Source organism: Gossypium raimondii, chromosome 1, assembly GCF_025698545.1.
Source record: "Gossypium raimondii isolate GPD5lz chromosome 1, ASM2569854v1, whole genome shotgun sequence".
NCBI classification, from domain to species: domain Eukaryota; kingdom Viridiplantae; phylum Streptophyta; class Magnoliopsida; order Malvales; family Malvaceae; genus Gossypium; species Gossypium raimondii.
In genome coordinates this window covers 10,144,505-10,214,109 of record NC_068565.1, presented here as the reverse complement: position 1 = coordinate 10,214,109, position 69,605 = coordinate 10,144,505, and the positions used below count along the sequence as shown (strand labels likewise).

General features: G+C 30.6%; 5 protein-coding genes and 1 non-coding gene across 6 annotated transcripts; 4 read left to right on the top strand and 2 right to left on the bottom strand.

Annotated features, from left to right (window-relative positions):
* Positions 1-12,442: 12,442 nt before the first annotated feature.
* Positions 12,443-16,074, top strand: LOC105781466 (zinc finger CCCH domain-containing protein 18). Its single transcript, XM_012606012.2, has 8 exons — positions 12,443-12,703; positions 13,301-14,219; positions 14,300-14,467; positions 14,559-14,738; positions 14,822-14,898; positions 15,078-15,248; positions 15,328-15,442; positions 15,530-16,074. The coding sequence occupies exons 2-8, from the start codon at positions 13,312-13,314 to the stop codon at positions 15,597-15,599; spliced, it is 1,689 nt and encodes a 562-aa protein (XP_012461466.1). The 5' UTR covers positions 12,443-12,703; positions 13,301-13,311; the 3' UTR covers positions 15,600-16,074.
* Positions 16,075-31,646: 15,572 nt separating this feature from the next.
* Positions 31,647-31,752, bottom strand: LOC128033394 (small nucleolar RNA snoR103). Its single transcript, XR_008189538.1, has one exon. It is a non-coding gene; the product is annotated as a small nucleolar RNA snoR103 (small nucleolar RNA).
* A 6,675-nt stretch (positions 31,753-38,427) lies between these two features.
* LOC105781463 (uncharacterized) lies at positions 38,428-39,398 on the top strand. Its single transcript, XM_012606006.2, has 4 exons — positions 38,428-38,704; positions 38,802-38,851; positions 38,981-39,062; positions 39,150-39,398. Exons 1-4 carry the CDS (start codon positions 38,461-38,463, stop codon positions 39,194-39,196), a joined length of 423 nt encoding a protein of 140 aa, XP_012461460.1. The 5' UTR covers positions 38,428-38,460; the 3' UTR covers positions 39,197-39,398.
* Positions 39,399-39,553: 155 nt separating this feature from the next.
* On the top strand, positions 39,554-43,413 carry LOC105781458 (F-box protein SKIP23). The gene is made up of 2 exons (XM_012606004.2): positions 39,554-41,494; positions 43,157-43,413. Exon 1 carries the CDS (start codon positions 40,218-40,220, stop codon positions 41,487-41,489), a length of 1,272 nt encoding a protein of 423 aa, XP_012461458.1. The 5' UTR covers positions 39,554-40,217; the 3' UTR covers positions 41,490-41,494; positions 43,157-43,413.
* Positions 43,414-49,420: 6,007 nt separating this feature from the next.
* Positions 49,421-52,596, top strand: LOC105781454 (scarecrow-like transcription factor PAT1). Its single transcript, XM_012605999.2, has 2 exons — positions 49,421-49,571; positions 50,630-52,596. Exon 2 carries the CDS (start codon positions 50,819-50,821, stop codon positions 52,433-52,435), a length of 1,617 nt encoding a protein of 538 aa, XP_012461453.1. The 5' UTR covers positions 49,421-49,571; positions 50,630-50,818; the 3' UTR covers positions 52,436-52,596.
* A 1,712-nt stretch (positions 52,597-54,308) lies between these two features.
* On the bottom strand, positions 54,309-58,925 carry LOC105781448 (probable WRKY transcription factor 20). Its single transcript, XM_012605993.2, has 7 exons — positions 58,852-58,925; positions 58,383-58,716; positions 56,935-57,093; positions 56,015-56,552; positions 55,788-55,920; positions 55,542-55,697; positions 54,309-55,168 (listed from the first exon to the last, which is right to left on the bottom strand). The coding sequence occupies exons 2-7, from the start codon at positions 58,614-58,616 to the stop codon at positions 54,682-54,684; spliced, it is 1,707 nt and encodes a 568-aa protein (XP_012461447.1). The 5' UTR covers positions 58,617-58,716; positions 58,852-58,925; the 3' UTR covers positions 54,309-54,681.
* Positions 58,926-69,605: the final 10,680 nt, after the last annotated feature.

Below are 69,605 nucleotides of genomic sequence, written 5' to 3'. Positions count from 1 at the left end.
AAATAAAATAAATTATTTGAATAGAATTCTAATCATCTTAATTAATTATTTGTAATATAATATTATAATATTAATTTTTAATTTTAAATTTTTCTATAAATTTGTATCGTGAAGCTAACACAACACTCTTAAAATCGATTCTTTTTTTATTCATCTATTATTTGTTTTGGTGCATGTGAAAATGTCTCGTGAGTTTGTTTTGAAAATAAATTGAAATTTCAACAATTAGTTTTTAATCATTTTTATTAAATATGTTTTTTATTTAGTTTAACTATTTTTCTTATTTATCATCGATTATAAAAATTTTAGACTCCAAAAATAATGCAGTAAATATAGAATAAAAGAGAATACACTACCAATGTATCAAATATTAAATGGCAACTTATAGTGAAAATTCTTAAAATAGGAACCATAACAACTAAATTATTTTTAACTCTTAGATCAAAATGGATAAATCTAAGCCTTAGATTTTAGATTTAATCTATTTAAACGAAGAGCACAACACCTAATCTTTTCCTTTCTTTTTTAATGCGTAATACAAGTTTTAGACAAAAAATTTGGATAAGCTTTTAGTTCCACGTTTAATTTTTTTGAAGCAAAAATATTGAAAGCGGATTTATAATTGAAAATAAGATATTAAGGTTATTAAGATTAAGCAATTTGGGTATTCGATATTTTGTTTTCTTTCTTGAAAAATTTTCAGATCATTTTACTCTAAAAATTTAGGTTCAAATATCGAGTACCCTAATCTCTTACTTTCCGTCTCTTTGTACATTTGTTTTCCATTAAAAAAACATAAATCTAAAAGTAAGAAATAAAATATTTTCTTTATTTTAATGAGGTATATTAAATTTAAAAAACATTTTGGGTCTTATAATTCTCATTTTAAAAGTTTTCACTATAGTTACCACTCAAATACAAATTCTAATTATAATAATAGTTCATGATAAAAAGAAAGATAATTTGTTTTACTTTTTATTCAAATTAACATTATAGTTTATTTTCTTATCTAACTCTAAATTTGTATATTATTTAAAATTAAGAGAAATTATGTAAAAATATTTTTTAACATAACAACATTTAAAAGTAATTTAAAATTAATTAAAATTAAACGCACATATAATATTAGAAACTAATTTATATAAATGAATTGAATTGATTTGGGCTGGTTGAAGGGTATTTCAGACTTAACCAGAAGAAATAAATTTGGGTCAGATGGTTGGTATTAGAGTCTAACTGGGATTGGGTCAAAATCCTTCTATGATTAGCCCAAATATTAAGGTGCCTTAAAGTTTATGGGATTGATTGGTCCATAAGATTCTCAAAATTGGACATTAACTAAAATTTCGTATGTTGGCATGATAATTAAGGTGTTTATCGCTTCAGGTGTGGCTTGAGTTTCAGTCACATTGCTATTAAGATTGTCTTATTCTTATAATTCACCAAAAAAAAAAAAAGGAAAAGTTTCCACGTACAATATTCAAACCTTGGTACCAACATATTTATGGCCGCCGCTCTTAACAATATTATTTCTAAAATCAAATTCTATGTTATTTCTTTAGAAATATGATACCAACATTTAATGGTAAGCAGATTCATGTTCATTAAATTATTATTTTGCTTGTTAAACATAATATATCTGTCATTATTTTCATGCCTTATTAAACATGATATATTTCTAGTACAAGGCGAAGGGGTCAACTATATTTGCTTCTTAAATGCCTGCAAATTGAAAAGAAAGGGGAAAAAAAAAAGAAACCTAATTAAAGAAAGAAATTGTTTCAATCAATCATAAGTTGGAGTGAAGGAGAACAACCACTAAAAGTAGAGGACCAAAAGTTGTCAACATCAAAATGAACATGATGTATATGGATGTGTATGTGTATGTGTATGTGTATTATATATATCACCATCAGACAGACAATAGCGATAGATGAAAGATCTGCCGACCATTTATAATGGACCCCCCAATTTGTGTTGAACAATAAGAATAGATCATCAGATAATATGGGGGAAAACAAGCCTTTGATAAAGACCTCACATATTCATCTATGTTTGAATATTATTGGCTATATTTCATGTGACTACAACCCCCACTAATAGCTTGTGAGATATTATCCTCTCAACTCAATCCATGAACATAAACTTGTAATAATCGGATAAGATTAGCTCCGGTTAAGACAGTTTTTTGGATAATTTACAATATTAGTCCCTTCCTCTTGTGAATATTCACATTTCACTTTTCAGTTCGAAGTGAAATTTATTAGATGAGAGATATGGATTGTATAAGTTACCCAAGTTTAGTATACGGCTTCTTTTTTAAGTGATCAAGATGTTGATGTAACTTGATGATAAGGACTTGCTTGTCCATCATAATTACAACATGTCGTATTAGAGATTCAAAGTCACACCTAAAAATATCTTTTATATTTAGAAATTAGTCGTTTTGTGTTCATGAGACATTGGAATATTTTAAAATAAATTTGGGGGTTGGTCCAATATTGTAGAGACTAGCTAGATTGATTCTTGTATTAGAATTTTGTAGGTTTTGTAGACAAATGGTTATGGTTTGAATAAATTGGACCAATTAGTTCGGACCTTATGTGGATGAATATTTACGGCGTTGAATCAAATGGTGGGTTGTAACATTTATTTTATTTACACTAACAATGTAAATATTTATTAAAAATTTATCATACAACCCCTTATTTCGAATCATTTCTTTTCTTTGTCTCAATTATTGATTTCATTAGAATTCAAGTTCAAATGTTAATCCACTAAAAATGTAAGCTTTCGACTTTAAAGTAGACGAATTTAAACATTCTGCCTTAGATTGTGTTATAAATTTTGTGGGTAAATTGTAATTTAGAGTTTTATGTATTTGATTCCTGCAATTATCTTTAAAATATAATATCAATGTAAGAAAACTATTGTTTCACAGGCAAAGTTGAGAACTTTAAGATCTCGTATCCACGTTTAAATTTATCCTAGTTATAATTTTTTAATTAATTAGTTGTTGAGTTAGTTATTTAACTCAATGCATTATATAAATGTAACTTCAACATTAGTAAATTTATTTACCGAGAGAGACTTACTAACTGAGTAGAGGGGGAAAAGGCATTCTGAACTATTGAATTTACCCACATTTAAGCCAGTAGGAATGGAAATAAATACCATGAAACAAATGAGTTGATAAAAAGTAGAGGTAGAGGCAACCCATTAATTGATTGCATAAGCTTTTACAACTGGGGCCAAACCAAACAAGATGAAGAAAAAGAAAGACGAAGCTTGTATTAAATGTGGCCCCCCTTGTTGTCTACCTACCCTAATGTGGCGTGGGAAGTAATTTAAGTAACATGGGCAATGGAGTCACCTTCTCTTGAGGTCAACAAACCCTGACTTTGGGGGGGGGGTTTCAAATTGCTCTAATTAAGCAAAACAGAAGAAACAGAGACTTGATGCATTTGGTGGGAAAACAGAATGGGTTCCCCTCCTTTCCTTTCCAAATTGGCCTTGTTTTTCAAACATATGAAACTATATATTGCCTGGAAAAGGCTAGCAATGATTAGGTGAAAACATGTGAAGCAACTCAGCAAAAAAGAAATAATAATAAAAAGGAAAGAGACCTTACTTACTCAGTAGCATGCAAAAGGGGGTATTGGCCGGGTTATGGTTTTGACTAGCTACGCTACAATTGGGTTTTAAATGATTCTCTCCCCCACTTTCAAATATATCTCACATCCCGCCTTACAACTTTACAGTTGCTCACTACCTTTCTTCCTTTATATATGAAGATTTTGCTAGATTTTGGCTTACATGACAAAGCTTGAATTCTTAGTAGTTTAAGTTCCTAGCTTTGAATTTTTCTACCAAATTTATTTTGGATTTTATTTAATATTATGTTTGATTTGCACTTTGTAATAATTAATTCTATTTATTTTGGACTTTTAAAATTTTTAAAATTTTAAATTAGTAAAGATAAAAGTGCACTTTAACCCCCATGAAAATAATAATATTTTGATTTGATCCTTTAAAAATTACAATTTAATTGTGGCCCTCCTTAAAATAATATTTTGGCTTCATCCCTATTTAAATATTTATTAATCTTTAAAAAACATTTATATGTACCTTACTCCGTTTTTTTGACACAATGCCTAAAATCGTCCATAATTTATTCCGAACTCGTAAATAAGAGGATAATGTGCTTCAAGCGCACTTGAACCAATGTACTCCTGCATTAATAACAATGTTCATGCCAATTAAGTTAAGACTCAATCAATGTACCTTCCTTAATTTTCATTCTTAATTAAATTTAAAAAATTATCTAATGTTTGAAGTGTAGAATTTATCACACTCAAACACCTAGACGAAACCGATACATTGCACCAATCAGGAGTTCAAAATTAATATTAGAGAACACGTTGTATACGTACTTTAATTTAAATATTATATTAAAATCTTATATCATGTCAAATGGTTTACCAAAATATCCAAATCTTTAAATCACAATATCACCTACACATTGCACCAATCACGGATTTAAAATTAATTAATTTGTAGTATACTTATGAAAATTAAACATTACTTTGCACAAAATGATAAATTTAGAAGAGTGTACGTTTAGTATTTCATGTATTTTTATTTTATATGAAAAGATAAAATATTTTTAAATTAATATTTATTGATTTGTTAAAGTAAATATTTTTTATAATTTAATAATCAAGTTGAGACTCGATTATAAGTGACATCAACTCAGATAAAATCTTTATACTATATATATATAAAGTGGTTGGTGAGTTGGTGTCACGAATCAATCGACACCAACTCAATCATAAAATTATTAAAATATCCTTACTTTAAAGGGTAATTAATATTATTACATATTTTTATACTTTTATATAATCTTCAAATAATGTAGATTGAGCCTTAGCTTAATTGGCATATGCATAATTGCTAATACAAAAGGATGTGGGCTTGAGTGCGTTGTGCAATATCCTTTTATTTATGGGTTGGGAAGGGATTATGGATATTTCTAAGCATTGTGTAAAAAAGAACAAATATGATCAGATCCTATAATGAGATTGTTATTTAAGAATCAAATATAAGACCACCATTAAATTCATATAAAAAAAACCCTTAACACCGCACTAATAATCATTTATTATATATTTTATAAATATAATTTTTAATATAAAATATTTTCGTTCACCTATTAAAATTTAAAACACGCTACATACGTATTTAAAAACACGATAAATAAGTTGCACCATGGTAAAAAATAAAGTTCCAATGACGTTGAAAAGAGAGTAAATATTTTAATTGAATTAATTGAACATCAATTAAGTTTGTAAGATAAAATTAAGATTTGTTGAATCTTTTAGTGTCCGTTGTTTCACTAAAATGGTTTTGAAAAATGATTGATTTTATTAGAAAAGTTAATATTTTTTATGTTTAGACAAATCTGCATAAAATATTTTACATTGTTTAATAGATTTCTTAAAAATATTTCATTAAAGTGTTTTCAATTAAACAAACATACATTTGAGGTTTTCTTATTTTTCATTGTTTAATTGAGTTTATTTTATATCTATAAATTTATATTTTACATTGTTTTTGCGTATATTAAAAATATTTTATTATATTCGGGTTCATTACAATATCATTTTTAGTTACATGACTACAAAGTAAGTTTTTTTATTTAAAAATATGGCATCAACAAAATTGACCAAAAAATTAACAATATCAACAATTGAACTTGATTTTCAAATCTAAAAATAGAGGACTAAATTATTGGAAATAAATGTACAGATACTAAATTGAAAATTTGTGAAGAGTATATAGGCTTATCACATATTTTAAATTTTATACTACAAAACATTTATTATTAATATATTTATAATTATAATAAATATTTATTACTAAAATATTAATATTGAATATTTTCAATAATATATGAAGAATATTATTTAAAATTATTATTTTTAAATTTATTGTTAAAATAAATTTGAAATATTAAATAATTATATTAATTATATTAATAATTTATTATATGACTAAATATAAATAATTAAATATGTATGTTTAATAATATTGAAAATATATAATATTTTATATTAATATTTTAAATATTTTAAAAATAAAAAATATTTTAATATAATAATATTAAGCTTGTTTTAAGTTAATTTTTACATAAAATAAAATTACATATAGAAGAGCTCTTTTCCGGAAAATAACTTACGCTTTTTAAAAAGGTAAGTCATTATTTTACATTGACTTGTAAGTTATTTTCTGTTAATCAAACTATTTTCTATAAAATAAATACAAAAAATATAGAAAATATTTTCCATAAAATTTTTACATATAAACAAATATACCCTTAAGTAACTTAAAATGATAGAGATAATGACGCAACAACTAAATAGACAACCAAACATTTTATATCTACAATTTTTTTTTTTAATCTGCTCCATCACATCAAACTAGAGGTGATCATGGGTTGGGCGGCCCAGCCCGGCTCGATGGCCCGCCCGAAATATGGGAGGGTTTGGGTAAAAATATAGGTCCGAAATATAGGTTTGGGCAAAAAATGAGGCCTGTTTATAAAATGGGTCGGGCCTCAGGCAAAATTTTTTTGGCCCGGCCCGAATATAATAAATATATATATTTTAAAAATAAATTTCTCATTTCCCCTCTCCATTTCCCATTTCCCTAAGCCCGTTTATTTTGAGATTTATTTTTTATTTTTATTTTAAAATTTTTAATTTTTATATTTCAAATTTTAAAATTTAATTTTAATTATTAGTATTGTTAAATTTGTTGATATGATATTTCATGGGAAAGGGTTCTACTCTAAAATAAAAATAATTTTTTTTAACTCTTTATAATTTATAAAATTTTAAAATAGTAATGGTAAAATTACACTTTGCCCCTCAAATGATAAAAAAGTTAATTTAATCTTTTAAAAACGGGCTAGGCCCGGGCCTAGGAAGCGGGCTAAAATTTTTTTCTAGGCCCAGCCCGGCCCATGATCACCTCTACATCAAACCTTCATTGAAGAAATACTTAAACATTTTTAAAGCAATATTAATACGATATTGTTTTATTTGACTTACAAGATTTTATTTTTGTAAATATTTTTCATATCATTTAATTCTATAAAATTCTCTAAGGTAAATTATACAAATAGTCACTTAATTATGTTTGTACTTTTATTTGAATTCGTTCATGTTTAGTTCACTGGTTAAATTGCTAATAAAAAGTTTTTGTCTAACTGATATAATAACATATTTAGTCTTCAATACTTATATATTCTGTGAAAATAGAACATCAATAATGGCTATGAATCGCAAAGGAAGAGAGAAAAATAGAACACACAGAATTTTATGTGAAAACCATTTAGGGAAAAACCACGGGCAGAGGAAAAGAAAATTTGTTATGTTAAATTCGAATGATACAAGAGAAAAACGATTACGTCTATTTATAGGTTTAAAGCCTTATTCTAATCAAAGTCAAATAGAAGTAATGCAGTAAGGTTAAAACACCTTATTCTAATCAACATCAAATAGCGGAAGTAGACTTCTATATGGATTTCACTTGTGCAGCCTGTACCGTACCTCATAGATCCTCTAACTTGTCACTTGTATTTATTTTAACAAGAATTTGGATCCCACAACTTTTAACATATTTTATTAATTTAATACTCAAACTTTCTGATTAAAGCTTTCAACTTTTAAAGCAAAGGTAATACCCATCTATAAATTTATAAACCTCCCCTCAACAAAAAATTCTCTCAACTAACGAGTTGTTTTTCGAGTCAATTATTGATGCTATTGAGTTATCTTGAAATTTTATTTTATTTTTATTCTTTCATTACTTTTCTCCTAAATATAATACTTAGTAACCCATCGATTGATAATTTTTGGCTAAAAAAATAGAAAAACCTTAAAAGAAACACTTTAAATTTACTCTTATTGTTAATAGTATGATATTCCCTTCAAGATATATAGAAATAGTCCTTGATTTTCACAATCACTGGCACCAATGACTTTTACTTCGAATTCATTGATTTTTACATCCTCTGTCGTCATGCCATCAAACTATGAATTTGTTGTGGAGCTATCGACATGGCATTCCACCTGTTGGGTCTCCAAGACCTCATCATCTTCTAATATCCCCATTCATGCTCGCCTTTAAACACAACCTCAAACACAACGAACTCATTCTGGGTAACAACCTAAATATATCAATTCTATCTATTTTCACGTCATGCTATAATTTTTGACCCAACTTAAACATAGTGGTTGTTGATGTTTAAAAAAAGGAATGGCTAAATTTGCTTAAGTCTTCTTCATGCTTTTTTTCCTTAATTTTTTATAAAATTATTATTTTAATAAATAAATATCGTGTTAGAAAATGAGAAAATAGATATTCATTTATATAAAGATATTTTTATAATTTTGTTTGTATTTTATCGAAAAATAAACTTTTAAATAATTTTTAAAAATGTTTTAATTTTAAAATTTGAGAGCTACATTTGTTGAATTAAGACCAAATTAATATAATCTATAAGCATTAAAGGTTAAATTTGTTATTATACTAATAAAAAAAGACCGCGCCAACATCCATTAGTGATTTAATGGAAAAAGTGACCAAAATATTAAACTCAATAGCGGTAATAACTAAAAAAAAAAATTTAAACCTAGGAGATCAAAGCAGAGACACATCAAAAGTTAAGTGACTATTTATATAATTTACACTAAATGAAAAAATATAATAGGTTTTGTCGTGGATTTTTTTTTTATGTGTGTGTGTGTGTGTTCAACATGGTGAATCTCTTGAAGTCATCAGCTTGAAGAAGCTAGGCCCAGCCATGGGGGTCGTTTGGAGGTGCGGCTGCCCAGGGCTTAAGGTTGAAAGGAATCTAAAATATTGTTTTCTAGTTTTTAAGGGTCCCAAATTTTTTTTAACTTTTAAAGGTAAAAAAAATTACCAACTTTTAAGGAGCCCTAAAAATATTTTTTTAAACTTTTAAGGGCTGAAAATTTTTTTTACCAACTTTTAAGGGATTTAAATTTTTTTTCCAACTTTTAAGTAACCTAAAAACTCATTTTATTGTTTTACCTAGAGCCTCAAAAATGTTAAGAACGGAAACGAAATATTTTTTTTTGGGTATTATAACACTAGGGAATCCAATTTAAAGTCTTTGCAATTTTTTGTTATTTGATAAGCAACGTTTAATATATACTACTACATGGCACATGCTTTGTTAAGGATGATGTTTAAGTACTAAATTCCTTTTATTTATAAAAAAAATCATGACAAATATTTTCTATTTAAATAATGAAAATTTAATTTGCTATTAAAGTTTTTAATATTAATAAAAGGGTTAAATGAACCAAACATATCTAAATTATCGAAGTTATATCAATCGGTCATTCCATTATTAAAACCATTGATTTAATCGTTAAATCAAATGTCGATATTATGTGACATGATTTAAAATAAAAATTCAAAGAAAAGTAAAATATTTCTGCTCAAATTTTAAAACTAAAAATAAAGTAAAACTGAAAAAAGAGTGTAAACAATAAAGCTTTTGTAAAAGTTTGAAAATCTCAAAACCAAAATTTTACAACATCCTCTTTTTACAATCTTTATTTTAAAAAATCATTTTAAACTATGCCATATAAGATTTAACATCTCATTTAACAGTTAAATTAAATATTTTAGTAATGGAATAACCTTATTGATATTACATTGATAGTTTGAAAATATAATTAGAATATTTTAAAGTTTGGGATCAGAAGCCAGGGAGGTTGGCAGAGGCCTCGGTCCCTTCTTAAATGAAAAACTTTCCATTTAAGCTCTTTTATAATTTATAAAATTTTAAATTAATAATGATAAAATTACACTTGCCCTCTCCCAAAATGATAAAATTTTGATTTAATTATTTAAAAATTATAAAGATATAGACTATTAAAATGATGAAATTGTATTTTACTATCATAAAAATATACAATTTAATTCCACCAAAAAAAATTCTGATTTCACTCTTATTTGGGATCAATTTAAAATCAAAACTATAATTTAAAGATTATAGTACAATTAACTCTAATAAATAATGAAAATATTTTTATAATAACAATGTATTTTACTAATAATATCTTATATATGTGATTTTAATAAATAAATAAAAGGTAAATGATGTAGTCAAAACCACAATCAAATATAAGCAGAGAATAATGCTAATCACAACAGAAAAGCCCGCTTCTCACTAATCATATTTTAGTTTTTTATTTGGATTAAAAAAAGTTTCTTATTTAAATAATCATAACACTAATTATTAACCAATTATTTAATTATTTATCAAAATACAAAATCCCACTTGCCCACGGTAAAAGAAATATGATTTTTTTCATAAAATTTAAGAAATTAGGTTTTTTTTTTTAAATATCAGTATAGAAAGAGAGAATAAAAACGCATCCTGCAGGGTGTGCTTTTAACCACGTTAGTTGAAAACGCGTTTTATAAGACGTATTTTAATTAAAAATTAAAAATTTAGTTTCTTTAGTTAGATGGTTAAATGTTAGTAATTTTGTCTTTAAGTCTCAAGTTCAATTCTTTTTATACTTACATTTTATTTTTTATTTCATTTTATTTCAAGCTTTTTAATTAATATTTTAAGATAGTAACTCTTTTATAAATAAAAAAGTTATTAATTAAAAAATGAATTAAAAATAAAAATTTGAAAACAATATATTTATTAATTATAAACGTTAATTAAAAAAATTTGAAAAACATGAAACAAAAAATACAAACGTGAGTAAAAGAGGAATCAAACTTGGAACTTAAGGACAAAAGTACTAATATTTAACTATCTAACTAAATAAGCTAAGTTGTCAATTTTCAGCTGACATGGCTGAAAGCGCGCTCTATAAAATATGTTTTCACTTTCTCTTTTCAAAAATATAAATTTAAAAGAAAATGGCATAATTTCTTAAATTTTATATAATAAAAAAAGGCATTTCTTTAATTTACTCACTTTTCCGGTCTTGGTCACCACCTTCATGAATAAGCTGTTTCAATTTTTCCTATAGCCCACCATTTTTTTTAATTACTAATCAATTTTCAGTTCTCACTATTAATAATTTTTAAATTTTATATAGGAAAACAGTAAATCACTATTAACATTTGTTTCTAGGCGCACAAGTTTGGGTATTATATTTTACTTAATAGAATAGATTTACGTGAAAAAGAACTGATACTATTTGATAAAATGATGAAAAGTTAAAAATACTGAATTTATATTATAAAATATATTTAATATATTTTTAAAAATAATTATGGAATATGATTAAATTGTTTGATAAATATAATTTTAAAATTTTAAAGATAAAGTATGTAAAATATAAGGTTAAAAGAAATAAAATAAAGCAAAAACAAAAAACAAAAACGAAATGATAATTAGTTCATCATCTATTTATTATTTTCTACATTTTTATTGAAAAATTTATCATTTGCTTTTTATATAGCTTAGAAAATTAAATCACTAAAATATTTAATTTTTATTTTTAATTTTAAATATATAATTATATATCTAGAAAGATAAATACAACTAATAAAGTGTATGGTAATAAAAAATTATATTAACATGTAAAGTGGGTTTAATAGGTAAATTACACCCAATAGATATATAGATTGTAGAGTTACTTCTAATATCAGTGAAATTTAATTATGGATAATATAAATTTTAAAATTAACGAGAAATTCAAAATTCAAAATAAAAATCTTTTGTTATCAAATTAATTCATATATAAAATAAATAATTAACTTCTTCATTATTTATTTATTTATTTTTAAATAATCTCATTATAAGTACTGATAATATCTACTCTTTTTGACACAATCCTTAAAACTACTTATATCCCCTCCACAACCCATAAATAATAGGATAATGTGTTTTAACACACTCGAAGCTACGTTTTCCTACATTGACAATAATACTCATGCCAATCGAATTAAGATTCCATCGGCTATGCTCTTCATTATCGTCATACCAATGCATTAACTAAAATAAAATGCAATGATATAATAAAAAAAATTAATTTGTATGTATAAAATTTTCAGGTGATTTTAGTGTCTCCCCCCATTGTGACACTAAAATTTACAGGGCCAAATGGCAAATACATTAATTTAGTGCAAGTGGTCCTGAAAAATCTAGACCATTGATTTACTATAATAATTGACGATCCAACGGTAACTAATTAAGGAAATTATGTTGTTAAAAGACAAAAAAAAATCCAAGTTTGAGGCAACATGTGTGTTGGAAAATCTAAATTTAGCACATTGGAATTTTCAGAAAAACAAAAAAAAAGCAGGAGGTTTGATATTTGTTAATGATTATGTAAATTTAAATAGTCAAAACTGTTAGAATGAAAGTCGAAAATCAAGCAAATTATATTGCCTTAATTCTCTGTATATCATTTATGAAATCTATCTGTAAAGATTTAACATTCTTTTTTAAGTTTTACTAAAAATCATTTAAAGGGACTTTTCCTTTATATAAACTTATCAAGTTGTGTTAGTTAGAAATGAAGTTGAAAGACGAGTTTTCACCAGGAAAAGTTTAAGCATGTTTGGTTTTCAGCTACCACTAAGCAGCTTCACAAATTAAACACTCCAACCCTCAATTTTATAGTTTTGGTTGGTAAGTTTAATCATTTCTTCATCCCTTTCAAAAATTCCAGATTATTTAAAACCCCGAGAAAGTTCTGGGTTTTGAGTTCTGAAAACCCTGGACTCTGGAAAATGTGTTTTTGAGGCTTACAATTAACTTCAACTTCTTGGTGTTTATGTAAAATATATTCTCTTTATGGAAGAATATATTTTGTGTTTAATGATTTTATTTCTTTCCCATGTTTGTTTGTTTGCAAATTAAAATATATTTCAGTGTGAATTCTTTTGATTTTTTTTATTTCCATATTTACTGAAGATTTGAATTTCTTGTTCTTATAATGTTACTCAGATTTCATTTCTTTTAATATATTTCCTCTACAATTTACAGAGATTTTTTTAAAGAAAAAGACTGAACTGCAGAGTAATTTTGCAAAGCTTTTTTTTAAAAGACTATTTGTGTGTTTTCTTTTCTGCCATTTAACTGGATCTGCAATTTTTTTTTTTGAAGACATAGATTCTCTGCCTTTAACCTAACAGTTTAGTTAGATACCATAGCTGAAATTTGTATCTACTTTTTTTAATCATTTTTACTTTTTTATAATTTATATGTGTTTTTTAATTTTCGCAGTGATTAAACAGATGGAATTTTCCGACTACACACAGATCTTATTCAATAGAATCAAGAAAATTGATCCTGAAAATGTTTCAAAGATCATAGGGTATCTACTGTTGCAAGACTATGGTGATCAAGAGATTGTTCAATTAGCTACTTGTCCTGATATAGTTATGCAGGAAGTTATTTATAAATCAAAGCTTGAACTGCAACAACTACCATTTAAATCCGCTTCACCCCCCATATCGCCTTCGATGAACTCGGTCCCTACTCTTGAATTGCCTTCACAATTCTCTTCCTTTTCACCACCTGTTTCCCCATCTGTTTCCTCTAAGCTTTTTTTGTCTCCTAGAAGTGTTCAGGTTACATCCCCTTACTGGGACCAACAGCTTGTAGCTAAACATAGCCCGGATTTTACGACATCTGGTTACTTGGATTCCGTGTCTGATTTGCAGGCTCATACTCAGTTATTGAGTTTGGAAGATCCAATAGAGTTTGTTGAAAATGGAGGATTTTCGATGGCTAATCATGACGTTAAAGTAGGACGCCGGTATCAAAATCTGCCTAGCTTTCCTGTTAAGACTTGTCATTATTTCAACAAAGGGTACTGTAAGCATGGAAGTAACTGTAGGTACTTTCATGGTCAAGTTTCGGATAACTTCCCTCAAATGTTTGTCCATAATTCGATGGATGCTGTTAGTGAAGATCATGTTATGTCACTCGAGAAGTTGGAGGTTGAGTTAGTCGAGCTTCTGAAAACAAAGAGAGGGGATCCGGTTTCCATTGCATCGCTGCCTTTGTTGTATTACGAGAAGTATGGCAAAGTTCTGCAGGCAGATGGTTATCTCACTGAGAGCCAGAGACATGGCAAAGCAGGTTACAGTTTGACAAAGCTTCTTGCGAGGTTGAAAAACACGATCCGAGTAATAGACAGGTAATTATGATCTACATTTGCTGTGGAATAAGTTAGTTTTGAGGATTTATTTGAATCGTTCTTTTGTGATTGTGTCGCAGGCCTCACGGACAGCATTCCGTCATTTTGGCTGAAGATGCTCCCAAGTACATGGAAAACCGAAACGATAGAAATGATCCAGGTCCGATTGTAAGTGGATCGAGACAGATATATCTTACATTCCCTGCTGAGAGCACTTTTAGTGAAGATGATGTCTCTAACTATTTCAGGTAACATGATAACCAAGTCCTTTGCAGGCTTATTTTGCTATCATATGTGGTTTTCCAAAGTTTTCTTACTTTTCCTGGTTTCTAATTGCAGCAACTATGGACAAGTTGAAGATGTACGGATTCCCTGCCAACAGAAACGGATGTTCGGGTTTGTAACCTTTGTCAGTGCGGATACTGTGAAGATGATCTTGGCAAAAGGAAATCCACATTATGTCTGTGGGGCACGTGTTCTTGTGAAGCCTTACAGGGAAAAATCAAAGCTGGTTGACAGGTAAATATAATTGTTCCTCTTCTTCATTTCTATATACAAAGTTCACACAATATATCTAATGGTAAGATTCAATTTTCATGCAGGAAGTACCCGGAAAGAATTGAGTCTCCAATGTTTTATTCTCCACATTATATTGACATGGAATCCGAGCTTCAGTCGAGTAAGTTTACAAACTTATCGCACGCATTGTAAATCATTCGTGTCAGTTGAACATGATGATTCATTCTAAGTGATAGGCATATTAATGTCCTTTCATATTTCAACAATGATTTAGTTTCATCGTTGAGTGCCAGCTTCTGCTTAAAATAACTTGTGCTCATCTGATATATGATTTCTCAGTTCCAAGAGGATATGCAACATCTAGGTTGTTCAAGAAGCAGTTTATGGAAGATCCGGAGCAAATCTTTCAACCTCCGAGGAGGCGCCTTTCGGATATGCATTTGGCACAAAAGCCGCTGGCCAATCAGTCCTTCTTTGCCCACTCCATGAATGAGTTGAAAGTCGTAGACGGTATCGAACTTTTCATACTCAACAATTTGACCTCCTCACTAATTCTATCCCATAAAATGCTTTCTTTTCCATTGAGCAGATCAACTCAATTTCCCGTCAGCCGAATTCAATTATCTCTTGGAAGCTCTCAACACCAGCACTGCATCAGATGAAAAAATCAAGCATGTAGAAGCTGACAACAACGACCAGGAGAGGTATTCTCGAACCCCAAAACTACACGAATTCTTCATCTTATCCATCGTTGGTTATAACAATTGTTTCCAACGTTGGTTCATCTGCAGTGACGGACTCAATCTGCCAGATAGTCCCTTCACTTCCGCCATAGCTAGTGGCATTTCCGCTGTCATCTAGGCCCCTTCTCCCCCAAGCAACACACATAATAGAGAGAGATAGTTAGTACCAGTTCCAATGGTGACAATCTGCTAATTTATACATAAACAAGCCCTTTTACATTCCCCCCCTTAACATTTGCTTTGCAAAGTCATCTGCAAGTACATATCATCCGGAACAAAAGCCCAAAGGAAGGATCTCCCCCTCTGTGAAGCAGCCGAAAATAAAGATGAATATGATACATACAAGTATATATAAAGAAGGATCTACAGTTTTTTATGTTAAAAATCACAGGGACAAGGCAAGAGAGGTATGGATCTTTAGAAGAGGATGTAATATAGGTCCTTTTTCTTTTTTTAGGTGAATCAACAAAAAAAGAAATAGAGGAGTGTGCAGAGAGTTTCAATTATGTTTGGAATCACTGTAACACCAGCAATAGATTTCAAATAACTTCAACAGACAAAGGTAGCAACTTGTCAGCACTTTACACTCCCTACTTCCATTCTTTTTTACTGTTTTTGGTATATTAATGCAGAGTCCAAATTTAAGCATCGAAAAAGATGGATTACATTATATCATTCTTAAGGTTTCATCTTTGGAAGTTGACACTACAACCACGCGGTGGGTCCATAATATTTTCGACTCTAAATTGGACCTACCTGTATCTTATATGATAATCTCAGGTGGAGGGAGTAGAATATAACTCCGCCATTCACGCAAAAGTGGAAACCAAAGCTGGAAAGTTATGTTACTTTTGGTGGTTTAATTGTTTGAAAATATTAGGAATATGTGAAGCAATCATTTGAATATAGAGTCACATTATTTATACCGCTCCTAACATGATCTATACCTCAAAAATCTCTCCCAAATTAATCATTTTTACTTTTTCCTTCAATTAACAGTTACTTAATTGATGTCCCCCATTAACCAAACCTCAACTTAGTTAGAAAATTATCAAATATCATTTCTTTTAAGGCTGTTTTTTTTCTTTTATCTATTTTATAAATTAATATAATGGGATTTAAGCCAAGAGCACCAAGTATAGAAATCTTTTAAGCCTTACCATTACAATCAATGCATTATTTGGTTTTTATATTAATTCTTAATAAATATATTTGTCACGGGCAAGACCACGTCCCTCGTTACGAGCTTGTACACATGCTTCTAAAGCTACTCGATTAGCTACGGCACCCGATATATTTCCCCAAGGGTGTCCTCGAATTGTAGTACGGAACTATCCCCAAAGATCTTGGTCAAAGCAAGCATATGCCAAACATGAGTACCCCCGAAACTACGTGCATAACACCTTTCATAGAAACCCAATCTTGAGTGAAATAAATACCACAACTTTGATCCTTTTTTAAAAAAATCATCACATAGAAAATCAACAAAGCCTAAAGTTATGTCCCTTTCTCTTTCGAGTACACACAGTGAAAATGAATTACTATTTATAGTAGATAAAAACGAAATTTAATAAAACATTTGTTGAAACATTTTTAAAATATATAAAGTATTTCTGAAAACGTGCAAGTAATTAAAAGTTATATTTTTGGTTATTAATCAAGAATTATGACTATTAATAATAATGAATTATGTCTATTTAAGAGATGTTACTTGAAAAGACGGAGAATTCTTAGAAATGGGAGTGACATCTCATTTGGATCATATACCAAAAGATTTTGAAAAAATTCTTTCTATTCTTCCTCTATCTTCTACTATTCTTAGATTATTTTATAAAGAAATATATTTTTCTTGTTATACTTCTCGATTGCTTAGTGGACTATTTTCGTCGATGTAAAATACAAATAATCATTGAATTTCATTATATTATTGAGATTCATTTGTTTAAAACTTATTTTTGCACAAAATATAAATGAGACTAATAGAACCTTAAAATAATAACTTAATACATGTCTTAGAGCCTTAATTATCCTATTAATTAACTTTTCTATTCAAATAATTATTCGTATTTTGAAATTTTACTCACCTTCAATTCAAAAATTTCACACCAACAACATTAAAGGTAACTACATTTAAAAGAAGGAAATCAAAACAAAGTTTTCACTAAAATGCTATTTAAAAGTAATTTCAACTTTCCTAGATGTTACGTGTATATATATATTATCAAAATAATCCAAGTTGAATTAATAGGAAATAATTATGCAGCTGATAGTAATATTTCATAATTATAGTTGATATATGATTTATGCAAAAAGGGTTGACAACTCAAGTTTCAACATGTTTCACGTGATCATAATAGACTAGTAAATTGTATGGCTAAGGCTACCAATAATAAGCTTAACAGATTTTTCGATGTTTGAAGTTATACCTACTCATGCTTGATCCGTCTTTGAAAATGATTTACACCAAGTGTCGGATACTATAAGCCTTTTAACAGCCACATTATAACGGGTTCTCTTCAACTTAATTCCTTTATTTACAAAAAAATAAAAATAAAAATCCAACAGTACATATGAGGGGTTGAGGTAGAAATAACACATACAAGTTTGGCGCAATAGGTCATCAAGAGATGTATGAATTTGCCTCCAAAACACATTCAAGGGATCTGTTCTGTTCCACCATGTATATATATATAAGAATGAAGTAAGGAAATAGAATGCCTTAATCACTCAATCTCAATTAATAATTTATTTATTTATTTAATCATTCAACTTTTGTTTACTATATCGTTAGTTATTATGGAAGTCTAACCCTGTAAATTTCTGATTCTTGGTTTTAAAATGCCATTTCTAAGTACCTTCATCCAGATACCCTAGTGTTTTTCATCTTTACATCAGGTTGCACTCCTTTCCATTGGGCCCCTATTACAAGGTGGGAAGATGGAGGACTTGACGGTCACGGATAATACTGGCCTTAACTTCTCAATGCTTGTAGGTTCCATGACATTTTTACTTGGTTAATTAAGAAATATGATGAATAGTTTGGATATTTATATGTTTGTGTTTTCAATCGTGCACTGTTCAAGCGATGACTGATGAATACATTTCTGGCTTCTAATAAAAGACATTAGGTAAATGTCCAAAATTTGTAATTTTTTCTTCACAACATCTTCAAATGGTTGATGCCTTATGCAGTTGCATTAAGGTTTATGAAGCTGAAGTAACCTTTTACCTTTCCTTGTATCATGGCTGTGGCATTTTAGAATTAAAATTAAAATGGGCTAAATTTGTTGATTTTTTTTAAAAATTTAGAATTAATTTAGTAGAATGTGTACATATTAGATGGCGAAATTTATTCTTAAATCAATAAAAAAACCCACGTTAGATTTTTGTTACAAAATTAACAACTAATAGAAACTGATTAAAATATTTAATTTCAAAGAGATAACAACAAGCAAATAAGGTATGTTAAGTTGATTGCCATATATATTCCATGTATCTATCTACTTTTCTAGAAAATAACATATTTAACCATATTTTCCTTTAATATTTTTTCTTCATTTTTACTCTAATTTAATTTAATTTTATACCTTATTATTTGAGTAACTATTTGATATATCGTTAGTGAAATTTTTAATCTTCACAAATGGGTTGAAACTGTAACAAGTGTTACATTTATTTATATAAATAATTTTAATAACACGATGTGATAATCAACATGATAGTCTACAAGTGAGTAAACAAATATATATACACATGTATATATTGTATCACTCTTTTATTTATCCAATTAATTAATCAAATTGTGCATAATAATTTATAAATAATTTTTAGTTCCTTAAATTTAAAACTAAATTGTTAAAGAATTAATTGGATAAAATTAAATTTCTATATATACATATAAGTCCCCAATGTCATTATATTCGATATTTTCTCTTACCTATGTTAATATAATTATTAATTTATAGAAATGATGAAAAGATTTGATAACATTCTCTAGATAAAAAAATACTATATTAAATATTTTATTAATTTTAATTTTATTGAATTATATCTATTTTATTTTTGTTAAATACATTACTTTTTATTTTATTAATAGGATAAATCTCAAAAACTATATATGAATTTTTGTTCAATGTGTAATGTTATATATGAAATTTGATTTTGTACAGTTTTATATATAACGTTTGATTTGATTCAATGTCACAAATAACCAGATACCAGGATCAATATAACACAATTTTACATTTACATATTGCACACACAAAATAGTATACTTATTCAATATAAAAATGTATTTATTTCTTTAAATGCATTCAATTGAATCAAAATCAAAATTTTATGTATACTTTTGAACCACGATCAAAGTTTCATGTGCATAATTACACAAAATAAAAGTTCATGTATCAAATAACACATCGACTAAAAGTTTATGTATAATTTTGATATTTATCTTTTATTAATAATATAATAATGAAATAGTTCGAAACACTTAAATTTAATAGTATTTTTAGGGATAAATACCAAAATTATACATTAATTTTGATATTATTTGCAATGTTATACATCAATTTCAATTTGGTGCATTTGTATACATCAAACTTTAATTTTGGTTCAAATTTCACATTTTACTAACCCTATTATCTTTGTGGTGCAGTTTTTGTTAAGTCTTATGTAAATTGCTTATATGACATTTTATCATATTAAAAATAATAATAAATTTAAATTATTTCTACCTAGATTAAAGAAATAGGGAAATAAGAAACCCATTTCCCAAACGTGTTTATTTTTTTAATCTAGGTGGAAACAATTTTAATTTAATTGTTTGTTTTAATTTAATAAAATGCCATAATTATTAAGTTTAATTTATATATATATATATATATATATTAATTAACAAGTATTTATAAATAATTTACACATGATTTGATGAAAAATTGTGCCACGTATATAATGAGGTTAGGTGAAATGTGAAAATTAAATCGTAATTAAAATTTAATGTATACAAATGCACTAAATTAAAATTATCTGTATGACAAGACACATTATATCAAAATTCATGTATAATTTTAATATTTATCTCTATTTTTAATATTAAAAATTTAAAATTGATCTGAAACAAAGAATAAAGAACCATAAAATAGGGAGCAAAAAAAGTATTTTATTGATTAATGAGAATGTTTATAATGTTTCTTCAAAGTTTATATTTATAGATATAAGAAGTAGAAGTGACATAAAACTCTACTTCTAATGAATATTAGAATCCTAATGTACATCAAACTTATCTTGATCTTGATAGACATCCACTCAATGATAAGATATTCATAACCCCTCTTGGATGACATTTGGTAGACGATGTGCCTCATTAAAATTTTAGTAAACTTATCTATAAAATACATAATATACTGCCTTATTAAAAATCTTATCAGGAAAACTCAATAGGACAAAACATCGATTAAGAGAAAAAAAATACAACACGTATTTACTCCCCCTCAAGACAACATCACATGATATCTCAAGTTCTACGTATTTAATCTTGAATATTAGATTTTCAAATGATTACTTGAACATATTTGTCAAACATTTATATATCATCATTCTTTTGAAAATAATGAATGATGAAAATTTATGGGAAAATATAACTCTTTAGGAGTCTTTGATCATGATCTTTAAGTTGGAAAAATCCAATTTAGAAAATAATTTTCAATCACAATGAAAATTTAAAAGTTTTGAAAATCGAGTCGGTTTGTGATATTTATAATAATATTTTTTTTCCGAAAAAATATGTGTTGTAATAGCCCAATTTTGACCCTAATTGGACATAGTGGTTTTGAGACCACGAATTCGAGTCAGAAAAATATTTTAATATTATTTTTAGTGTCTATTATATGTTAAGTTATAGGTGTGAAAATTTCGTGTGGAAATTTAATCGTTTGAAGGTTTAATTCGATGAAAAGAGTTTAATCGCTTAAAATAAAATTTAGAGGTTAAATCTTAAAAGCACCTATTTGTTGTTGTCTTTTTAAGTGGGAGGCCTAAAGATGTAATTAGACCAAGATTTAGTTAGTGGGTGGTATATGACAACATTGTCCTTAATATATATGTTATAAATATTTATTATAATAAGGTTAATTTAGTAAATTATTAAATTATATCTTATAATTAAAATAAGTAAAGAAAACATAAACCATTTCATCTCTTTGGCCGAATAATGAACTTAGAGAATTCATCCATGGCTTTCTAGGGTTCAGCATTTCTATTGTTTATTAAGGTTAGTTCTTTGTTCGGTTTTTGATAATTTTTACATTTTTGAGATCGTTGCTTCGAATACTATCCGACCCATGTTTGAATTTTTAATTTTGATGAATATTTTGAGTTGTGCCATTGATGAAAATTTGTGTTATGTGATGTTTGATGATGAATAATGAATATATTTTAGATTAATATGTTTTGTATTGGAAATTTTGGTGAAATTGAGTAATTAGAGTTAAATTGTGAAATTAAATTTTTGAGGGACTAAAATGTGAAATAAATGAAATGTGAGGACTTGTATGAACAATAGGTACATTTTACCCTTGTGGGGTGTGAACAAATTTTGTGTATTTTGTGTTTTATCCAATAGGGATTAAATTGTAAAAAGTGTAAATGTTAGGGGCAAAATGGTAATTTACCCATTTATGTGTTTTTGGATTAAATTGAATGTAATTATATTTAAACTAGCTTATTTTGAATATATTTAGATCAAGAATCGAAGAAATCAGAGTTGGATCGGGGAAAACTAAAGTTGTCGATTAATCGTCTGGCTTCAACTTTTCACCGTCCGAGGTAAGTCTATTAGCTATTTAATGTCATAAAATCAGTATATAGGTATGTATATGTGCTGTATTTTGATGAATTATAATTTAAAATATGTTGCTTGAAATAATTAAAAGTATGAGTGAATTATATGCATTATTGTTACATGTTCGAATCATAGGTATATACTTATATAGTCATTTGAATCTAGTTAAAGTATGAAGGTATATAAGGATATACAATTATAAATGTTATCAAATTTAGTTGGAGTATAAAAGTTTTATATTTTTATACGTACAAGTTTTAATTTATACATGTATATACAAGTATAAAGTATTGGTTTAATAAAAGGTATATATATATATGTGTGTACTTAAAATTGAAATAAACATAAGTTTATATTGGTATAAAACTTTGTATTGGATCTATAATATGCAAATATACATGTATATGTCCTTGTATTTAATTTAGGTATGCCATTTATACAAGTTTATATGAGGTTCGATTATGCAAATATGCATATATCTATGTTCTATAATAAGTTTAAGTATGAAATTTATATATGTATAAGGGAGGTTCGATTATGTATGTATATTCATGTAAAAGTTCTTGAATGGAATTGAAGATATGAAATTATTAGTTTGGAATATCATAAGGTGTTGAATGCATAATATTAGGTAGTAGGCTTTAATGTATTAAGTTATATATATATGTTCGGATGTATAATTAAGTTATTGAGCTGAATTTGATGTCTGAACTTTATATACCTATGTGGATTAAAGATATAGTTTATAAATTATTGAGTTGAATTTTTATGTGGATAATATATACAAATATGAGATACAACTTCTATGAATTGAGATTTTAGGCTCAGTGCCTATCATGTTTATTGCCAGTGAAACATTTCAGACTTTAAGTCTAGAAGGCTTGATGCCGGTGAAACATTTCAGACTTTAAGTCTAGCAGGCTTGATGCCGGTGAAACATTTCAGGCTTTAAGTATAGCAGGCTTGACGCCGGTGAAACATTTCAGACATTATGTCTAGCAGGCTAAGAGCTAGTGTATTGAATCAGGCTTTAAGCCTAGCAGGTTTTGTACTGGTGAATCTGTACATATTATGTGTTTACATGTATCGGATATGTATATGATTTAGTCATATGGATTTAAAGAATATGTATATACATTTGGTTATTGAGTTTGATGAGCATATAAACATTCGTTTATATGTATTTGATGAGTATGAATTTATATATATATATATATATATATTCAATTTTATGAAATTGTTAGGTATATTAGCATTCAGATAGATGTATGTGAGAAATCTATATATGCATTTTGGTAAGTATAAATGTATTTGGTTATACTCATTTGATGTATATATATATATATATTCAATTATAAAATGTGTTAAGTATATAAATATGCGTTCAATTACACACATATGAAGTGTATATGCATTCGGTTTTAGGTATTTGATAATGATGTATGCATTTGTTTATATGTAAATGATATATAAAAGTATTCGGTTGTAAATTTTTTATGAGTATTTAAATATACAATATGTGGTATTTGCGATTTCAATAAGTTTAATTATGAATTTATATGATTCTTCTTTTATATATATTTTAGTTATGCTATAGACTTGCTAAGCTATGTAAGCTTACTTTGTTTGTTTACGCCTATCTGTTTTATAGATCAAAAAAAAAAAAAATCAAGCTTCAAGCTTAGGGATCGTCAGCAAGTTCATCACCCTATCTATTATCTTGGTATTTAAAATATTTAAATTCTAACTATGGCATGTACAGACTAGATAAATGTTTTGAAGGTCGTACTTTGTTGTATTGTATATGAATATAATAACCATATTAAAATGGTTTATTTCCTTATGGATTTGCTAGTTTGTAATGTCTTTACTAGTTGGATTATAATGTCTTTGTTTATTAAAATGGTTAGAAGAGAAGTTTAACATTTTGCATATTTAATATTAGACTAAGTTTATTATATTTAAATAATATATATAATGTACATGTATTGATTTTGAGATGGTTTTGTTTTGTTCAGTAATGCCTCGTAACCCTAATTCGGCGATGAATACGGGTTAGGGGTGTTACATGTGTTTTGTGCGAGACGGATTGTATCATTCCCAACTTCCTACTAGCCGACCTTCTCCGCTATTCTCCTATCTCGAATTGCGTCGAGTGTGGGTTCAAACGACAAGAACTAAACACAGAACCAAAAACAATTTATTACTCTCAGTAAGAAAGTAATTCCTTGATAGAAACCGTTAGAAATTATTATTCCTAGAAAATAGAATTCATTCTAAGAAAATAAATTTCTACTACTTTCTGACAGAATAACAATATATGAAACTTTTATATAAAATCTATTTATAAGGAGAGATAACGAGGATCTTATTTGAATAAGTATAACACAAGTAATATTTATTTAATAGAAAACACTTTTCCAGACAAACTGAAAGAGGAGCGAGTGGCACACCTAGTAAATGTTACTAAGGTTGTCACTCCTTCATATTCGCGATAATATTGAGTCAATTATATGTGCTTTTGACCCAACAATTTATGATTTAATCTAACCCAATATTTGTTTTCTATTTCTAAAATACATATTATTTACTTAATTAAATTAATTAATTAAATTAACTAAATTAATTTCTCAATTAAATGATTTTTCAACCCAATTCTAATTCGTTAAAATTATGACGACTTTATCATAAAAGAATCTATGAGGAAATATATTTAATTTTCATAATTCAACGAATTCTTAATAACTAATTAATTTAATTCCATTTTGAACTTCAATTATTTAATTAAATAATAATTTAAAAACCTTAAACTAATTTCCAAGCCATTCTATATTTAGTGAGAAAACGCGTTCATTTGTGAATGCGACCCATTTCTCTAACTTCATCGTTTCCATACATTTCTATTTATTTGGTTCTATATGCAATCATTTCTGGTTTTAGCGAGCTAGTGGAGGGGCCAATTGCACATATGTAATTAGGACTCTAATAATTTATAATTAAGTTCCATCTTTTCGCTTATTAATTATAAACTTATTTAGTCACGAAGTCATTTCACTATATTATCGTGACTGAGCTCTTCCTAATTATGTACTACTACGAAAGCTAGTTAATCAGTGCTCGTCCAATAACCTTATGATGAGTGTGCTACCTTCATAGGATATCCTTAATCTCTTTGGAATAAATTTGTTCTCTTAATATGATCCTATTTTATCTCATGATAACCAATATATTTTCCTATATAAAAAGTCAATTACTATCAAATAGTAATTAAGTCATTTATCATAAAGACAAACGACCCGTGATCACGTTTACTTTCATTTATCATGTAATGCTGATGGGAAGATATCATTTACCCATTAGTTAGGTTATGAATTCTATTATTGTGAATGATGTTATATACTACAAAAGTCGTATACCCAACGCACCAACTTTCGATTCCTTATCTATTTAAACTCGGACTTTTACTTACATCAAAATATACGAGTCAGGCATACATAGTCCATCATCCACTCAAGATTAAGGTATGTCACACTATGAATGTCAGAAGTGAATAAATCCATAAACAGATCTAGGATCTTTTTACTTGGGTCATGTTTGATGTTCAGTTAGTCACATCTATGACTCTATCTTTTAGGAGTTATCCGCTCCAATGCTCAAGACAAAGCATCTCCCCAATTGGACATGATAGACGACATATTAGTCTTTCAATCAATTTTCTCATTTCCGATTAGATTAAGGACATATTTAGGTTCATTTACTAATACAAGCTGTCTTTTTGTATTATGATTCAACCTTGTAATACCGCTTAGTATTAGTTAACATTAGATAACCAACGAACCAATATTTGTTTCCTTGTTGCTTTGCATGCAAAAACATTGAGGACAATATACAAAAGATATTAATGTAATTAATGAATATTAATATTAAATCAATTTGTTTGAAAAATACAAGTATACATAGACAAAAATACTATACAAAGGGCACCGAATCCAACACCTTCTATAAAAATATGTTACAGGCCCGTTTTTAGTGAAATCACCCGACGTAAAAATATTTATTTTATTATTATTTTAATGTCTACAACATGTTAGTATTACTGTATAAAAATTTCGTTAAGAAATTTTACCGGTTGAATGCTTCATTTGATAAAAAGGACTAAATCACATAAAGTGCAAAACTTGAGTTCTATAAGTTAAAGGTATCAAATGACTATGAAATTAATTAGTAAAAGGGTTTATGTGGTAAATAAACCATTTTTATTTTGAGTGGACAAATATGGACATTAGTTATGAAATTTTAAAGGTTATAAGTAAGGCTAAATTAGTAAATAAGTTAATAAGTAAATTAAAAACAAAATAAAATAATGGTGTCATCTTCCTTAATGTGAAACACTACCGAAATTGAAGGATAGGAAGCCATAGCTAGGGCGAAGCATTCAGCCAACCTTGGTGTGTGTATGTAAGTCATTTTTCGTCCCGTTTTTAATGATTTCTATGTTTTCAGTATCGTTGTAGCTTAATCTAGCTAGCCCAAGGACTAATTTATAAAATTGTTAAAAGATTAGAGTTTTGCCATGAATGAACATAGGTTGCTTTTGATTTTTGATGGAAGAAAATGGATAGTTGTTGTTAGATAAATAACTTTTGTTAAGTATTTTTGATAAAATTGTCAAATAGTGATTAAATCGAAAAATAGAAAATATTCATGGTGAAATTGTGAAATAAATGAAATATAGGGGTTGCTAAGCCCTGTATGAAATTCGACTATGGTGGGTTAATGGAAAATTTCATGAATTTTCATTTTATGAGCCAGGGACTAAATTGAAATGAAATCAAAATTATAGGGGAAAAACATAATTTTACTACTGATTGGCAATACTATATGGTGAATAATTAATAAAATAAAATAATTAATACAAGATATGTTATATGGCGAGGTGGTCTGAGTAAAATAATAAAAATATATAATATTAGGGTATAAAAATAAAATTAATTATAAAAGCATCAAGAGACGTCAAGAGTGAAGGATTTGATAAGGTGAGTTTTACATAATTTTAGGTTTAAATTTTTTGCTCCATTGGATTTGGATCTTACTTGAATTCAATTTATAAATACTTTTAGATATATTTAAATTATATAAAATAAATTATAGATTGGACGAAAAAGAATTCGCTAAAATCTATATATATATTTGAAAAGTATAATTAAATGGGAAGTGAAATAATTAAGAGCATGCTACTTGGTAATAATGAGGCAGGTTTAAGGTTGATGAATTTGACAGTACTTCAATTGTATGACAATCTCTTCAACAATACCATGTTGTCGTCTCTCGGTAGACTCTCAAATCTAAAGACTTTGTCTTTAGGAAGCTCCAATTTGGAAGGAACGATAGATATTAAAGGTAAAATTATTAACCTGTTTCTCCTTATTCAACGACGTCTATATATACTAATAATCTTTATTTTAATAGTACTATTTTTCAATTTTTGATTCTCCTTAAAACTAGATGGATTAAGCAATTTGGAGGACCTGTATATGAGTTGCTATAATTCATAATGATTGGCAATACTATGATTAGGAAGTTGAGAAGGGATCAAGAGGTTCGAAATGCTCGAGATCAACAACGTGACATTATTCTAGACACGATCAACAAAAATTTAGAACGTCTAAGTACAAAAATTGAGCGTCAGAATTGTAATTGAGGAGATAAGATTGATCAACTTTGGTTAATAATGTTAACCAAATAATGCTCGACGTGTCTCTCGTGTAAATGATGAAACTTTGGTTAATAATGATAGACAACATTTTTTAGCCAAACCAAAGTTCAACATTCCACCATTTCGAGGGAAGTATGATCCCGAAGCATATTGTGAGTGGGAATAAAAAATTAAACTTATGCTTCATTACTATAAATGCCGGGAAGAGGAAAAAGTCCAATTGGCGACCCTTGAATTTTCAGATTATGCGTTGAGTTGGTATATTCAACTTGAAATTGATCATCAAAGAAACTGCAAAAGGGTAATTGAAACATGGGACGAGTTGAAGCAAGTGATGCGAAAGCGTTATGTTCCTTCTCATCACTATAGAGAAGTCTCAACGAGACTTCAACGCCTTTTTCAAGGTAAGGAGATGGAGATGCTTATGCAAAGAGCAAATATACAAGAGGATGAAGAAAATACCATGGTGCGATTTGTAGATGGCTTGAACGTTTTGATAGCCAATGCTCTTAATCTTCAAACCTATATTGATCTTGAGGAGATGGTACACAAGGCAATTGAGATTGAGAAACAATTTTAGCAACATCAATCTTGTCCTTGGCCATCACACTATTATCGAGGAACAAGTTCTAATTCTATTTTCAAGAATTTAAAACCTTCTTATGCTATTAATAAGTTGCTGCCAAAACATGCTGAGACGAAACCTTTTGAGTTGAAAAGCAGGGCTCCTACTAAACCTTTTGAGTTGAAAAGCGGGGCTCCTACAAAACATTTTTCTACATCTTTCAAGCAGCTTATTTCTACTGATTTATCACTAAAACAACAAAGAGCTCATAACATTGAATGTTTTACGTGTAAAGGGCGTAGACACTATAGTCATGATTGTTCCCACATGAGACTTTTGTTTATTAAAAAAGATGACGAACTTTGTGAACCGAAAAAAATGATAATGAGAATTCTTTCCTTGAATCTATAGAGTTAGATGAAATAGAAATGTCATCATGTTCTCCTACTGAGATATATTGTACTGAATTGAATATTCATAATACTTGTGAGGGGGATATGGGAAGTGAGGAAAAATCATGTGAAAAGACAGAGAGAAAAGAGACCTTTAATGATAAAAGTCTACTTAATGATCCAAATTTGGTGAGTGAAAATCTATATGAGGTAAAATTGGAGAGTTCTCAAGTGGAAAAAGAAAATGAAAAGCAAGAAAATATTCATACAAAAGTGAGGAATGATTATGTTTTAACTAACTCTAACTTAAATTTGTTTAGTGGTGTTTCTTTGTTACAAGATTTCAAGGATCCATTTATGGACTCTCAATCATATTACTCTACCATTGATAGGCAATTTTACTTGTGGGGAAGAGGTAAGTTGAACATTGATAATTCCCCACAGGTACTAGAAGGTAAGAAAAGTAATGATGCATCAGAAATTGAAATATGTTGGCACACCTTGAATGTTTTTGATAAGTATGCTACTGATTTTATTTTTCCCTACGACATACTTTCTCAATTGTCAAGTTTCAATGAACAATAGTCTGACAGTTCAATTGATTTTATGGGTTTATCCAGGTATTTAAAGTTTACTTTTGTTGCATTCGACAAGTTTATTAAAGAACCTCATGCATTTGATCTTGCAACAAAATTTTCTACTTTAAACTCTAAATATGAATTTTTACATGATAATATTAAACTACTTGATTTTTATAATTATGTGAAATTCTTGACTCATTGTTGGAAATTCTTATGGATGAACATGCATATTAAAAGAAAGTAAGTTATTTTTTACTTTAACACTCATGTGCCTAATATTTCTTTCTCTAGTGTTGATGGTTTGTTTTTGAAGGAGAGATACTTGATCCATGCTAATTTGAGATATCAAAATCATATTTTTGGTCCTGGAGATAGTTTTGGCGCCCAAGAAAGCTTAGGTAAGTATTTTATTCATTTTATTTATTCTAATCCCTTTTCTTTCTATGTAACTAAAGATTTAGGGACGAATCTTCTTGAGGAAGGGGGGAATGATGCGAGTCTCAAGGCACAGTTTCAGACCCATGAATGTGATGAACTCACACTACCTCTAGGCCCAACAACAGTATCAAAGGCTAAGAAAATCAAATCAAGATGTGATCAAAGACAAGATTCGATGACAAATCTTTTTGAGGAAAGGGAGAATGATATATACACAGATGGAGTGAAATTTATTAAATTCCAATTACCAAAGCAGTCAATTTTCAAGCTTGTGAAATCACCATTCTTGTGAGGACTTTTTGGATGGGATCCTAGCATTTCTGGGTTGAGATGTCATCATGGCATTTTAAGATCTATGTCTTAGCTTTGAATCACTCAATTTTGAGTTCGGAAGCTCAAGTTATGACCATTTTAGTGAAGACTACGCAAACAGAATTTTTGAACGGGATTATGACGGGAATTACGCATTTTAGGCTTTTAATTTAAGGGTCTGTTTGATAGGCAGTAAAATATTTTCCGTAAAATGATTTCTGGAAAATATTTTACTTTTTTGTAAAATGATTTACTGGAAAACATTTTCTGGTGTTTGATTGAATCTGTAAAATATTTTCATTGTTTGATGATTTCGAAAATATTTTTCGGAAAAGTTGTTTTTTACATATATTGCAATGATTTATTTATAATAATACTCAATAATAAGCTACAATATTGATCGTTATAAATTGAAAAAATATTATCCACAATGAGTACTAGTAAGAATATTGAATAATTATAAATTGCTTGAAACCATAATGAGTACTAGAAATAATATTATACAAATACATAATTAGTAGTACACCACATAGTAACAACATTGTCCAAGTGCATAATATTACACCACATAAAAGTATCAATATCTTCAACCCTAAACCAACTACCAATGAACTAACAAAACGAGACTGAATTAGGAGTTGACAAAAGTCTAAACATGACAGTCTCAGAAATTTTTCCAACTATAATCATTCTTATAGAAGAACTACAATAATCTGTATTAGTATTTGACGATTATTAGAATGACAGCTCCTTCCACTCCAAAGGAAGCAATGTGTAAGAATCAAGAAACCTTCCATAAAAGATATATCAGATAACAAAGCAATGTTCTAAAAACGGGCATATCAAATTAAAAAACAAGATTAACCAAATCTATTGGGAATTTGAAATTACTATTTATAACCTTGACAAGATAATATGTTCATAAACATGATTCATCAGGATCATCATTTAAAAAAGACATGAACAACCTCCATACATTGCAACAGATTGTTCATGTTTATACAAAACATGCTCATGAACTTCAAACAAATGAAATAGAAAACTTATATTAGTAAGAACACATAAAAAAATGAATCAAATTATGGACCCCAAGGCAATATACAACTCTTTGAAAAATAAAATAGTAATGCTAGAAACATAGTCTATTTATTGTAGAAAGCCAAAAAGAACTCAATTTGCTCCAAAGGAAAATATCAGCACTGCATGCAATTCTATATCATAAAAACTTTAAACCAAGATCGAAACAGATGCATTCTTCACTAAATTTACAATCTTTCATTTGTAAATTTGTTTAATGAACTTATTGAAACCTTTAATGTAATGTAATGTAACGCAGGTTCTTTATGGGCATAAATGTACTAATGGCTCACCCACCTAAAGCCTGCATATTGATATTTGTCCATGTTTACAACAGCTACACAGACTTGAGTGCTCTGCCAAGAATTAGGACAACTAGAGAACCCATTAAAATTAGTTCTTCCATTTAACAATCACTTAAACCCTATTACTTGCATTAGAAAAAACATTCTTCACTCAAAGGAAAAGGCAATGAGAGATGGATAACAAATGAGTTTTTTTTTTTATAAACACATCTAAAAATCACCCCTTTTTGGCACAAACTCAAACAAAGGTATAGTTTCAGCATACAAAGGCAAATGCATGTGAAGATAAAAAGTTAGGGTTTTTATTGAAGCTTTTGAAAGACGGAGACACCTAAATTGATTTTGTGATTGTAATTTAAAGGTCCATAATTTAGCCTCGACTAGCCCAGTTCCGGATTTGCCAACTTGTACCAAAGTTTCTTAAGGAAATCAAATGCATCTCTTTCCTTCTAAGGTTCTGAAATTTTACAAGTTTATTGACAGACAAATCTCTAAAATGCAACTAGACAGTAAAATCAGACTCAAGTGATAAAAAAAATGCCAAAGATGAAAGTCTCAAGACACGACAAAGTTGAAGCCTTTAAAATCACCAGGTTGGATGTTTTGCCAGAATCAATCAACTGACCTTACGAATATCATACTTCTCCAGGGTCATTTGTTCAATATACCACACGATTGCACAATGAAAACAACATTCATCAAGACGCACAATAAAACCTTGCAGATGGAGAATCAAATGAGATATTCCAGATAAGGAATCTTTCTAAATGACTTAGAGATAAAGAATAAGTGATATTTCAGAAATATATCCAACCATAATCCATTCATTCATTCATTCTTACAGAAGAACCACAATTTTCCTTTCCATTTTACAGGCAGAGATGAAGAAGCCAAACATTTTCTTTCTCTTAAAAAGAATCATTCTTAGTAGCGAAAATTGAAAGAGAAGACATAACTATCTCTTTGCTAACTGATTTGGCTATGAAAGTATCCAAATTACCCATTTTCCAGTTAACCCAGAAACTGATTTGCAAAAAACATTTGCAGAAAACTACCCATTTGCAGAAAACACATCTACTACAAAAACTTGCAATAAAACTTGCAGAAATCAACAGATTCCCTAACATAGAGCTTGCAATTTTACCTTCGATAAACCAGCAGAGGTGAACCGGCACGCTAACGAGGCAAGCAAAGAGAAGAGGTGAACTAGCAGAGAAGATGAGGCAGAGATGATGATGCTGCAATCGATAGGGTGAAGAGAGGAGCTGTGGAAAGGGTGAAGAGAGGAACAGTGGAAAGGGTGAAGAGAGGAGCTGTGGGACTGGTTTCAAGGGTGAATAGATGAGCTGTGGAAAATGTCTTACCGATCTCTAAGGGGTAAGACATTTTCCGGAAGGATGAGAGGATTTTACCCGTGTTGCGGAATTGATTTTCCAAAAGGAAAATATTTTCCTCCAATCAAACACTGGAAAATGGGGAAAATCAATTCCGGAAAATATTTTCCCCTATCAAACAGACCCTAAGTTTAAATGATATTGGGTTCGGCTTTTAGGCTTAATTTTTATTATATATAAGTCTAATATTGTATTTATCAGCTGTTATTATTTTATTATTATTTTATTTCAAATTTTTTATAATTATTAAGTATTTTAAGTTATTAAGGAGTTTTATGTTAACAAAAAAGTTTAGTTTAAAACTATCTCTTGTTTAGATTAAATTAGAGTTCTAGTATACTTAGAAGTTTTATTTAGATTTATTTAGCTAGCCTATATTTAGGCTTTTGCATTGTACACAATTCATTATTATTCTATTTCTCTTTTGAGTTAATAAATTCTCTCTGGGTTTTTTCTTTTCAAGAATTTCTCTTGAGTTTCTTTTAGAAGAGTTTTAATAATCTTTTTAGATTGTGGGGATCATCTTCAAACTTTTTTTGCCAAAGTTTCTATCTTGGAGGAGAAATTAGAGCCGCTTGAAGGGGGTTGTGGATTCTTCGTGTTTTCAAGGCTTCTTAGAACTTCTACACGCCACATTTTATCTTTCCTCAAAAAGATTTGTCCTCGAATCTTGTCTTTGATCAAATCCTGATTTGATTTGCTTAGCCTTTGACACTATTGTTGGGCATTAAGTTAGTGTGAGTCCATCACATTCATGAGTCTGAAATTGTGCCTTGAGACTCGCATCACAAATGACATATCATTAGGGTTTACATGATTTGGGTGCTGGTCTTGAACGTCCTACCGATGGTTGAGGTCTGGCATGTATTACGGATACTCCACAGCTCGTGTGAGTAGCATCGTGTAGCTACGTTTCGACCCACAGCTTGTGTGAGCAGACCTATTTTCACAGCTCGTGTGAGCATACATGTACAAGAATTGACGGATTATAGTTATATGAGTTAGCATACGATGTGTGAGCAGACCTATTTTCACAGCTCGTGTGAGTATACATGTACAAGAATTGACAGATTATAGTTATATGAGTTAGCATACTATGTGTTAGCTATCCCAGGTATCCAACGGTATTCTAAATGTTTTAACGGGCATGATCTGAAAGAAAGTGGTAAGAGTTTGATACAAACTAAGACATGAACACATGTGATTTGCATTGAATTGGTGATACATGGTATAATGAAAGTTGAGATGGATGGTATATGCTTATGATACATGATTAAATGTTGTGATCATCCATGATTAAATTACTTATGTTATATACTTATATGGCTAACATGTTTGGTGTAAATGCTTAGACTTTGGCCAAGTTGTGGTTCGATTATACCATGTTTAACTTACTTGTTATATGATGAAATGGTAAGTTGAGTTTTACATTATACAAACTTACTAAGCATTTATGCTTACTCTGTGTTATTTTTCGTGTTTTAAGTGAATCGAAAGCTCGTTCGGGTTGAAAGCTTGTCGGAGTTATATCACATTATCCATCAGCTAAATCGATAGATTTTGGTATTACTAGTTTTGATTATAATGGCATGTATAGGTGTTTTTGTTTGATGAATTAGCCATTTGTTTTTGGCTTGTGTTTATGGCATTTTGAATGATGATATGGTGTTAAGTTGGCATGTATATATTTGGCCTTGTATTGGCTATTATTTTGTGTTTGTGGTAATTAGATGATGGAGGTTAAAATGGTAGTTAAAAATGTATGTTATAAGTTGTCCTTTGACAAGTTTGAATGTGGTAATTTGATATGTTGTTTATAGATGACATATGTGCCTAATTGTGCTAATGACTTAGTTGATGGATAGTAAATGTTCATTTTGGTATGAAAAATGTAGTTGGTATATACAGCTTATGATGCTAAATGTAAAATGGTAAATTTGGTACTTGTGAATGTGAATTTGATATGTGAACAAAGTGGTAAGTTTTGGTTAAATTATGCATATGGTTATACATGTTTTAATGTTGTGATTGAGGTGCCTTTGGGTATATTGGTTGAATGTTTATGTACCTTATTGGGATAGCTTGATTATGCAGGTTTTTAGTGCATTTTGAAGGCTTGTTTATATGTGGAAATTTGGTTGTAGGTATGTGCTTGAATGGGTGAGAAAAATTGCTTGGAAATGACCTATTTTTCGTCCACACGGCCAGAGAACGGGCGTGTGTCTCAGCCATATGTGACACACGGCTAGGCGACATAGTCGTGTTTTCCCTGTAGCTTATAAATGTTTGCAAGTCAGGCTGTTACACAGCCCAGCACACGGTCTAACACATGGTCGTGTGAAGTCATTTCGAATGATACACGGCCTGACACATGGGCTTGTGGCTTGACCGTGTGAACCAAGTCAGAGAGTTACACGGGCACGGACATGGGCTGGGATTAGAGGTGCTCATGGGTTGGGTGACCCAGCCCGGCCCGACGGTCCGCCTGAAATATGAGAGGGTTCGGGTAAAAATATAAGCTCAAAATATGGGTTTGGGCAAAAAAACGAGGTCGGTTTAGAAAACGGGCCGGGCCTCGGGCACCACTTTTTTGCCCCGGGCTCAGCCTGAGTATATAATAAATATATTTTTTTAAATTTTAAAATATTTTTTTATTTTTTATTTTTAAATTAAATTTTTGGTGTTTATTAAAAAATGGGTCGGGCCGGCAGGACTCGGCCTTAGGAAATTTTTCCCGGGCCGGGCCTGGACAAAATTTCAGGCCCATATTTCGTCCTAGGCCAAAATTTTTTTATGGGCCCGGTCCGTCCCGGCCTATGAGCACTTCTAGCTGGGACACGACCGTGTGTCCCTACTTCGAATGTCCTCACTGCCTGAGACACGGGCATGTGTCTCATCCGTGTGAGTCACACAGCCTGGCCACACGGCCGTGTGACCCCTGCAGTTTGAAAATTTTCAACTTCTTCCGAAAAATTCTATATGTTTCCAATTTAGTCCCGATTTGTTTCTAATGTGTTTTTAAGGTTTCGAGGGCTCGAATAAGGGACAATATGTATGTCTTTGGTTGGTTTTGCTATGATTGAAGATGTGAATTAAATGCTTTAAATATTTTATTGTTTTGAATTGAAATCTCCGGTAATGCTTTGTAACCCTATTCCGGTGACGGATACAGGTTAGAGATGTTACAAAATACATATAAGTATTTTGGATCATTTTATAATCTTCATTCAACTATTATTCACTGAGTTAAATTTACCACATATGTTCAAATAATTTCAATTCATATAATGAACAATTCCATAGAATTTTATATGCTTTCAACATTCTAAATCTTTTAAGAATTTTAATATAAACTTCACTATATTGTGATTTATATAAGTTGTAACAACAATCATAAGACGTTTGTCAAATCTTTAATGAATTGTCAAACTAATAAGATATCTAAAAGTTATTTTCTTCTATCACAAAAGAGTATCTTTCATAATCAATGCTAAGACTTAGCGAAAAACTTCATTTTTCTTATTTCGTCTTCGTAAAACTACTTCATTGTATCATCGTTGGCTTTATACCTTTAGATATTTGGACTACTAGTTCAGAAACTTCACGAATTTAATTCTACTTGAATTGCGTCTTTTCATTTTGGCCAATCTTATTGCAATAATATTAGTTTGTTTCAGTATCAAATAAGATAAATATTTTCTATCTATAAGGATAATATTCATTACTACATTCTCATATCCTTCCTCAGATAATATTAATATAAATAAAATATTTGGACATATGATATATATGTGGCTAATGATACTCATATCACATTAATAACATAAGTTAACTCTACCTTTTCAAGAGTTAACTCTCATTGTTTTTTTTATTATTTATTACTATATTTCCACTTTTAGTCGTCCATGATTATATCCTTTATTTTTTTATGCTTACATTCACTTTGTAAATTGCATTAGATCTAATAGGATGATTTCTAAACGTCTTCAATGATTATTTTATAACCACCATCACAATCATGCTTGAATTTTAATTCAAAATCTATTTGTTTATGTTGTTACCATGATTAGTCTCAAATTATAATATATAATAAAATAAATTAGTAAAATATACCTGGAGATCTTAACATCATCGTCATTACCCTGACTATTATTAGAGGCATTATTACAAGTACTAAAATAACTTTGCTTTATTATAACAATAATTTAATTATTAAATTTTTAATCATTCGAATATCATGTATAATAGAAAAAACTATAATGTAGATGAAATTTTAAAATAATAAAAATTTTCATAAAGAATAAGTTTTTTTTTTTTAATGGAAAAACATACCAAAAACTGGTTATATAAAATTCTTGGCATATGAAACCTAAAATCTTTGATTGCTTGAGCGGTAAAAAATGATAGCCTTACCCCAGTGTGCGAGTTTGACCCTGTCTTTAGGTTGTTTTTCTTTTTCTTTTTTCCGGCAGCAACTGGTTTTGTAACTGTTTTTGACAAAAATCAGTAATAACGCTTTCGTAATCGACTCATTGTGGAAGAAGATGGTAACGCTTATGCTTGGGTTTGAATCCCGAGAAACTTTAGAAGAAAATCATGGAAAAAAATATCTTGATTGGAACCTTACTTAATGATAAAGTATTGGGTGAATTTTTTAAGGAAAAATTATGAAATTAGGCTATTTTTTAAAATTTTTCGGATTAAGTTGATTTTAAAGAGAGATTTTAGATAAAATGCTTTTAACTTGATGCGTTTTCAACTTTGGTCAGATGGTTAAATGTTAGTGTTTTTATTCTTGAGTCTCGGGTTCAATTCATTTACTACTCACATTTGTAATTGCATCATGAAATAAAGAATACAAATGTTTATAGGAGAAAAATCGAACTCAAGACTCGAGAATGTAATTACAACTATCTAACCATAAAAAAATCGAACTCAAGACTTAAGAATAAAAACACTAACATTTAACATTCAACTAAAGTTAAAAGCACATTTAATTAAAAACGTTTTACTATAAAATCTATGAACGGATTTCATACTCTTTCCACAAAATTGACCTCTCCCAGTAAATTTAAAAAAAAATCCTAATCTCAAAATTTTCCCTAAAAACCGGAATATTTAAGGAATTCACCCAAAGAATTTGATAATAAAAATAAATAAAATGTTTTTTTTTTAATTTAAATCATTAAAAAGAAATAAAAGAGTGCCGTTTTACTTTTTATGTGGTTGGAAAGCTTTGGCACTACTCCAACAAGGGGTTCGACGTGGCATAACAAAAACTAGTCGTTACGATTCCTCCTCCTTTATTATTACCTCATCAGCAAAAATAAATAAATTAATTAAAATTTCAGTTACTCCGCCATGGAAGTTTCTCTTTGTATTTCTCCTTCACTTACACCCCCAGTCTCACTCCCCCAATCAAAACCCACATTCACAAGGTATTCAAATCCAACGGTGAAAGTCACTTCCATCCAAAGATGCAAATCTTTGATACGAAACAGTCAACGGCTTACAACCAAGGTTGCTGCCAATATTCATGATGTTTCCGTCGTAGCTGATCCTGCTCGAGTCGATATCACTTGGCAAATTGTTGTTGGAGCTCTAGGTACACAATTAACATAAGATTATGTCTACTAATATTGATTATCTTACTTGGTATTTATATTTAATACAGTGTTTAATATAAAAAAAAATTTCTGCAGCTGGGGTTACCCCTTTTATTGTTGCAGGGATTGAATTCAGCAAAAGAATTGTAAGCCAAATAATTCAAAGCATTAATTGATCATTTGGGAATGGATTAGTAATGGGTTTTTGCATATGTATGCAATGATGTATTTATGGATGATGATTTGTGTGTTTGTTTATGCATTATTGATTGTAGATTGCACAAAGAAGATGTGGTGAATGTAGGGGCTCAGGACTTGTTTTCAGGGGCAATGATTATTTTAAATGCCCTGAATGTGGTATATGCCCTAGTTAATTTACACTAATTATTTTAGGGTTATATAATCAGTTTTGTTCCTCACTCTATAATCAATGCTTGCTGGCAGGTGGATTTCTTCCATGGCAGTCATGGAAAAGGTTCTTCACTGGTTAAAAACAATTTACTACTTTTCAATGTTATAAGATTTCCCCATAACACTTTACATTGTAAAACAAGTTGAAACTTGGGAGCCAAGTAATTGAACTGGTTCAAGGAGAAAAGCTGTAAAAGCTTTCCTGCATATATGTATGATTAACTCTGTAAAATGTACACATATGTATACATATACAGTATTAGTATGTGAATTTCTGGACAATGTGCTTCATTTTGACATTTGTTGTATCTGATGCTTGCTGAACATTGCAAAGGGAAGTATAATGAATCAGATTCCCACAGTTTCAAAGAACTATAATTTAGATTTGATTGTATTTTTCGTGCATGCTCGAAACGAATCTGACACTATCTTAGACACGGGCAGCATATCATATTTCAACTTTACGAATCCCAGTATAAGAAAAAGACCTGCATGTACATATCTTAGACACGTAACCTTATCCGACACTTACTCCCGGATGTTAGCAACGGTTTTTTCTACTATGATAAATCACATATTATTGTCATAACTCTATGCACTAAACACAATTTTTTTCCTTTTTTTGCTGTTTAGTTTAATTAAACAGAGGAAGATATATATATATATATTATTTTTTTCTGTTCAAGTACTTGTTAAACTGCAAACGCTAGTTTGAAGTTGAGTTTCCTTCACAAATGCAAATGCTTGTAACTGAAAAGGAAAAGCAGACAAAAAAACTGTCGAAACTAAGAACATGAAATTGCTGAGTCCAGTTGCTTTTGAATGGTGTCATTATTAGCATTTAATGACTCAGATTCTTTCCTTTTTTTCCCCTGAAATTACTCTGCTTACAACCAAAACTGACCCTAACACTGGCTGACACATAAGCAATAACCTGGCAAAAGAAAAAGCAAGGTAAGCAACACTTGGGGCAGATTCCTCCTCTCATTTCAACTATATATCAAGACTTGCAATGCTGAAGAGAGCTGTATAGAACATCCGTTCTCTTTTCTTGTTCATCCATATCTGATTTCCACCCTCTCCCCATTTTAAGAAGAAGAAATGGCTCCTTGTCGATCTTGGTCTGAGCTTCCAAAAGAGCTCATCTCTTACATTGCTAAGTGCCTTGACACTCGCACTGATGTTCTTCGTTTCCGAGCTGTGTGCTGCTCCTGGAGAGCTTCAGTTCCTTTGCCACCAAAATCTCCTAAACTGCCAATGCATTTCAGCTTGCCTGTTAATGATCCTAGGAAGCCTATTGTTTCCGCCGTCATTTCACAAACGGTGGTTTACCGCATTGCTCAACCAGGCTTTCATGCTCATCCCAACCGCAAAAGCTGTTTCATCAGGGTGGAAGAAACCGAGCAAGAGAACAAATTCCACCTGGTGAACCCGTTTTCTGAGCGTCTGATCAAGCACATGCCTGCCAACTTTCCCAAGGAGATAAACCATCTCAACTTCAGGGTGGAAGAATTGACCAAGGGTTTCAGTATTCGACTGCTAAAGGATGATGGTAGTTCTGATCTCCATGACAACAATTTCTGGACTCGTAAGCTCAAGCTTGCTTCGGATTTTGATTCGAGCTACAAGGCTATTTCTATCTCATCAGGGCAATTAAGACGTGCGAGGCTTGATACTTACACGACTGACATCCACTGGTGTTCGCTTGATACTGAAGTTCATTATCGTGACATCACCAACTTCGATGGAAAATTCTTCATGGTTAATATTTATGGCGTTATTTTGGGGATGGATGAGAGCTTTTACACCCTGGACGAGGTTCACACATCTCTGGAACAAAAGGACTGGGAATGCGAAAGGTATTTCGTGGAATCATGTGGCCATCTTTACTTGGTTGTCAGAGACTTCCTCATTTGCCCTACTCTAGTTCAATATAATGATACACTTGATGCTTTCATGACCGAAGCCAAAGATGCTAATGTGCCGGTTAAATTCAAAGTTTACAAACGGATCCCTAGTGGTGACCAGCGGAGTAGGTTTTGTTGGGTGGAGGTGAATGATTTGGGTGATCGTGCATTCTTCGTCAGCACTGATTGTTCCTTTTCCTTTTTGACTCGAGATTACACAGGGTGTGGTGGGAACTGCATCATCTATGTTGATGAAATAGACAATGTGGAGCGTCTTAGGAAATTTGAACCTATCGAAGCAGACAACGACAAAGAGGGTCTTAAGCAATTGAAGAATGGAAAGGTCAGATTGTACAATTTAGCGGATCAATCCAGTGCACCTCTTGCATTATTCCCACACTACCTGGATATGTTCTGGCCTCCTCCAACATGGCTGAAGTGGGATCAGGGCCCTTCTAATGCCTGAATACTGTAAGTTCAAAGTGCTTATATTAGTTCCATTTTAGTAGAAACCGAGAATCGTAACTGCTAGCTTAACCTTATGTTGACAGATGATATGCTTGATGTGATAATGTTGTATGCGTTATTCATTGTTGTGAAGTTATCTTGCTTCATGTTTGACAGTAATGACTTTTCATGTCTGTGAGTACTATGTCTGCAAACTAGCACAATGATTAGGCGTTTTTATCGGTAACCTATGTTGATTTTCTATACCACTGCGCACTATGAAATTTTGCATGAATACATGCATAGAAGAATGATTATTAAAGATTCCCTCATCGATCCAACTTTCATTGGTTTGCTACGTTAGTTAGGTTGTCGGTTCTGTCATGCTTTAACACGTGCCCGTTGCTTGCATTAGTTGTTCTGTATCACCTTTAGAGCCGCCCGACAGCTACACGACAATAACGTAATCACCAATTATTGTGTTTTGTGCTGAATTTATATCAAGTCATAATCTATCCTATCTAGGACATAATCCGACAAGAAAAAGCATAGGGTGATCACTTGTTAAATTCTTTTTATGCGTGTCATACGTTAAATCGATGATTCTTGTACTAGTTAAGGTAACTGAGATAGGAACATCCTGTTATTATGGAAGTAAACTGAATTTGTGCTTATTTAGTAACCAAGTTGACAATTGGACCTAAAATAATGTGCCTTCCCTGATTTACAAGTTAACCACATGTTAATGTCCTAGTCGATAGAGATTCAAATGGATATGTCATTACTAAAGATTCATGGCAAGACCATAGATCAAAGAACATTAGGTTGTAGGTATTAAGTCTGCTCATTAGTCATAATTCTATTGAACTGCAATGCCACAGTCCTAGGTTATATCACTTGCTTCCGGTTTTAACAGGTGACACACTTTCCCCGAGTATCTTCTATTGCCATCATTGGAAACAAACAGATCTGCAGGTTCCATTATAATAGATAGATACCGTAGTTGAGATGGAACGATTACGTGCCACGTATGGCTAATCCCTCAGTAACCAATCAGTGCAGCTTATAGCACAAGATGCTCTGATATGATACCTTTTTGACAAGTATTATTGGTAGTTGAGATTATGCTTGCACTAGTACTATTAATCTTCCGACACTTAGATCATTAGTTGCTGCATCTGTACAAGTTCAATATCGAATAATTTGAATGACTTACCGTTTGGAGTTGATCAAAGTACTTAATATTCAGTTTTGTGTTCTGCTAATTGTAATGATAGTTATAACCAGAGTTTGTTTAGCTTTAAATCTTTGAAATTTTTACTAATATGACTTGTTGCACCGAGTTCTTCGCCATGCTAAATATCTTTAATCACATTGAAAGCATAACATCATACATATACTATAATAGTTTCAATGCATTTCCTTCTTACATCTTTGTTTTAGAAACAAGTAGTGCCTCAATACAACAGCATCATGTTAAAGATTTATGTCTATCTATGTCTGTTTTCCTGGCCTAACATACCTAAATGAGTGATCTGTCTTGTTACAGAAGTTTGAGCCGTATCAAATCTGAGAAGATGCAACCAACCGACTATTTATTAATCATTCCATTTGCAGTGCCTTACATTTTATCAGTTGAATACCATATTTATTGTAACTTGTATCGGTTCTATTCTTTTAACGCAGGTGTCCTGGAGACAAGCTTCTGTTGGAAGGAAGCTGCAGGCAGCACTCTTATATCCCTGGAAAGGAAGTACTAAATAAATCAAGTGCTGTTAGTTTAAGTGTCTTATATTAGAAGTATGCATAGGCGGGAGGTGTTTCACCACCATATTGTTGTTTAAGACTTATGTTTTCCTATCTGTCTGTGGGGAACTCTTACAAACTCTATGGTTATGTTGTGTCGTGTTGTGTTGGAATATGAAATCTGAACCGTTTTGGTATGATTTTGATGTTTGTTATACCTAAGTATTCAACTGCTGCTTATCATATATTTTAATTGACCATAAAACTAAGCAAATCAAACCATAGTGTCACCATGTTGGAGAACCATACTGGAAACTTTAAGGTCTCCAAACGCGTCATCCCTTATGTAAATGGTCATCAGCATCAATGACAACAAGGTTTATGATTTGTTTGGTAGCATAAAGTAGTCAACTTCCCCGTATGCTTAAATAGTTGACTTTATACCCCAAAACAAACAGGGGAAAAATAAAAATTAAAGGAGTTTAGTTTGGGTTTGATCAGTTTTGTGCATGTATATAGCGAGTGATACAAAAAAGTCACTGGAAATGATTGATTTGAATTGAACCGAAGGGTTGATGTTAAGTTGGGGGAGGGTATAGGTGTAGACAGTGCAGAAAGGTTTGACAAATGGCTAAATATATATTTGTCGTTTGAGATTTTGATATTCATTATCACAAGGAAATGAAGAAAATGACTTCCCTAAATATATATTGATTTGGACTTGAAAATCCCATTTTCATAATTAAATGATAAAGATTGCACCATTGACTTTAAAAGTATAAGGATGAATCATTCATGGTTCATGCTGCTACGCGATGCCTGTATTTAGGAACTATAATTTCAAACACAAATACCCTAAGGTCACTGGATATGTATGAAATTGTAGTTACGCACCCGATGTAAGAGGTGAGATTTTGACCTAAATTAAAAATATTGAATTTCAGCCCGCCCGTATTAATTTTTTTTATATAAAAACAAATTTTAAAAATATAATAAATTAAATACACCAAACTTGTTTCCAAACAAATTGTAAATACATTTTAAAAATCTTCATTAGCAAAATTAACAGAAAGAGTTATACAAGATTCAAACAATAATAACAAAATAGTAGCAATATAATAGCAAAAAAAAAAATAGACTGATTCGGTCAGTCCAGGAAAAGAAATTTATCCAAAGCTTGACCTATTTAAAAAACAAATCTTATTTTTGTCCAAACTCATTCTTAAACTTACATTTTATCTAAAACTTCTCACTTTTCAAAATAATATTTAAGTCTACTTTTAATATTAACTGTTCTGTCAATCAGCTATAAGGAGGTGCTTTATTTCCGATAACTTTCGAAATTAATAGAGTTTAATGGTTAAATTTAAAAAATAAAAATATATATAAAAGGTTAAAATGTGCTTCAAATTACCATATTCTTCATATATGTAAAATTTAATTCTTCCATTTTTATTTTCAAGAATTTAGCTTGTTTATTTTTAAATGTTAAATTTTAAATTTCTATCATTGATGTGATATTTTAAAAAACATTTATTTGGTAAAAAATGGTGTTGTAATGAAGTTGAATTTAATAGAAAATTTTAATGGTATTAACAATTGAAGTTGCATTTTTAAATCCACAAAGTAGAGGAATTAAATTCCAAATGTATGCGGACTTTGAACACAAATAAATATAAATTTGATTGAAATGGAAAATTAAAAATAAAAATGTTTTGGGTTTCTCTCAAACTATTTTCTCTCATCACAAATTGAGCTGATAACGTCTCCTTCTAACACACAGATAATTTGTTTGAAAAAGAAAAAAGTTAGTAACCCAAGATGTCGCCATCTTCATTTTGGGAGCTGGTTGCTTATCCAGTCCTCATGCATCTTCTGTCAAAGATTTAGTTTATATACTTTTTGGACCTCCCATGAATATTTATTATTCTATTATTCAATGAGGTCTAAAAAGTATGAGAAAAGTTAAATTCTGATATTAATTTTTATATTTTATGAACTCTTATAATTTGATTTTATATTTTTAATTCCTATGTCTAAACTATTTTTTAATTTGAAAAACGGGGATCGACTTTAAAATGAAAATTGAAGTCGCCACCGATCTTTTTATTGAGGTGTGATCGGATCACCTTGAAAATAATTTTAGGTCTGCGAATTTTAAGAAAACAGGTTCGGGAGTCGGTTACGCACGAGGAAGGGTTAGCACCCCCGTGACGCCCAAAATTGGTACCGAATTGATTGTTTAATGTCTTAATATCGAAATTTTGAAAGCTTTCATCTTGAATAGGCTCACTGATTTCAAAGAAATAAATTGTCACACTCAGTAAGTTAGAGTGCAACATTTCAAATCCTCAGAATTAAGTTTAACTTTTAAAACCTATGCATTTTAAGAAGGATATCTGATTATTTGGGTCAAATGAGAAAATCAAAACCCAGTAAGTTAGGGTTCGATTTCACAAAATTCCTAAATATCGAATATTGTCTTTATTTTATTTTTTGAAAAAAAATCATCATCGAGAAAACAACATGTCATATCCAATGCGTTAGGACACAACGTATCGAATTCCCGAGAATGATTTTTTTATTTGTATGCTTTGATTAAAGAATAATCTCGGTTATTTAGATTCGACGAGAAAAGTTGGAACCCAATACGTTAGGGCTCAATTCTTTCGACGATCCCAAATACCGAACTTTGTGTTATCTTTGAAAAACTTTTTGAATAAAAATGCTCTTGATACTTGAGTGATATTAAACGTAATTTTTTTTAACAAATAAAATCAATGGAATAATAACGTACAACGCGAGACGATAATTCGTAAACCTATATGTTAATGAACACAAATAATCCATAAATACCAATAAACAAATACCATACACATAAAGGCAATAATCTCACATCACATGTAAATATCAACATTAGTATTTAAAACCTAATAATAATAATAATAAACTAAGAAACAAGCAAATTAACACAAACACCAACCCAATGTACAAGTTTTGAAATAACCAAAAACATGAAAGAAAGGAAATTGTAAACCAATAAAGTGTAGCTATAAAAATTTTAAAATAAATAATATGCAAGAAAATTTAAAATAGATAAAATGGAGTTAAAATATATATATATTATGTGAAATGAAATATCTTAATAAATCTTAAAGTAAATATTACAAATGAGGAAAATCCAAATAAGTAATATATAAAATAATAATATCTATATATATGTTAATCTAAATAAATAATACATATATGATAATACATGTAAAAAGTTGAAATGGGTGAAATATAATAAAGTAGGTTTTTAAAAGAAATAAATTATATATATGAGAATAAGTAAAAATAGAATAATATTAAGCACAAATATAAAAATAAGGTTAGATTTAAAGATTAAATATATCAAAAAATAATGAATATAAATACTTAAATAAATTTAAAAAAATCTAATAAGGATTAAATTGGTTTTAAAACAAAATCAGAAAGAAAAAAACGAAAATAAAATAAAATTGAAGGACAAAAATGCAGTGCGCGAATAACATGGGGGACTAATTGGGAAATATTCCCCATTCTCCCAAAACGCAGCTCTGCGATATGGACTAAAATGAAGCAACAGTGAAATGTCAGGTAGAATTTAAAAAAATAAAAAGATTGATTTGGATGCGCTTTAAAAGCGAGGGACTAAGCGCGCAAATATCCCTCCCCATGCCAGAATACGCAGATCTAGTCGCATCTGGGTCGGGTCATCGGGTTAACGCCAATACGGCACCGTTTTAGAGCCATTGGCACGGGCCTAAACGGTGTCGTTTTATGCCCAGTATAAATGCCCCTTCAAAACCCTAAAACCAGAATATTTCAAAACTCTATTAGGCTATCAGAGAAAAAAAAAGAAAAAAAAACTAAACCTCTCTCACCCTTCGCCGCCAGTCTGCCACCTCTCCGCCACGATTACACCGTCAACGGTGGTCAGAGCTGCACCCCTAGGGGCTTTTTAGCTCCTCCTCGCGCGGATCCGAAGGCTTTTCGAGGTAAACCTTCACCTTTCTCTTTTGTTTACACGCGAGTAAAAAAATAAAAAGAAAACGGTAGAGAAAATCGAATAAGAAAAAAGAAAAGATCACCTTTTGAAACCCCCTTTTTTTCTATTGCTTTTCTTTCAAATATTTTTGCTACAATCTCCGTGGGTCTCCCCTTACAGATTTTTTTAAATCGGCCTTTATAGTGCCGAAAAATCCAAAAGAAATAATCAAAATTTAAATTTTTTTTTACAACTGTTATCTGTCCTTTTTTGTTTGGTGCTACGTTGTTCGTATTTCGTTTGTTGCAGGAATGGTCGTACGATGACATGGCACGACGTAGCGCGTGGAGGCGTGGGGAGAACGGCGCTGGAAGCCGTTGCGGCGCTCGTGCTAGGGCTGAATGCCTAGGGTTTCTTTTTCTCTTTGGTGTTGGGCCGTATGTATTCGGGTTTGGGCTTGGGTTTTAGTGGGTTATTGTAAATGGTTTTGGATCACTGTAATATGGACATTTTGGACATTTAATATATTTATTTTTGTTTTTATTATCCATATTGGGCCGGGCAATATTGGGGCCATTACACCCTATACTTTTTTTTAAAAATTTTAAAGTTTTAATCTTGATCAAATGATAATTGTTAATTTATTAAGTTTTGTTACATTTAAAATATGATGCGGCATTTATAATTTCATTTCGGTTTACTATTTTCACGTGTTACTCACAAAATTATAGTAAATGAATTTAACAAATAACAATTATTGTTTGCATCAAAATTAAAATTTTAAAATTTTAAAATTAATAAAGATTAAGAATAATGTAATTGTAGAACATGAGCTAAATTTAAAACTTTACGCATCGTACAATAATAATAGTAGAACTTAATCAAACCAATTTACTTGTTTACGATAAAAGCTGGGTTCAAATTTTAAAATTTAAAAAAATACAAAAATTAAAGTTAATCAAATTGAAATATAAAATCGAATCTATAATTTTATAATTTATACAAAGTATAAAGCTTAATAGTAGAATTTGATGTAAGATAAATTAACGAAGAGTAAAAGTTCACAGATTTGGCCGAGTTTAAGTATAATTTTAATATACTTTATATTTATCAAACCAACTTAACCCAAAATATAAATTTAAAATTTTGTCTAAACCCACTCATACGTATAAATGACTAATTCAAACCTATTTTAAAATATCCATATTAATTTTAACTTGTATTCAAACTCTGGAAAATATTCCGACCATCAAGAGGTGTAATGGAGAGAGAAAGAACGAGTTTTTATTGTGAATGTTACGATGGGGGCTTAAACCGTGTGGGTCCATTTTTTATTGTGATTTGCAGGTTGGACGGGGGACTTATCCTTTTGACACTCCCCTAGCCCTGAACTTAACCAACGATGTTTCTTTCCTCCTTTTTCCTCAGTCAACTTTCAAAAGGTGTCTCCTTTCTCAGACCAAAATACCCTCTCCCCCCCATTCCATCTAAACGAAAGGTTTCTTCTTTCTTCACACTTTCACTTGCACCATTCATTTTACTTACTTGTCTAATGCCTCTGTTTCCCCATTGGTAATGGAAATTGTTATGATTTCAGAAACTTTTCTATAGCTACTACTTAACCGATAAACAAGAAAGTTCAAACTTTTGCAACTTCTATCTACAAAAAATGATTTTTTATTTGTTCTTCTAATCATGGATGCTTATGTTTCATCTAACTACATATGTTTATTAATTGATTTTTCTTATAATTTGAGTAAATTATTGATTAAGTGATCTCACATAGATTAAATAAAAGAGACAAAGATCAACTGCCATTTCTCAACAGAAGACTTTGACATTTTCAGATATTGGCATTGGGATTATATTATTTGACTACAATTTGAAGACTCCAAGCTAAAGTCTTTCGATAGACCAGTTTTTCTTTGATCAAACAAAGAGATAAGGCTAATAGCCTAATAGGGATCAAATATGATAATAATTTAAAGTTTGGTGGAGACTCTGTTGGCTGAGAGAGGGTGATTTTGGTCTTTTCAAATAGAGCGTAAGGAAGGAGACACGAGGTTGAATCTGAGGATGGGTTGGAACTTGGATGTAAAGAAATGTGTGACTCATGTCTTAGGTAAGAAAATCTGTCATTTTGTCAGTGTCATTTATGTAATTTCCCATAATGAAGAATGTCATTTTATAATGAAGCTTTCTTATAAATTGAAGGCTAATACAGCTTAGGAGGTTGGGGATTGATTTTTTGTTCTTGCCACTTTGTAGTTTGAGATTCTCCTTTTGTTCTTTGAAACCCCAAACTTAGCACCAAAACTTTTAGTTTAGAAGTGGAATCAAAATAAGGTATGGGATATCAGTATTCAATCCATTTCTTTTATTACTTAAAATTAACTAGGGTCTTTGTTAAAGCTTTTTTTCTGGTTTTGGGGGGTGATTTTGTTTTCCCAAGTCACCGAGTTTCATGGTTTGTTGCTTTGTTTCTCGGTATTTATTTTTCTTCTTATATATGATGCAAATGAATGCATTTGAGGTCTGAAATGAGTTTTTTTTTTTAGCTGAATTTTTAGTACCAAGTTTTCTTTGAGCTAACATGTATGTTGTTGTAAAAGGTATAATCTTTATGCTCATGCATGTTTGAAAGTAATTGTCTTTTCTTCTTTAAACCCTGCCTTTTTTATGTTCTTATCCTTGAAATCTTCACTCTCTTGGGGAAATATAAAACAATTTCATAGTTTCATATTAAATAATGAATGTTTGTATTGTTTCATTGCAGAAAAACTTCATGTTCTTTTAATTTCACTTACAACTTTTAGTTCTATGTTAGCAGCATAGCGCTGGTTTGATTCTGCAAATTTTTTTCTTTGTTTTACTGAAAAAGCTTTAGCTGCATGAATCTATTAGATGCTTTCTGTCATTTTAATGAATGAGCTGCTTTTTATTTCCCTTTCAAGTTCCTATATAAACCTTTTTCATGTTAATTCCTTGCTGATATTTGTTTATGAAATATATTTTACCTGAAGATTGAAATAAAGATTTTTTATACATCTTGCATCATCCTGCCTGCCTACTATTTCATTCATACAATCTTCTTTGCCAGCTATGTTACGCATGAAATCAATCTATATTTTTACTCTAGGGGCTGAAAACTTGTATTGGTGTCCATCTTATGCATGGCAGACGTGTTAGGTTATTAACAAATGTAGGATCTTTCCTGTTTTATGCTATGTACCATTTTGTTGTCATCATCATTAGTCGGATTAAGAAGACTTGAACTCCATTTCCTTTCCATTTGGTGCATCTTTTTTCTTGTTTGATTTCTTCTGATATAAAAGAAAAGCTGGTGTTACTTGATTTTTCCATCATAAAATATAGCTAATGCCTTTTGTTGACCTTCTATGCAGAATTCATCCGGTTCTTCTCTTTGATGTGTTATTCGTGCCAAGCAGCAGTTGTTGGAAATGGTTGGGTGATTTAACTTATTCATAATAACAGTGCTATCGGTTAAATACGGAGGTACTTTATCAGAAAGGTTTTGCAGTGCTCCGTTGTTGTCTTTTGACTCGTAGGATTAAATAAAAGAAACTTCTGCAATGCAAACGTCTCAGAAACATAAAATTACAGGCAAGTGCATTGACTGGCCCGTGCAAGAGCTGGAGTCCTATTGTTGGCCTCCCAACCAGAGCTTAGAGCCATACCAGTCAGGTTCTGATGATGGCAGCAATAGTGTGCAACATTCAGTTCCTAACCTGGAGCGATACTGCACCCTTGATTCATCGTCCAGTATGCAGAATTCTTCTTCGACAGCCAGTTTTTCACCCGATGGCAGTCCTGTTTCGCAGCAAAACTACACTTACCCATTGGACCTTCATTCCCCGGAAAATACGTGTGCTTCACCAATAAGTGGTTCTTGTGTAATAGACAATGAAAATGACTTGGGGCTTATGATAAGACAACTGGAAACTGCTATGCTAGGCATCGATTCAGGTGATCTTGACCTTCATGCAATAGCAGCTTCTGGCAGAGCCACTAAAGTTTCCGTAGAAGCGGAGAGGTGGAAATACATGAAAGAGATGATCGCCAGAGGGGACCTGAAAGAACTGCTTTGTACTTGTGCCAAAGCTATAGAAAGTAACGATATGTATATGACTGACTGTTTGATTGCGCAATTACGTCAAATGGTGTCAGTTTCGGGTGAACCAATGCAACGACTAGGAGCCTACTTGTTGGAAGGGCTTGTTGCACGGTTGGCTTCTTCAGGAAGTTCTATTTACAAAGCCCTAAGATGCAAAGAGCCTGCCAGTCCTGAACTGCTTTCATACATGCACATCCTCTATGAAATCTGCCCGTATTTCAAGTTTGGCTATATGTCAGCAAACGGGGCAATTGCTGAAGCCATGAAAGAAGAAAGTAGAGTCCATATAATTGATTTTCAGATTGCCCAAGGAAGCCAATGGTTGACCCTAATCAATGCTCTTGCTGGTCGATCCAGAGGACCTCCAAGCATCCGTATAACAGGCATTGATGACCCTACATCAGCTTTTGCCAGAGGAGGAGGACTTGAAATAGTGGGGCAGAGACTACGCAAACTTGCTGAGTCATGTAAGGTACCCTTTGAGTTCCATGCTGCTGCTATTTCTGGCACTGAGGTTCAACTTGAAAACCTTGGTATTCAACCTGGTGAAGCCATTGCTGTAAATTTTGCCATGATGCTGCATCACATGCCAGATGAAAGTGTGGACACTCAGAACCATCGGGACAGACTGTTGAGGTTGGCCAAGAGTTTGTCCCCAAAGGTGGTGACGCTCGTTGAGCATGAAGCAAATACAAATACCGCCCCCTTCATTCCCCGTTTCCTAGAGACAATGGGTTATTTTTCGTCTATCTTTGAATCGATTGATGTTAGCCTGCCAAGAGAACACAAGGAGCGAATCAACGTTGAACAGCACTGTCTGGCCCGGGAGATTGTCAACATTATAGCATGTGAAGGGCAAGAGAGAGTGGAACGTTATGAACTTTTTGGGAAATGGAGATCAAGGTTTATTATGGCTGGCTTTACACCCTCTCCATTAAGTCCATTTGTAAATGCTACCATCAAAACTCTGCTGCAAAGCTATTGCGATAAGTATACTCTTGAAGAGAGAGATGGCGTTCTTTATCTCGGCTGGATGGATCGAGCTATAATTGCTTCTTGTGCATGGAGATGTTAACCGAAGGATAGCTGTTCTTTACATTTCATCTTTGGCATACTCAGGATTAGCACTTAATTTGATGAGAATGTCCTTTTCAGGGATGTAATGAAAACAAGTCCTTTGTACAACTAAATGTTAGTCATAAATTCTAGTGGTTAACTGTTGCAGCTTGTCTTGCATACGCGTTTTACAGTGCAATGTTCACATTGTTGGACTTATCAGCAAAACAAACTAGTTTTCTTTTCATTTCATGGAAATAAAATGGTGGTAGCTGGTTCATTTGCCTGAAAACGTTCACATTTCAGTTGAAAACTATGACAAACAAGGAAGAATAACGCAGGGATATTCCACTCTGTGGTCCGGGTCGAGTCAAATCCTTCATATGCCCCATCAATTGTGTCGGGTAGCCTCCCAACATTGCCAGCAATCACCCTGCAAACTGTTACATCCTTCTTCAAATTCAACTTGAAGGAACCATACTGTAACTCACTACTTGTATTCGATTTAATCCCATTTTTCCTGGTAAGTTCCGTCTCGAATCTTGACGAATTATGCGGCAGACTCGACAGCTTGGACACTTGCTTCAGCTTTCAGCTGCAGCAGGCTAGTGCCATAGAACAGTAACAGCTCATTTCCATCTACCATGCTTGAACCTTTTGAGAACTATTGAGTTATTCACTTCTAGAACCCTTATGATCTTGCTTGGTGGCTTTGAGAATAGGAGGGCAGGTTGCATGCAAAATCACATGGCATGGAACAAACAATCTCTCAACAGTGGACCACGTTGAGAGCAAAGTTAGGACCATAGCCTACACATATATGATCGTGACTGAAGAATTGTTTTATGTAATCAAGTTTTACCCCTTTTTCATGCCTTCCCTTGAAATTATTCCTAATATAAGCTCAGGTCCATTTTGCCTTTGGTTTTGGGACCTCGCTTAAACAACTGGCAAACAAATTTCATCGCATTTTTTTTTTCTATCTTCGCAGTGTAGTCTAGTAATATATACAACTGTTGTTATACATGGTCTACATTTGTCACAGTTGGTTAATGGTAGCTGCAAGCAATTAGAGTCTTGTATTTCAGCTTTAAAGTAGGTTACATTGTCATGAAAGTCAAGGTCTAGGAGTCTAAACTCATCTTTTTAACAGTTACAAGTTTCAAACAACCGTTTCTTTTAAGCTTTTGGACCTTTCTGATGAAGACTGAAGACTGATATATGAAACATGTTGGATGAAATGAGAGGCAAAGACTGACCATTTTGGCCTGGCCAAAGGGATTTCTCCAAGTTGATGATGGCCAAAACTATGGCTTTCAGTTTCATATTAGTTTTTGAGATGGTAGGCTTCGTAAGTTCCAAGTGGAGATATGGGCCACAGCATGGATACATGTGCTCTTCTACAATCCCTGCCAAAACAATGACAGATTGGTCATAATGGGTTTTGGATTATATCAACGGTCAATGTGTAAATGTTGGAAAACCTGTTGGGTTTGTTCTAGAAATCTTTTCCTGATTGTTGATTTTGGTGTATTTTCACCATTTCTTTTATCCTTTTCTGCTAGAAAAATATAATCCAATCCAAGTGTTGAAGAAAATTAAAAAATAAAGTTCAATGAGGCATTCAACAGGACCTGGAACAAGTTGTCTGCAATTGAATCTCAGCCCTGAATCAACAATCAGAACATCAAAAGGGTCAAAATTCATAACCTCGGATTCTTAAAATGTCTGATCAATCCTTTGGTCTGATCCCAAAATTTCATAGCCTCTAGCAATAACCGTAGATAATGTGTGAGAATTTTCCATCAAAATGTGTAAGCAAAGATTGGTTTTGGTGGGGCATTATCTAAGAGGCAGTGTTAAAGAAAAATACTCTGTACTACTCACAAATATTTAACCACAAGATGGAAAATACATATATTATATTCTTACAAATATCATTTCAAGAATTTGTTTTACAACATTTTCCTGTGAGAAAATAATACCTGTATCCGTTCCACTTTTGTACAAACTCCCAAGTTAATACAAACAGTGATTGGCAACATGATTGAGATAAGCTGAGATAGTAAACTAATACATACATACATACATACATACATACATACATACATACATACATACATACATACATACATACATACATACATAGAAAAATCCGAATTTTCAGAATACAATTTTAACCTTCTCTTTTACCGGTGAAAAAGATGGAGAAATGAAATCCAGTCCATATTTTTATTCATCGTCACCTTCGTTGTTAATAGATTTTTACGGACCGGTTAGTATTCTTCCCATGCTCTGTGGAAATGCATAAGAATGATTTAGGGGTGTAATTTCAACACCACGGCCTTCACTCGGATTTTCTCTAGAAACATACTGATTCATGCTGCCATTTAGAGCACCGTAATATGCCATCATAGTTGGTTGAACAAATTTGAAACTTGAACCACCAGTCTGTGGCCGGCTTTGGACCAGTTCAGAATGCAATTGTTGATGCTCATTTGAAGCATGTTCGGGAACGGAACTGATCCCAACACCAAGATCAAGGCTAATGGCATCATTTTCTTCTGATCTAATCCTTGATGGCCCACACATTGCTACTGCTCCTGCTGTATCATGACTACCAGTTTTTGCAGTTGGCACATCGTGATTGTGTTTTCCCTCGTATGTGGTTATAACAGCCTTCGGATCATGAGATGCCCTCTCAACGTGTTTTCTAACAGGACAACCAGCATTTGTGCACTTATAATAACTCCTACATAAAAAGTAAGCAGAAAAAATAACATCATAAATAACATATGTAAGAAACAATAATAAAATAAAGTAACAAAAACCTATGGTCAAGAGTAGTCATGCATACTACTCAAATATGAGCCTCGAAATCAGCATGCAATAAAGCCATAGCGAGACAACAAAATACAAATAATACTCAAGATAAACTGAATAGAAGATCCTAAAACACTCAATTCTCATATCTAATTTATGACAAAGCACAAAACTCAACATGCCAGTAAGCCACCAACATAGTGTTTCAAGAAGGTATATGTTGAAACATATGAACGTATTAAAAGATTACTTGTCAGTGTGATATTCCAAATCTATCATCATTGATTTTTAATGGTACATACCGAGGATTAGGATTTCCTCTCACTACTTTTTGCCCATATTTGCGCCAACGATACCCATCATCCAGTATATCAACTTCACTCACAGTCTGAACAACAACACGTGGTTCCCGGATTGGCTTCACCACAGGAGTGATATCAATCCCACCATCCATCTTCCTGTTCATTGTTGCTAGTATCCTTAGCAAGCAGACAAATCCACAAAATAAAAACGTAATGCCTCTATTGACAAATAACAAATTAACATACCTCCGTTTCGAGAATGGATCATCATCTTCAATCTCATCTAAATTATCATCGTTAGCTGTGACAGGAGATATATCTGCAGTACTATTTGGCTCAATACTATGAGCCATCTGGCCATAAACGCAATATGACTTGTCTAAAATGGTGAAAAAGAAAGCATTAATTTGTAAGTCAAAAGGAAAAAGGACTCCACAGATAGAACTGAATATATAATGTTTTTTGACCCTTACCATCTCTACCATTCAAAGATGAGACCTTGTCAGATCTTTCTTCTTGGCCAGACATGATATTACCAGAAGAATATCGGCGGCTAGGCTGAGGTTTAGGATGATCATGTGTACCTTTGTATATTATCTCAGTAATCTGTCCATCATGAGATCGCTCAAACAGCTTTTTCACTTCACAATTAGGATGTGTACATTTGTAATAACTGCGTGGAAATTCACATCCTTTCACATGTTTCTGTCCATACTTTCTCCAGTTGTATCCATCTTCAGATGACACAGGCCCAACTCCTCTATGATCAGACTGCCCAGATGGCATCCCACCATTTGGGTTACCTATCTGGTTTAATTCCTCGGCATCGACTTCAGCATGAGCACTAGCCATAGAAGTAGCTGTATGAACGGGTACAGAAAGGCTCAATACATTCGAGGAGCCTGCCATCTCACTCTTAACTGTAGCTGATGAATTGAATGATACGGCCTGATATTGAATTTGGATCTGCTGAGATTGCTCACTTCTCTGCGGGTCTAAATCTGCAGGAGCCTTGAATAAGGGGGAAAAAGAAGACCTTTAGATGAGTATACCTTCCAACCAGCAGAGCATAATGAATTTAGACAAAGAATGTCGATAATGAATAGTTAAGATAGAAGAACAGGCTACTAGTTTAGGTGTGCCTATGACATCCTCTGGCATGATGCCACTATAGGTTAACTAATAAATTAGTTTCCTATTGCTAGGTTTATGGCAGAGTTTAAATTGATGCAAAAGAGTCTCCGCATAAAACCAGGATTCTAGACACTAAACTAATTATATGCCTATGCCGATGGCTATCATGAAATATAGCACAACTGAATATTAGAAACAATGGAAATTATTATTTAAATTTTGATCTCAAAGTATGCATCAACATTTATCAGGAAATTACCATATTTGATCTAGGATGAGGTCTAAACTCAAAGGTGCTTGGATTTCTTTCGTCAAAAGCATTAGAACACGCAGTGGTTGCTGAATATGTACTACAAGCAACAGAGGCGTGTACTGCTTGAGGCTTGATAAGAGAACCAGTAGTCGGTGAAGGCTCCGCCTTGAACAACAATAAACAAAACAAGTTACTTGGCACAGCTATTGTCAGCAAGAGCAAGCATATAAAGCTCAAACCAACCAGTGACCAAAGATTACACAAACTAATTCCATCATGTTTATTTAGTGCAAAAAACAACTTAATATAAACAAAATGAGAGGGACAGCAGGGCAAGATTCCAGACCAAACCAACTAAAGGCGAGTAAAAGCAAAATCATTCATATACTTCAAGTAAACCCTACGCTTTACGTGAAAAGCAAGTCTGTAAAACCTCAAGCTCAACTTGTAACCTGCAATACCCATTTGCCTTCTGCAAATTCTACTCTATGTGATGTCATATCCTCCATTAAATCACAGGCAGTCACGCCTCCTCCTAACCTTGACCCACCAACTTTCTACTTTTCCACTCATTCATTTCATTGCCTCCTTGCACCACACATTAAACAAATCCCCATCCTTTGATCTAAAATCAAAGGATCACCTTTAATGAAGCATCCATCCATTAATGCACTCCACTCCACCTCACCCTTAGCATCAATTCCATATTCTACATTGCACAAAATGGAAAAGTTCTCTAGCATGTCCTCTAGTTAAGACAAGGAAAATCACATAAATATTTAAGTGTGTGTGTACATATAAAGAAGCCACAATTCCCATAATCAAAAGGGAGAGATTCATTGTGTGAAAAAACAACATTGGCATTAAAAAACACATAGAATATAGAAAAAGAAGGTCCAATCTAGATTTTTTTTATACTAACAACACTATAAAAATGGAAAAACTTTATTCCTCCCACAATATACAAATCCATGGACACTGAGAAGCCATATTTCATAATTTATCTAATAGTTGCAATATTAAAGCATCAGAATTTTTTTTCCTTTAAGTCCTCACCATCATGAACCACTTCAAATATAAAATCAAGCATTTAAGAACACAAAAGAGAAAGCAAACAAACATAGTAACCAAATTATTTTCCCACCTTAAGCACATCTTGAGCTGAAAATTAAATCCAATCACATCATTCCCAAACCAAAGAGGGAAACGTAGAAAGAAAAATTCTCCACTAAAAGCTACTGTAAAAAAATTAACAAAATTAAACTCTGAATCTCACACTACTGAATTCCTCAGTCAACTAGAAAAAATCTTGGGTTTTTTCCTAAAAAAAGGAAGAATTCAATTTCACCAGTGAATTTTTAGAAAGCATGCAACTTTCCTCTATTTTCTCAGGAAACAAACAAAAACCAAAAATCAATACAACCCAAAATTAAAAAAAAAAAAGCAGGTCAAACCTTAACGTCAGAAAGAAGAACTGGAGACTCCAAGAAAGAAGAAGGACTAAGCCCAGGTGGAATCGTAATACAAGCCGACCTTGAGATGGGTAGCTTAGCTGGAGCCACTAGCTTGTACCGAGCTCCACCTGAACCAGCCGAACCCGATAGATCGTGCTGCATAGTAGCCGCAGCAACAGCCGAAGAAGAAGATGATGAAGAAGAAGAAGAAGATGCTAATTTTTGCTCCTCCATTTACAATTTACAACACGGCAAAGAAAAGAAAATTAAAAAAACAAAAAAAAAAGACAAGACAGTGAAGAGAGTCAAAATGGAGTTGATTTATCTTTTATGTCTGTAAGGAAAAAGAAAGGAGGGTTAGATTAGTAAATTAAGATTAAATAATAAAATAATTATATCATACACCGCAAATTAATTAACAAAACATAAATTATATATAAAAAATTAAAACTTTAAGGGTGAGTTTTACTGTTTGAGTGTGTTGGAGAAGGCTGTCAGAGGAGATGGACAGAGTTTGACTTGCTTCATTGGATCTGGCTCTGGGGCTTCTCTCATTCCCTCCACTTTGCAATTTTATTTTCATTTTTAACCTTTAAATTAATTAATAATATTTATAGTTAAAATTAACCCATTTTGAAAAAATAAAAATAAAAAAACCGACCGAATTCACTGACTAACAATGTTTTTTTTTTTTAAAAGAAAATATGTGAAAGGTGGTTAAAACTTCAAAAGGTGACCCATTTTGTCATAGGCAATCATTGTTGTTATCTACAAAGGATCATACTTTTTCTTTTCTTCACCTCTATTTTTGTTTTTATTAATTAAAAGAAAAAACCTTTACTTCACAAATACACAAGTAAAAATCAAGTGAATGAAACAGATCCAAATGTGAAAAAAAAGGCCTTCTAAAACTAGAGGAGATGACACCTCTCTTCTCTTTATTAATTAAAGTAAACAAATTTGAGCTTTGGAAAACCTCCTTTAGCTTTTAACAGATAAGTTTTAATTTACTTGATTTAGGGCACTTAAAATCATCCACAAGCAAAAGATAATACAATTTTGTTGTTTTTTATGCAATAGTTAAAGACATTGCTATAAACATTATAAAAGACAGATGATCATATGATTATGGGACCAAAGCAGGAATTTGCTGACATTATCCAGAAAAAAGGTTTAAAAATGAACAATTGTAAATAAGTACTAACAAACAAACTTTATTTGAGGAAAAGGTTTTGGATTTCGACATTCATGGTTTTAGCTTGAAACCAGACAAAGGAATTTTGAGTGAAATAAGTAGCTATATATATATATACAAATAAAGGTAAAGGTAGGGCAGAGGTTGAAGCCAATTTGCCACTAAAAGTTAAATGAAATTTAAGCATTGGGTACTTTCACAAGCAATATCTTACCTAGGCTAAAAATGGGTACTGCAGCAAACACAGACAGATTGGTTTCAATTTTTCTGTTTCCTTTTTATTTGTATTTAATATTTGTACTATTTGTATATTTGCCGAGTTAAAAAAGTTCAACTAAAAACTACAGCAATCTAACTAGCATTGAGCAATGTGTTTGACATAAATGAGAAAGTGAACGAGGCAAGGCCTGTAGAGCAGCTAGTGTTCCCTGTCATTGAACTTATATGTGCACCAAGTTTCATAAATGAACAACAATCATGTAACTGTGTCTGCATCTTGGAGATTGGTGTTGACTGTTGAGCAACAACGGATAGAAATAAATAAATAATGGTACCAAGGAAAGGGACAATGTAGGTTACAACTTTAATTCCCAAACCCTTCCCTCATTAACTCAGATTCGGGTTGGCGTCGACATTAATCAGTTTAGAACTATAAATGGAGCCTAAGCAAATAACCAGTTACCAGACATATTTTATATAATGGCAACTCAATAAATACCAGCGCCAGATCAATAAATATCATGGTGCATATGCACCATGCGTAGGCAGCTTGTCATAAGAATGTAAGTGGGACAGCTGATGGGCCTAAATATGGATTAACAGCAGGAGAAGGGCCTGCCAATCAAATATGTAGCTGACTGATCTGGCAATAAACCTACTGGCTGAAGATGAGATTGCTGGAAAGGTTGAACCACTGAACTAGAACCAGCTACACCAAACGAGGTCCATAGGGATAACAGAATTCAAGGCACCAATTATAACTTGAGTTGATCATTTTAAATTAGAAAACAATATGCTACAAAATTGCATGTCACACATTGATTTGATGCAACAAAAAGAACTCCACCCCCTTCCACCGAAAACAAAATGCTTTCTTGTTTCCCTTTTAATCCATGATTTTTTTTTTCTTTTCGTCTTTTAGGAAGTCACATTTCTTACGTGTTTCAGTTGCTTGTTACCAGTGACAACCCTAAACCATAGAGCTTTTAATCAAGGTGAGTTTCCTATCTGAACTTTCTTGTTCAAATATAATGTGTACATATAAGTATATATCTTCCTTTCAAAGGCATCTAACGTGAGCATCACAACAGATCATAGAACTCCTAGCTAGAAATTCCGGCAGCCACGAGCAACAAATAAACATTGTAAGAAGTGGATTTTGATCAGGAGATCATGAACCTCACCATCAACTTTCTCCCCTAAACCAATTCACCTACACAACGTTCTAGCTTGCAGCAAGCAAAAAGTATTCCAACAAGCTCCCAAACTATAAGTTGCCACTAAAAGCAAAAACGCTGATGGCTCCGTAGTGTTAGCTTTGCTCCTCAACCCTCACTTCTTCACTACAACTTAAACCAATTTCCATTGCCTTTTCGCCCATTCTATTGTCCTCCCAAGATTTTCCGATCACATTCTTTCAAGTTTTAACTGGATTGTTAAAAGGGCTTTTTTCCTTTTTTGGTAAGAAAAGAAAAAAGAAGTCACAGATTTAATGCGGATTAGAGGTGCTCATGGGTCGGGTTGAGTTTGAGTCAGGCCCAACAAAAAATTTAAGCCCATTTGTTAGGTTTGGCCCAAAAAATGGGCTTAAAATTTTACACAAGTCCAGCCCAGATAAAAATACTAAAACTCGGATCGAGCTGACCCGCCTGTATTAATTTTTTGATATAAATTTTAAATATATGTAATACTAGAAATATTAAAATAAATATTTTCCAACAAATTCAATTTAACAAGCAAATGTTTCTAAAATAATAATAATATTAACAATAAAATAAGTGTTATACAATATCTAAACAATAGCAACAAAATAGTAGTAATATAATAGTAAAATTATAGCAAAATAGAAAGAAAACAACAAGAAAATAGCAGATTTTTTTGTTATTTTTATGAATTCGGGCCCAGGCTAAAAATTGCATTACTCGAGGCCTGACCCATTTTTTAGACGAGCCTTATTTTTTTGCTCAAACCTATTTTTCGGACCTATATTTTTATTCAAATCGTTTCACTTTTGGATGGATTTTTGGACAAAGTCGAGTGTCCCGACTCGGAGCAGATCTAGTGCTAATGCTAGGTGACAAATTTTGCATAGGGTTTCAAATTGATTCGCATATTTGTTTTTCAATAGTTTCATCTTGCGAAAATCCCTAACCTTTTTCTATAAAAGAATTTAGGGTAAATTATATTGAATTTTTTGTCAGTCAAAAGTTTTGAAATAATCACTATTTTTTTGTCTCAATTTTAAAATTAATATAATAACATAATTAATTCTTAAAATTTTTATATTTCATCAATTTGGTTATGATTATAAAAAATTAACCTCTAATATTTACAAATTATCTCATTTTGATCCTAATTCTATAAAATTATAAACTATAAAAATACATTTATATATAAAAAAATCATTTTCGCCTAAAATTTAAATATGATGTTAAAAATTTTAAAAAATAAAACTTAAAATTCAAATAAATCATTTAAGATTTTTTTTTCCTTCTCTTCTTCTCTCCTCTTCTCCTAAAATAAAACCCAACCGGCCACAACTTCCACCACCTATCTCCGGCCATATAGTGGGGATTCGATCAACTCCAGCACGCATAGGCATCATCCTTCAAGTCTTTGTGAAATACCCCGAAAATTACTACAGTAAGAAAGTAAGATAATATTCATGATATAGTAAAATAAGAAAATAAAATGATAAAAAGGGTAATTTTGAGTTATGTCAACATTGAGGAGTATATTATGACATATTAATTCAATAAAGGATTAAATGGAAAAAGTGAGAAAAGTTTTGTTGCCCAAAGGTAAATACTCAAAATTTGAGGGGTTAAAGTGTAAATAAGAAAAAGTTGAAGGACCAATAGTGAAAATATTTTAAGGGTGGAATAATCTAGAAACTAAGGAAAATGGATGAATTAGGACCAAATTGAATAGGTGAAGAATTGTGAGGGACTAAATCATAATTTTACCAAATTAAGTCATGACTCAAGGATAGAATTTTAAAAGATCATGAAAGGCAAAATGGTCATTTAGAAAAGAGAGAAATCTAGAAGATAATGATGATGTTGGAGATATTTTAGATTAATTAAATAAATAAATATTAGTTTATTAATTTTTTAATTTGATTTTTAAATGATATGTTATTATTTTATTATTTTAATATTTAGTATATATATGTGGAAAGAAAGATGAAAAGCAACCAACCCACCATCTTTTCCATGCATTTCACGTTAGAAGAGAAGAGAAGAAAGAAAGTTTTGCTTTCTTTACAATTTGGTCCTTCCACCAAAAAAATTCACCATTTTCACTTAGAAATCAAAAGAATTTCCATAGCCATCAAGAGAGAAAGATAACAAGGAGACTATGGGGAGCTAGAATACCAAGTTGGATTCAAGAAATTGAAGCTGGAGAAGAGAGAAAATCAAGTTAAAGGTTGAAATCAATAGGACAAGGTAAGAACATTGAGATTTCAATATATTTTTAAGTTTGATATTGAAATAGCATGGAAAAGATGTTATAGTAGAGTTTTCTTATATAAAGTCTTATGTTCTTGATATATTAGTGAAGAGAAATAAGTGAAAGTGATGGGAAATATTATAGAGAAAGGGAATAAGGAAGTTATAAACTTAGTAATTAACATTTTGCACTAAAACAGTTTTGGACAGCAGCAGTAGGTTAACTTTGAAAAATCACCATGAATTGTGGAAATGAAATTAGAAGATGAAAAAATATGTAATTAAATATTACTGAGTCTAGTTTCTCATAGAATAAACGGTGTAAGTAATGGAATTTTAAATCATGAGATATAATAGATTTTGTGAGACAAGGTCAGAATGATTTCGGGTTCCTCTGTTCTGACTTTGGAAAATCATAAAAAATTGTACACAAATAATTATTGGTTAGAATTTATATTTTTAAAATCATTAAAGAGTCTATTTTCAATTGAAACAAATGCAGATATCATCTGAATTCTGTACAATAAAATAATTAAGTTTTAGTGAAGAAGGGTCGGAACTGCCAGACGGCAGAACAGAGGTGGGTTTAAATAATAAACTGTACTTATTGGATGAACCAAAAATTCTGAAAATTTTATGGTAATAAGATATGTGAGTTTAGTTTCAGGTAAAATTAGCAGATTCTAATTTCGAGTTCTGTAGCTCAAGATAAAAATAATTTAGCGGCTATGACTCAAATGGACAGTTTTGAATAAATTTACAAGTAAATAGTGAAATCATAGATAATGTTACTTATAAGCATATTGTATAAATTAAGGATGTGGAATGGAGAGGAGGAGGAGGAATATATATATATATATATATATATATATATATATATATATATATATATATGAATATTCAGCTAGCATGGATAATTTGCACGTTTTAGTCTCGGGGACTAAATTGAATAAAAGTAAAACTTTAAGGGTAAATTTATAAAAATGTCAAAAAGTGACCAAATTGCATGAAATGAATTTTTATTATTATTTAAATTAGTAAATTGAATGAAATATTAATTTAGATCAAGATTGGGTGGAAATTTGAGAAAAATAGAAAATTTCCAAAATGTTCCGAATTTTGGTATTTCGCAATTTAGCACAGTAAGTTCGTATGAACTATATTCTGTATAATTTTAATTGAAGTGAATGCTATTTGGTAATGAATATTATATATGTGTGTGTTTTATTATTGTAATTGAATTATTATTGGTAATATATATAATTATTTGATGCATTGAAATGATTATCGGAAGCTCGATTGAGTTGGAAGCTTGTTGGAGATATATCACATTATCCATTGGTTCTATCGATAATTTTGGATGATTTAATTCTGGTTATAATAGCATGTACAAGTTAAATTGGTTAACGATAGCTCATTAATGTTTTGATTTTGATTGGTTATAAATATGAATGCTTGATGAAATGAAAAGTCTGAAAATTAATTAGTAAACTCTGGTAATGCTCTATAACCCTATTCTGGCGATAGATACGGGTTAGGGGTGTTACACTTTGTCATTTAATCTTCACCTTTTCAAGACCATTCTTTTTCTCTTGATAAAGGATTCTAAAACTTTATAGTTTTATGTAATCTGGTTTTTTCATGATCAACTCTGGAAAACTCATGTGTATCAGATTTATTTGATTTTTGATTTCATGTAGTTGAGTGATAGTTTACCCCAAATAAATAATATTTAACTAAATTATATCTGATTGAATAAACGTTATGTCAAAATTATATTTATTAAATGATCAAATTTTTGGTAAAAGAGAAATGGATAGAGTTGAAGGTTTAAATTTTATGATGTTAGGTTCGATTTTATTATGCTTAAAATTTTATTGATTTTATATAAAATATGAAACTGGTAAAAATATTCTTGTAATAATATAATATTTTTATTAAATACATAATTTTTTAATAATTTTATAAATGAACTGAAATCTAATTAATGAATAATATCAATCCAATGAGGTTTTAGTACTGTTAGCAAAGACTAAGGTCTCGAACTTTAAAGTCTCAAATTCGAGTCCTACCATCTTTAATTGCATTATGTGGGTCTCTTTGTTCATCATATGCAGATGCCTTATATGAGTTTTGTCCAATTCTTGGTTTACTATGTATTGTATTGGTTGATTTTACATTGTAATTGGTCATGTATTAGTGAAATTTTTTTAAAAAATACTATAAATACAAAAAAAGGTTAAAATATGCCATAGGTCCATGTACTCTTTTAAATTAGAATTTAATCTTTGTATTTTTATTTTCAAGAATTTAGCCCTTCTACTTTTTAGATTTCAAATTTCAGTTCAATTGTTAACATTATTAATTTTCTTTTTTGTTAAATTTGTTGGTCCGACATTTTAAAATAAAAACAATTCATTTGGTAGCAATGTAACTAAAAATAATGTTGTAATGAACCTAAATTTAACAAAATAATCTTAACAATATTAACAATTGAACATAAATTTTAAAAGCTAAAAATATAGAGACTAAATTTGAAATTTAAAAGAATATAAGGACCTATGACATATTTTAACCCAAAAATTAATTTCATAAATAAAAGTCTATCATTCAGCCCAATAGGGAATCTCAAATCATTGGGCCAAATTACAATCCCCTCTACGCATCCCACACTATTATTAAATAAATCAAATTTATTCATTATATTAATAAATAATTTTAAAAATAAATTTCAATGAATATATAATATTTATTGTTTAAAATATACCAATTATTATTAACAAAATTATATTTTAAAAATTTTATGATTTTATAAATGAAATATTTTGTTTAAAGTTGAATTGTAAATGAAAATTAATTCTTTTAATATTACATGGATTAAATTAATTTATTTAATAGTAAAAAAAACTAATTTGATCTAATCTCTATCATAAAAGAATTTCATAAATACATTCACCAAATTTTTCGAACATAATCCATTTTGCATCATATATATATAATCGCTTTATCGGCTCAATTAGGGGTGAGCAAAAGTTGATTTAATTCGAAAAAAAAATTCGAGTATCAAGCTCAAATCGAGTTAAATTTTATAATTTGAATAACAGATTGGTGTAAAAACCCTTTTGATCGCTGACAAGTTTGAAAATGAGCAAGTTGGTCTCTTTCTCAACAAAAATTACAAAATAATTCAAAATAATTATCAAAAATTAAAAAGAATTTTTAAAATTCAAAATATTTATAAAAATTAAAAATTATATGTTTTTAAATATTATAAAAATTCAAAAATATTCTAAAAGTATATAAAAAATTTAAAAATTTAAAAAATTAGAATAATAATTCGGGAACCTAAATAAGTTAATTAATGATTCAAGTTTATCATACTAAAATATTTTTTATTTACTTTGAAAAAGTTTTCAAATATATATGATTTCAACTTTATGTGTTCTAACATGAAATTAGTTATATTGTAACAAGATTTTAATTTGGCATGTTTAATTTTTTAATTTAACTTGAACAATTTCACTCGATTCGATTCAATTTGACTCGACTCGGATTTCATTTCACTCGGCTTGATTCAAAAAAATTTCAAATCAAGTTAAGATGATAAAATAAAACTCACCAAGTCAATTAACTAAAAAAATTTTACTCGATTCAATCCAACATTTTTAAATTCTTAACCATGCGGGATTGAGTTGACTTTGTATTATAACGAAGAAATGTCTGTTGGTAAAAGCTAAAGCTTCCAACTCACTGTCACTTCAGTATGTAAGATAGCCTCCCATTTTCGATGATTTTATTTTCGGAATGAATGGAATATAGTTTAGGCACAGTAGATCGTAAGGATTAGCGATTGGGTGGGATTAGAGGCAGTTGCAAAGAAAATCTTAGCATTTCAGCTTTGCCAAATTGCCCAGAGAATTGTTGTCGCATTGGTAATCCATCTATCCGTTGTACATCCAAATGGGTAAATCAATAATTTAATAAGCTAGTATGGATATCGTAACGGTTCTACTTAAAAAAATTTTAGGTCATAAATAGTATCTAAATTGTTTTATTTTTCAGTTAAGTTTATTTAAAAAAGGGAGCTTAATCTACTAATTGGTATTTAAACTATGCTCTTTTCCCATTTTGATACCAAAATCCTTTTTAATTATAAGTGATACCTAAATTATCTTTTTCTCAAGTTGATATCTCTATTAGTTCACTTGTTAATTAAACCGTTAAGTCTATTTGAAAAAAATTAACCAATTAAAATTTTTCATATGGTAAAAAGATTAAAAAATATTTTCTCTTTATATATATAGTATATATTTATTTTACTTAATAATTTTATTTATTTATTCTTCCTCTCATTTTTTATTCTTCTACAAGTAAGTATTTTGGGTTTATGGTTTTGATTAAGGTTTTCAGAATTGGACTAATGGTCGAACTGATTAGGCCACTAGTTCTCGATTTGATCAAATAAATTATTAAACTATTCATATGAATAACTTAAAATATAGAGAAAATTAGTTCAATTGTATTTTAGCTTGGTTCAACCGGTCTGTATTGGTTTGTTGGTCAATAGATTTAGCCCTTGATCAATATCCCAGTTGGTTCCCAATTTAACCAGTTCGATCGGACAATTTGACCTAGCTTTAAAAAAAAACATTGGTTTTACTCGATGAAAGAACTTTTACGATCTTGTCAAGTTGAGCAAGTAGGCAATGAAATTCAAAAACAAAATTAATCGCCAGCATCTTAACTTCAGGAAGGCGAATTTTGAGCATTGCTGGCATTGCTAGACATTATATAAGAAGAACAAAAAAGAGGGAAAATAAAAAAGATAAAGAGAGAAATAATGTAAAAGAAAAAATAAAATAAAAGAATTAAAAAAATATTTTTTTAAAAAAAAGTTTATATGATGTAGTAGTATATTATTGGTTAGAACTTTTTAACAGATATAACATTTTGGTGTAAAATAAGTAACGAAAGAATAGTTTAAGTATCATAGGTGGAAAAAGAAAGTCTAGGTACCAACTTGAAAAAAATTATATAACTTAGGTACTAATTTGTGAGTTAAGCTTCTTCTTTTTTTAAATAGATTTAATGGTTTGACTAACGATTGGATAAACTGATATACTAATTTAGGGACCACTTGTGATAAAAAAAAGTTTAAGTATCAAGATGAGAAAAATGATATAGTTTGTTGTCCAGTAAATGTTATTCTCGTCATTTAAAAGTTTCTTCAAACTCATGTTTATATAGATTATTAATTGTAGATTAAAATGATAAATTTTCTATTTTAATTTATCGAATTTGGTCATCATACTTTACAAAAACTATGAAATTAATTTAATTATGAGTTGAGTAACATTGTTAAATTTTATTATTAAAATAATAAGTTAAAATGAATAATTAAAAAAATCTATATGTGTAATTTAGAAAATCTATTAAAATGAAAGGAAAAATGTTATGATTAAGAAAAAGAAAATGCAAAATGAACGATAGGTCCATAACAACTTCTAAAACATGCATGATGCGTTTCCATTTACCAAAAGGGATTTTAATTTTTAATATACATTTTCTTTTCTTTTCTAATTTATTAATAAGGAGATAATTTTATGTAAACAATAATTATAATATTTTGTAGGAAGTAAAAGTGATTGTGGACTGGGTCGATGTTGGATTTAAAAAATTCAAATTCTTTGCTTAAAAACTCATTTCAATATTTAAAATTAATAAAATATAAAAATATATTTTTATAATTAAATTTAAATTAAAAGAATATTTTATTGTTTAAATTAAATTCGGATGAAAGTGTAAAAATCCTCACACCCAAACTCAATTCTTAAATAGATTTTAGGAGGAAACGCGTAATATTTTTTGATTTAAAAAATATATAAAAAATATCTCCATGTTTTACATAAAAGAATGTGCATATAAAAGGCTTTTAAAGTTAATTTGATAGCCCCACGACATGCTTGCATAACTCATAGCCGTGGGGTGGGGTGGGGAGGTGGGGGGATTAGTTCCATGATGGACATTGCCACCGTATTAAAGAAAAGTGGATAATCATGACAAGCAAACATACATACATGCTTCTGAATAAAGGAATGGATAATATTTTGATCATATCTCGTTTTGTTTTCTCTGCTTATGTAAGATAGACTTGCTTTTTTATTTGGTTGATAAATGAAATTTAAAAATACACCCATCATGTGGTTCTCAACAAATTTATGATCTTATGCAACTTCTTACATTAAAGTCGACAATTTACAGAGTCTGGACCAGATAAGAAGTACCTTGTAATCACAATTTATATCCTCTCTGGAGTATTGTTGCCTTTTCAGGTTTTTGTCCCCTACAACTGTCGTT

Excerpts from the sequence above, each read along its gene's own strand:
- LOC105781466 (XM_012606012.2), top strand. The coding sequence starts at position 13,312 with ATGGAATTTTCCGACTACACACAGATCTTATTCAATAGAATCAAGAAA. Across the intron at positions 14,468-14,558 it reads GATGTCTCTAACTATTTCAG|CAACTATGGACAAGTTGAAG; the intron begins GTAACATGATAA and ends TTCTAATTGCAG. Across the intron at positions 15,443-15,529 it reads GACAACAACGACCAGGAGAG|TGACGGACTCAATCTGCCAG; the intron begins GTATTCTCGAAC and ends GTTCATCTGCAG.
- LOC105781463 (XM_012606006.2), top strand. The coding sequence starts at position 38,461 with ATGGAAGTTTCTCTTTGTATTTCTCCTTCACTTACACCCCCAGTCTCA. Across the intron at positions 38,852-38,980 it reads TTGAATTCAGCAAAAGAATT|ATTGCACAAAGAAGATGTGG; the intron begins GTAAGCCAAATA and ends TATTGATTGTAG. Across the intron at positions 39,063-39,149 it reads TTTTAAATGCCCTGAATGTG|GTGGATTTCTTCCATGGCAG; the intron begins GTATATGCCCTA and ends GCTTGCTGGCAG.
- LOC105781458 (XM_012606004.2), top strand. The coding sequence starts at position 40,218 with ATGGCTCCTTGTCGATCTTGGTCTGAGCTTCCAAAAGAGCTCATCTCT.
- LOC105781454 (XM_012605999.2), top strand. The coding sequence starts at position 50,819 with ATGCAAACGTCTCAGAAACATAAAATTACAGGCAAGTGCATTGACTGG.
- LOC105781448 (XM_012605993.2), bottom strand. The coding sequence starts at position 58,616 with ATGGAGGAGCAAAAATTAGCATCTTCTTCTTCTTCTTCATCATCTTCT. Across the intron at positions 57,094-58,382 it reads TTCTTCTTTCTGACGTTAAG|GCGGAGCCTTCACCGACTAC; the intron begins GTTTGACCTGCT and ends TTGTTGTTCAAG. Across the intron at positions 56,553-56,934 it reads CTCATCCTAGATCAAATATG|GCTCCTGCAGATTTAGACCC; the intron begins GTAATTTCCTGA and ends CCCTTATTCAAG.